Genomic DNA, 72089 nt, shown 5'->3' on the forward strand with positions numbered 1-72089 from the left:
TGCGCTCTTGGCTGCAGTGCCTGCTTTGTTCAGGAGCTGTATCATCATCATCATCATCATCAGCCTGACTACACCCACTGCAGGGCAAAGGCCTCTCCCGTGTCTCTCCAATTAACTCTGTCCTTTGCCAGTTGTGGCCACTGTATCCCCACAAACTTCTTAATCTCATCCGCCCACCTAACTCTCTGGCGTCCCCTGCTACGTTTGCCTTCTCTTGGAATCTACTCCGTTACCCTTAAGGACCAGCGGTTATCTTGCCTTCGCATTACATGCCCTGCCCAAGCCCCTTTCTTCCTCTTGATTTCAACTAGGATGTCATTAACCCACGTTTGTCCCCTCACCCACTCCGCCCGCTTCCGATCTCTTAACGTTACACCTATCATTTTCCTTTCCATAGCTCGCTGCGTTGTTCATAACTTAAGCTGAACCCTCTTTGTTAGCCTCCACGTTTCTGCCCCATAGGTGAGTACCGGTAAGATACAGCTGTTCTATACTTTTCTCCTGAGGGATATTGGTAAACTACCATTCATGATCTGAGAGAACCTGCCATATGCGCTCCACCCCATTCTTATTCTTCTAGTTATTTCCCTCTCATGATCCGGATCTGCGGTCACTACCTGCCCTAAGTAAACAAATTCTCTTACTATTTCCAGCACCTCGCTACCAACTGCGAACTGCTGTTCTCTTGCTAGGCTGTTGAACAGTACCTTGGTCTGCTGCATGTTAATTTTTAGCCCCACCGTTCTGCTCTGCCTCTCTAACTCATTGATCATGCTTTGCAGTTCAGGTCCTGAGTGGCTTAGCAAGGCAATGTCATCAGCGAATCGCAAATTACTCAGGTATTCACCATTAACTCTTATCCCCAACTCTTCCCTTAAATTTTACCACCTGAAGTCTTGTGAGATACACTATGATGTTTTAGTTGTTGAATTTTGTTTCCAAAGCTCATGTGAAAAAGTTGGCAGTGAGTGTTCTTTTTGCATTTCTAGCATGCGTGAACGACAGTAGTGTGTTGCTGACTTGCGAGGTCATAAGTTTACCTCGGACTCTGACCGCTGCCGTCGTCCTTGATGTGGCTTTGTTTTTAAGGCGGAAGCCTTTAATGCCTCATCGTTGTAAGCAGGAGCTGTCGACAGATATGTCACGCTTTTCAATTGGTCGAAACGGTCGTGACGTCACAGTGCGCGAATTTCAAACGGGGCCAATTGTACTTTGGATCACTCCTTGCGCACATTTATCCAGATCTTTACAACCCAAACTGCAAACACTGTGGCCAACGTGCTATCTACGATCACATCCTGTGGGACTGCAAAATAGAGCCACCTCCGGGTGATCTAGTTACAGCGCCTTCTCTCGAGCGGTGGGACACCGTGCTGGCTAGCTCTGACCCCAGAACGCAAGTTTTGGCGGTGGAGTGGGCTGATAAAGTCGTCGAGGGCTATGTACTCTCGACCACTTAACGCGACCTCTTACCAAGCTCTTTGCGGCGAATAAAATGTTTTACAATCAATCGATACTAACCATGCAACCAATTAAAGGGTTCGTATAGTGATGCTCCAAGTAAGTTTGACTGAGTTTAGTTAATTGCTTACTTAACCAATTAGTCTAAGCTTTCTAGTCAGACAAGATAAATAAATAAAACCGAGTAAGAAATTGGCCGAGCTTCGGAATCGAACCCTGGTCTCCGGAGTGCCAGTCGAGCACGCTACCACTCCGCCATGCCAGCTTTTTTTTTTCAACATGGTGTTTATTACAGTGATGCAATGTTCTATGTACATGAACTATATACAAGCCATTATGAAAACAGTGGTAATCAATACATGTTCAAAAGACATACACTAGAAAAGGGGCAATGCAAAGCACATCACTAATAGTGAGTGCCACTCCGGTTCGTACTCAGTCTGGGCATACACGTCTCTTAAATGAACAACCATTCGACTGAAGTGATCCTTTGTAGACACAACAGGTTTACAGTGTCTGTCCATCATGCGGGTTTTCCAGAGGATGTGCAGTCCAATCAGAAAGAACATGTCCAGGGGTTCATCAACAAATGGCAGCGCAGTGAGATAGCGAACAGAATGTGGAGTCAGATGAATTCTTTTTTTAAATGTGCGTTGCAGGATATCCCAGAAGAGTACTGCATCTTTGCAACTGATGAAACAATGCTCAATTGTTTCTGGTTCATCACAAAGGCGGCAATTAATGGTAGACACAAAAATGCCCTTTTTATCTAACCATGTTCTAACGGGCAACGTACCGGTATGGGGAATGAGGGGCTCGTTATAAGTATGACAGAAGCCAACAGCCACAGAAACCAAGGGGCAAAGGGGATTTTTTTTAAATTTATTTATTGAATTTGTGGTGTTGATCAATTTATAATATTACTGAATATGTCATCGCTTAATGCTAATTGATTAGAAAAGCAGAAGAAAAAACAACCACATGCCGCCGGTGGGATTCGAACCCACGACCTCCGAATTACGCGTCCGGTGCTCTACCTCTGAGCTACGGCGACGGCTGTCAAATCTTCTGCTTTCGGAGGTATTTATGTTTACAAGTAACCTAACCTTGAGAGTGTTCATCAGCGCCACCCACGTTCATAAGCGGCGGACGTGGAACGTCCTGAGCTACCGCAGGTGTGACGTAGAACGTCATCGAACGAAGAGGGTGGAAGCTGCGTGAGAACCCTCTTATGCTTCCTATGGCGTCAAGGCTGCCAGAACCGAGGCCCTCGCTAAGCAATTAAGCAAAAAAGGGAAGGGGAATGAGGGGCTAGTTATAAATATGACAGAAGCCAACAGCCACAGAAACCAAGGGGCAAAGGGGATTTTTTTTAAATTTATTTATTTAATTTGTGGTGTTGATCAATTTAGAATATTACTGAATATGTTATCGCTTAATGCTAATTGATTAGAAAAGCAGAAGAAACAACAACCACATGCCGCCGGTGGGATCCGAACCCACGACCTCCGAATTACGCGTCCGGTGCTCTACCTCTGAGCTACGGCGACGGCTGTCAAATCTTCTGCTTTCGGGGGTATTTATGTTTACAAGTAACCTAACCTTGAGAGTGTTCATCAGCGCCACCCACGTTCATAAGCAGCGGACGTGGAACGTCCTGAGCTACCGCAGGTGTGACGTAGAACGTCATCGAACGAACAGGGTGGAAGCTGCGTGAGAACCCTCTTATGCTTCCTATGGCGTTTCTGTGGCTGTTGGCTTCTGTCAAACGTACCGGTATGTAACTTAAAGAAAAAGGTCTTTGTACACGGTGAGATTGGCATCTTACGTACTCTTTTGAGTACGTCATGCCCCGATAAACCAACATACAGAGAGCGGTACATGGGCGGAGGGAAGAGCATACTAATCAAATCCTTATACAACTTTTTCCTCGACACTAAAAAAAGGAACTCAGGAGAGAAACGAACAAGTAGGAAACGGACAGCCAAATACACCTCTTGCATTATGCCCCACAAACACGGACGGTCACAAACATTGGAAGGCACAATGAGGTTGGGTAAAACATGAACTAAATTTGTTTGCAGGAGTGAATGTACTATTGGGTGTGTAGTGTCCCCGAAAAACATGAAACGTGACACTATTTGTCGGACATACAGGTGAACTAGACCAAGGCCGCCAGCGCTTACAGGCCGAAAAAGGTTATCACGCCTCATGGATTCAAAAGACGAATCCCACACAAAAATAGCGAAAACCCTGTGAAAACGCTGGATAGGAAGTCTTGCGCAATGAATAATTTGTAGTACATAATATATTTTAGTGGCGAGAAACAGATTACAGGCGGTCGCCCTGCCAAAAATTGAGAGGCCATGGGGGAACAACGTTTGAGCATAGCGCTGAAGAGTTGACACGCGGTCTTTCCAATAATGTGCGCTATGCTTATAGGCACTCAGAGGGACGCCAAGGTACTTTGGTGGCCTGCATGTCCATGTTATACCAGCATATTCAGCAGGTGTCGAACCCCAGCTACCAAACCAAAGACCCCAACTCTTAGAGCGATTAATCCGACTTCCTCACACCGAACCAAAGTCCTCCGTTAAACGAATAACCTCATCGATGCTTGGCTTATCAGTACAAAAAAACGCAAGGTAATCTGCATAAGCCAATACCTTCAGTTCGTGGCCCATTATTCGGAAATCATTGTCAGCTCTACTGTTTATAACACTTATGCAAAGTGGCTCCAAGTATAATGCGAACAGGAGCGGAGACAGTGGGCACCCTTGTTTCACCGAAGACTGAATTGGGACTGGTTGCGAGAGACAGCCATTAACAATCAAGCGCGTGGTACAGGATTTGTAACAAAGGCGTATGCCAGTAGAAAGTATTGAACCGAGATTAACGTGATTTAAAAGTCCAAAAAGAAATGAATGGCACACTCGATCAAAAGCCTTTGCCAGGTCAATTTGCAGCATTGCTACTTGTTCTTGAGCATCACTGCAATACTGCAACACCGTACGCGCTACATGTAGGTTAGATTGTATTGATCGTCCCCGCAAGCCACATGCTTGATGAGGCCCAATCAAAGTAGACATTGCGAGCTGCAGCCGATTTGACAGTACATTAGCAAAAATCTTGTAATCTACATTAGAAAGCGTGATTGGTCTGTAGCCATCTACAAATCGAAGTTTTTCCTTATACTCGGTTTTTGGTATAAAGACAATATGACTTTTCGTAAATGACTGAGGCAGAAATTCAACATCAATACTCGTCTCAAAAATTTGGAGCAGGACAGGGGCTAGAACGGATTTAAATGCCTTGTAAAATTCTCCTGAGAGGCCGTCAGGCCCCGGAGTTTTCGAGAGCGGCAATTGATCAATTGCATCTTGCAATTCACCCAAGCTTAAAGAGCCACTTATTGCCTTGCACTCATCCTCATTGAGTGGGTTAATCATGGACACCAATCGCGCTATATGATCATCATCAGCAGTGCTAGACGTGGCAGCAAACAGAGAGCTATAGTGGTTTTCAAACTCGGTAACTATGACATCTGTACTTGTGACCAGGGCACCACCACAGTAGAGCTCAGAAATTCGCTTGGCAGCCACGTGACGACGCTCATCTAGCAAGGCCTGTCTAGTAGGCTCCTCAGAGTGCAGAGCACGGTTGCTGCGGGATCGTACACGGGCCGCACGATAGCGTTCTGCATCAAACTTCTGAAGGTTGCACTTAACAGCACCAATTTCCTCTGTGTACAAGCCAGGAGCCTCACATTCAATGCAGATTATAAGGACTCTGAAGTAACCGTTTCTCCTCACCATGCTTAAGATAAGACTTCACGGAGCCAATCTCAATAGCTATGCTACGAACTTTTAGCTTAAACATCTCCCAAGCTGCAAATAATGGGACATCCATGACCAAGGAAGATTCCAAAGCTGTCATCACTCGCTGCTGAAAATGCTCATCATTTAGAAGCTCGGAATTAAGCTTCCACAGTTCCCACTGCGGCTGAAATTTGGGACGGGCGCATTCTCCAATCCGCGCAATGACCATAGCATGATCTGAGAAAGAAACAGGCTTGACATCACATGAAATGGGCGGTTTAAGAAGATCTATGGAAACGTAAATGCGATCAAGGCGTGAATGTGAGGCTCCTCTGATGTATGTGAAGGCGGATGACAATCCGGCATCAATTAAACCTGCGTTTTCGGTAATAGACAATAATATACCAGAGCTCTTATCGGCGTTTTGGTTAGGACCTGTGCGATCGCGTGGGTCGCACACACAGTTGAAGTCACCCATGAAAACGACATAACGATTACATCCTAGGAGAGTTGCAATAGCATGAAAAAAAACTGCTCGCTGCACCGGATTATTTGAAGCATACACATTGATAACCCTCCACGACTCGCCATGCAGTCGAAAGTCAGAACATATCAGACGCCCTTCTATGTCAACCTGGAACTTAAAGTCAGAAATAGGTAGACTCTTCTTTAAGAAAAGAAAGCAACCTGCCGAAAGACCCACTGAGTGCGACACACAGACGTTGTAATCTGTTAGGAAAGGTCGCAGGGCTATCTCTGCATCCACTTCACTTTCTATCTTAGTTTCTTGAATAGCGACAATGTCTAGCCGGTTGCCCCAAAGCAATCGGCGTAACTGTACCTGTTTCTGCCTTGAACGGAGTCCACATATGTTGAGTGTTGCGACAGTCAACTGCTGGTTAGACGCCATGGTGGCTAACTGGAGTTTCAATCAGGCATCCACGGTGTCTGGGGGAATCACTCTGGAAGGTGAGACCTCCCTAGAGTTGACGCCCTTTCTCCTTGATCTGGAGCGCCGAGGAGGTTTCCTATTCTTTGACTTTCGACGGCGGGACTTGTGCTTGGCGGGGACACTGTCCTCCTCAGAGGAGGCAGAACTCGGAGACACACCGCGCTTCGAGGCGGCACTTAAAATTTGCTCATCGGCATCACAGTTGCCGTCGGGGGGTGAAGTGCCAGGTTGGCACTCTGTTACCTGTGTGGCACATCCGGCAGGAGCCTCAGAAGATGTAGCAGTGCAGACACTCGGCACCGGAGCCACACCGTCGTCCTTGTCTTCCTCTGGCCCACGCACAGCACAGGCACGTGAGCCAAGAGCGCCATCACTGACACTACATATAGCTGGAGCCTGCTCCGCCAGGCATCGACGCTCATCATCTGCAGACAGCTGCTCCATCTGTGAAGGCTGGGTAGGCTTATGCTGCACAGCAGGAACGGGGTCAGACAGCGGGTCAGTAGTCGCTGAGCCAATGGGCGCAACGGCTGGCGCGCTTATGGTAGGGCGAGAGCGAATTGATCAGTAACTCGAAGTGGGAAGAGTGTTGGTCAAATGTTTAGGGGAATCCCCCAAGGTGGAGTAGAATTCTAATAAGGGAGTAATTACTCATTGGCATCCACCCAAGCGCAGCCATACGGCTACAAAGGAAAGCTATACAGCTTTCTCAGAAACTTCGTAGTTAAAGAAAAATTCGTCCTGGTCCGGGGTTCGAACCCGGAACCACCGCCACACCGGAGCAGTCGCTCTACCAATTGAGCTAACCGGGACGGCAAGCTTATGGTAGGGCGAGAGCGAATTGATCAGTAACTCGAAGTGGGAAGAGTGTTGGTCAAATGTTTAGGGGAATCCCCCAAGGTGGAGTAGAATTCTAATAAGGGAGTAATTACTCATTGGCATCCACCCAAGCGCAGCCATACGGCTACAAAGGAAAGCTATACAGCTTTCTCAGAAACTTCGTAGTTAAAGAAAAATTCGTCCTGGTCCGGGGTTCGAACCCGGAACCACCGCCACACCGGAGCAGTCGCTCTACCAATTGAGCTAACCGGGACGGCAAGCTTATGGTAGGGCGAGAGCGAATTGATCAGTAACTCGAAGTGGGAAGAGTGTTGGTCAAAAGTTTAGGGGAATCCCCCAAGGTGGAGTAGAATTCTAATAAGGGAGTAATTACTCATTGGCATCCACCCAAGCGCAGCCATACGGCTACAAAGGAAAGCTATACAGCTTTCTCAGAAACTTCGTAGTTAAAGAAAAATTCGTCCTGGTCCGGGGTTCGAACCCGGAACCACCGCCACACCGGAGCAGTCGCTCTACCAATTGAGCTAACCGGGACGGCAAGCTTATGGTAGGGCGAGAGCGAATTGATCAGTAACTCGAAGTGGCAAGAGTGTTGGTCAAATGTTTAGGGGAATCCCCCAAGGTGGAGTAGAATTCTAATAAGGGAGTAATTACTCATTGGCATCCACCCAAGCGCAGCCATACGGCTACAAAGGAAAGCTATACAGCTTTCTCAGAAACTTCGTAGTTAAAGAAAAATTCGTCCTGGTCCGGGGTTCGAACCCGGAACCACCGCCACACCGGAGCAGTCGCTCTACCAATTGAGCTAACCGGGACGGCAAGCTTATGGTAGGGCGAGAGCGAATTGATCAGTAACTCGAAGTGGGAAGACTGTTGGTCAAATGTTTAGGGGAATCCCCCAAGGTGGAGTAGAATTCTAATAAGGGAGTAATTACTCATTGGCATCCACCCAAGCGCAGCCATACGGCTACAAAGGAAAGCTATACAGCTTTCTCAGAAACTTCGTAGTTAAAGAAAAATTCGTCCTGGTCCGGGGTTCGAACCCGGAACCACCGCCACACCGAAGCAGTCGCTCTACCAATTGAGCTAACCGGGACGGCAAGCTTATGGTAGGGCGAGAGCGAATTGATCAGTAACTCGAAGTGGGAAGAGTGTTGGTCAAATGTTTAGAGGAATCCCCCAAGGTGGAGTAGAATTCTAATAAGGGAGTAATTACTCATTGGCATCCACCCAAGCGCAGCCATACGGCTACAAAGGAAAGCTATACAGCTTTCTCAGAAACTTCGTAGTTAAAGAAAAATTCGTCCTGGTCCGGGGTTCGAACCCGGAACCACCGCCACACCGGAGCAGTCGCTCTACCAATTGAGCTAACCGGGACGGCAAGCTTATGGTAGGGCGAGAGCGAATTGATCAGTAACTCGAAGTGGGAAGAGTGTTGGTCAAATGTTTAGGGGAATCCCCCAAGGTGGATGGCTTAACAACTCGATGGCTTAAAGAAATTCTTACAAATGGTTCTCAACGGGTTGAATTCAATAATAATATTTACAGCCTAGTCGTTGTGAAGTCGGGCGTCCCTCAAGGAAGAAGAAGAAGTTTATTCACATCACATTACATGATGCAGGAAGCCTGCAGAAAAAGCTGCCAGAAGCCAGCTTGACAGGGCCGCAGGCCCCCTTTCATTGGCAGTTGGCGGAATGTCGGAAAAAAAAGTTTATACACAGCATATTTTATCACAACATGTAAAGAAAAAAAGTGAAAAAGCAACATATTACAAGAAAAAACGCTAAAACATATATACTGTTACCACATTTCAGTGTAACACGTACTCACATTTTTAATACATTAATGGGGAAATATTATAGACACAAAATCTCGTTTTACTTCGTTTTGAAAAGATCGCGCAGTGCTTTGAAAGTTATATTGTCGAGTTGGCTATTTTTAGCTTGCAAACTGTTTAGTAATCGGGGTAACTTGTTTTGCAGCATTTGTAGACCGCATGTAGTTCTACTTGTGTTAACCTTCCATGGTTCAAAATGACGCGTCTGGTATGAATCTACATTATTTTCTAGCTGAGCTATGTTCTGAATAGTACAATTGTTACATTTAGTTTCTTGTTTGAACAACTTGCAAAGCCGGTAGTCATAGGATTTTGTTACTGGAATTACATTGTATTTTTTAAATAATTCATGTGTGTGGTAGTGCATTGGTACGTTTTCGACAGCTCTTAAAAACTTTTTTGGAGAATGAGCACTCTGTCTATATTAGATTTAGTAGTCGATGCCCATACCAAGTGACAATAATTAAGTCTAGGGGAGAAAACACCATTATAAATCAGCATCAGAATGTGGCGAGGGAATACATGGCGATTTCGCGAAATAATGCCTACTATTTGTGATAGTTTTTTGTAATATAATCTATGTGGGCATTCCATGACATTGTGTTTTGAAAACTGACACCCAGAGTTTTAAAACTAGACACAATCTCTACAGGAGTTGACCGTAGTGTAATTGTGTTTTGTATGTCTATGTTTTTGTTCCTAGTATGATACAAAACTGCTTTAGTTTTATCAGCATTAATCTTCAAGCTATTTTTTGGGGTCCATTCATGAAGCTTAGCAAGCGCTACATTTGCCGCAGCTATTAGGTGATCACTTGATTCTCCTGTGAAAAACACGCTTGTATCATCCGCATAATTCACAAAAGTAGCGGATGGAGCGATACCGTAAACATCGTTCACATACAAATTGAACAAAAAGGGGCCCAGGATGCTGCCTTGCGGCACACCCTGGGAAACATGAAGTGCATGTGATAAAGAATCATGAATGGCTACAATTTGGGTACGATGTTTAAGGTAGGATTTCATAAGAACACCGGCCTTTCCGCGAATGCCATTATGTTCTAACTTCCTAATAAGTATTGCGTGGCTGATACGTGTCGAATGCTTTCGAGAAGTCAACGTAATAGGCTCAGTAATAGGCCCACTTTTATCTTTAATATATATTAATGATATAACGCTGAATATCAATTCGACAGTTCGCCTTTTTGCCGACGACTGTGTAACATATCTAGTCCTAACGACGTCATAGCTTTTCAATCTGACCTGAATAAGCTAACAGAGGGGTGCGGCAAATGGCAGACGCAAATAAATAGAGAACAGAATAAACATAGGAAAGTTATTCTGTTTCAAAGTCACAATCAAATACTTACCTAATAAATGATAGCATAGCAGACTTGGTTTCACCAGTTAAATACCTCTGCATCCACCTAAATTCAAGCTTAACATGGACGGACCCCATCGGATATATTACATCTAAAGCCAAAAAAACTTGGCTTTCTGAAGCGGCGCTTATATCTAGCCGACAGGGACACCAGGCTTGAAGCATTCAATCCCCTTGAGCGCCTTTCACTGGAATATGCGTAAATAATTTGGCATCCCTACCAAATCACCTTCACAAATATACTTGAAGCTGTTCAGAATAAAGCCGCGCGACTCATCTTATCATCCTATTCGCGATTCCAAAGCGTTTCATTGTTGAAGGAAGAGCTCAACATTCCACCACTCGCAATGCACGGAAACCAGTATGTTCTCTTTCTTTGTTATTTGGACATTTTTTGTAACAGTGTTTACGTTGTTATGTTGTGTTTCAACTTGCCATATTAACCACCTGAAATGGTTTTTCGACTTTGAAAAATTCTGATCTGATTTGTCTCTCTCGATATGTAATCCTCCCAGTGAGCCCTTCGGGGATTTGAATAAATAAATAAATAAAAGTAAAACCAGCGATGCCTGAGTGGTCTGAACCAGCGACAAAGCAAACGATCTGTTCGCCCCTAAGCTTCTTCGAAACTTGCTGGACACAAGTATATCAAGTGTTTTTCCTCGGAGGCACGAACAGACGCTGTGCACAAATGGAATCCGAACCGAAAGATGGACGCCGTGCTTTCGTTCGCTAACGTATAAGAAGCAAAACACTATGTATGTTCGCAGAGTGAGGGAGCGTATTCTTGATGCACGTGTGTTCGGTTCCCCTCATTTGTCTCAAAACCTAATAGCTTGTTTTGAACAACAGCGTTAACTTCACCATTCGAATACATACGTACTACACAATGATGCTGAACTGGGCAAGTTGAAGAGGTATTGTGGAACATATAGGTATTTAGGCAAAGCTTTAAATGAGCAGTATCCTTACCATTAGTACAGGGCACCTCAAAGTCTACGGCAGTCGCGCTTTGCCTCACTGCACCTATGCCAAATGTTGGACAAAATAACGGTGCGCTCTTGGCTGCAGTGCCTGCTTTGTTCAGGAGCTGTATCATCATCATCATCATCATCAGCCTGACTACACCCACTGCAGGGCAAAGGCCTCTCCCGTGTCTCTCCAATTAACTCTGTCCTTTGCCAGTTGTGGCCACTGTATCCCCACAAACTTCTTAATCTCATCCGCCCACCTAACTCTCTGGCGTCCCCTGCTACGTTTGCCTTCTCTTGGAATCTACTCCGTTACCCTTAAGGACCAGCGGTTATCTTGCCTTCGCATTACATGCCCTGCCCAAGCCCCTTTCTTCCTCTTGATTTCAACTAGGATGTCATTAACCCACGTTTGTCCCCTCACCCACTCCGCCCGCTTCCGATCTCTTAACGTTACACCTATCATTTTCCTTTCCATAGCTCGCTGCGTTGTTCATAACTTAAGCTGAACCCTCTTTGTTAGCCTCCACGTTTCTGCCCCATAGGTGAGTACCGGTAAGATACAGCTGTTCTATACTTTTCTCCTGAGGGATATTGGTAAACTACCATTCATGATCTGAGAGAACCTGCCATATGCGCTCCACCCCATTCTTATTCTTCTAGTTATTTCCCTCTCATGATCCGGATCTGCGGTCACTACCTGCCCTAAGTAAACAAATTCTCTTACTATTTCCAGCACCTCGCTACCAACTGCGAACTGCTGTTCTCTTGCTAGGCTGTTGAACAGTACCTTGGTCTGCTGCATGTTAATTTTTAGCCCCACCGTTCTGCTCTGCCTCTCTAACTCATTGATCATGCTTTGCAGTTCAGGTCCTGAGTGGCTTAGCAAGGCAATGTCATCAGCGAATCGCAAATTACTCAGGTATTCACCATTAACTCTTATCCCCAACTCTTCCCTTAAATTTTACCACCTGAAGTCTTGTGAGATACACTATGATGTTTTAGTTGTTGAATTTTGTTTCCAAAGCTCATGTGAAAAAGTTGGCAGTGAGTGTTCTTTTTGCATTTCTAGCATGCGTGAACGACAGTAGTGTGTTGCTGACTTGCGAGGTCATAAGTTTACCTCGGACTCTGACCGCTGCCGTCGTCCTTGATGTGGCTTTGTTTTTAAGGCGGAAGCCTTTAATGCCTCATCGTTGTAAGCAGGAGCTGTCGACAGATATGTCACGCTTTTCAATTGGTCGAAACGGTCGTGACGTCACAGTGCGCGAATTTCAAACGGGGCCAATTGTACTTTGGATCACTCCTTGCGCACATTTATCCAGATCTTTACAACCCAAACTGCAAACACTGTGGCCAACGTGCTATCTACGATCACATCCTGTGGGACTGCAAAATAGAGCCACCTCCGGGTGATCTAGTTACAGCGCCTTCTCTCGAGCGGTGGGACACCGTGCTGGCTAGCTCTGACCCCAGAACGCAAGTTTTGGCGGTGGAGTGGGCTGATAAAGTCGTCGAGGGCTATGTACTCTCGACCACTTAACGCGACCTCTTACCAAGCTCTTTGCGGCGAATAAAATGTTTTACAATCAATCGATACTAACCATGCAACCAATTAAAGGGTTCGTATAGTGATGCTCCAAGTAAGTTTGACTGAGTTTAGTTAATTGCTTACTTAACCAATTAGTCTAAGCTTTCTAGTCAGACAAGATAAATAAATAAAACCGAGTAAGAAATTGGCCGAGCTTCGGAATCGAACCCTGGTCTCCGGAGTGCCAGTCGAGCACGCTACCACTCCGCCATGCCAGCTTTTTTTTTTCAACATGGTGTTTATTACAGTGATGCAATGTTCTATGTACATGAACTATATACAAGCCATTATGAAAACAGTGGTAATCAATACATGTTCAAAAGACATACACTAGAAAAGGGGCAATGCAAAGCACATCACTAATAGTGAGTGCCACTCCGGTTCGTACTCAGTCTGGGCATACACGTCTCTTAAATGAACAACCATTCGACTGAAGTGATCCTTTGTAGACACAACAGGTTTACAGTGTCTGTCCATCATGCGGGTTTTCCAGAGGATGTGCAGTCCAATCAGAAAGAACATGTCCAGGGGTTCATCAACAAATGGCAGCGCAGTGAGATAGCGAACAGAATGTGGAGTCAGATGAATTCTTTTTTTAAATGTGCGTTGCAGGATATCCCAGAAGAGTACTGCATCTTTGCAACTGATGAAACAATGCTCAATTGTTTCTGGTTCATCACAAAGGCGGCAATTAATGGTAGACACAAAAATGCCCTTTTTATCTAACCATGTTCTAACGGGCAACGTACCGGTATGGGGAATGAGGGGCTCGTTATAAGTATGACAGAAGCCAACAGCCACAGAAACCAAGGGGCAAAGGGGATTTTTTTTAAATTTATTTATTGAATTTGTGGTGTTGATCAATTTATAATATTACTGAATATGTCATCGCTTAATGCTAATTGATTAGAAAAGCAGAAGAAAAAACAACCACATGCCGCCGGTGGGATTCGAACCCACGACCTCCGAATTACGCGTCCGGTGCTCTACCTCTGAGCTACGGCGACGGCTGTCAAATCTTCTGCTTTCGGAGGTATTTATGTTTACAAGTAACCTAACCTTGAGAGTGTTCATCAGCGCCACCCACGTTCATAAGCGGCGGACGTGGAACGTCCTGAGCTACCGCAGGTGTGACGTAGAACGTCATCGAACGAAGAGGGTGGAAGCTGCGTGAGAACCCTCTTATGCTTCCTATGGCGTCAAGGCTGCCAGAACCGAGGCCCTCGCTAAGCAATTAAGCAAAAAAGGGAAGGGGAATGAGGGGCTAGTTATAAATATGACAGAAGCCAACAGCCACAGAAACCAAGGGGCAAAGGGGATTTTTTTTAAATTTATTTATTTAATTTGTGGTGTTGATCAATTTAGAATATTACTGAATATGTTATCGCTTAATGCTAATTGATTAGAAAAGCAGAAGAAACAACAACCACATGCCGCCGGTGGGATCCGAACCCACGACCTCCGAATTACGCGTCCGGTGCTCTACCTCTGAGCTACGGCGACGGCTGTCAAATCTTCTGCTTTCGGGGGTATTTATGTTTACAAGTAACCTAACCTTGAGAGTGTTCATCAGCGCCACCCACGTTCATAAGCAGCGGACGTGGAACGTCCTGAGCTACCGCAGGTGTGACGTAGAACGTCATCGAACGAACAGGGTGGAAGCTGCGTGAGAACCCTCTTATGCTTCCTATGGCGTTTCTGTGGCTGTTGGCTTCTGTCAAACGTACCGGTATGTAACTTAAAGAAAAAGGTCTTTGTACACGGTGAGATTGGCATCTTACGTACTCTTTTGAGTACGTCATGCCCCGATAAACCAACATACAGAGAGCGGTACATGGGCGGAGGGAAGAGCATACTAATCAAATCCTTATACAACTTTTTCCTCGACACTAAAAAAAGGAACTCAGGAGAGAAACGAACAAGTAGGAAACGGACAGCCAAATACACCTCTTGCATTATGCCCCACAAACACGGACGGTCACAAACATTGGAAGGCACAATGAGGTTGGGTAAAACATGAACTAAATTTGTTTGCAGGAGTGAATGTACTATTGGGTGTGTAGTGTCCCCGAAAAACATGAAACGTGACACTATTTGTCGGACATACAGGTGAACTAGACCAAGGCCGCCAGCGCTTACAGGCCGAAAAAGGTTATCACGCCTCATGGATTCAAAAGACGAATCCCACACAAAAATAGCGAAAACCCTGTGAAAACGCTGGATAGGAAGTCTTGCGCAATGAATAATTTGTAGTACATAATATATTTTAGTGGCGAGAAACAGATTACAGGCGGTCGCCCTGCCAAAAATTGAGAGGCCATGGGGGAACAACGTTTGAGCATAGCGCTGAAGAGTTGACACGCGGTCTTTCCAATAATGTGCGCTATGCTTATAGGCACTCAGAGGGACGCCAAGGTACTTTGGTGGCCTGCATGTCCATGTTATACCAGCATATTCAGCAGGTGTCGAACCCCAGCTACCAAACCAAAGACCCCAACTCTTAGAGCGATTAATCCGACTTCCTCACACCGAACCAAAGTCCTCCGTTAAACGAATAACCTCATCGATGCTTGGCTTATCAGTACAAAAAAACGCAAGGTAATCTGCATAAGCCAATACCTTCAGTTCGTGGCCCATTATTCGGAAATCATTGTCAGCTCTACTGTTTATAACACTTATGCAAAGTGGCTCCAAGTATAATGCGAACAGGAGCGGAGACAGTGGGCACCCTTGTTTCACCGAAGACTGAATTGGGACTGGTTGCGAGAGACAGCCATTAACAATCAAGCGCGTGGTACAGGATTTGTAACAAAGGCGTATGCCAGTAGAAAGTATTGAACCGAGATTAACGTGATTTAAAAGTCCAAAAAGAAATGAATGGCACACTCGATCAAAAGCCTTTGCCAGGTCAATTTGCAGCATTGCTACTTGTTCTTGAGCATCACTGCAATACTGCAACACCGTACGCGCTACATGTAGGTTAGATTGTATTGATCGTCCCCGCAAGCCACATGCTTGATGAGGCCCAATCAAAGTAGACATTGCGAGCTGCAGCCGATTTGACAGTACATTAGCAAAAATCTTGTAATCTACATTAGAAAGCGTGATTGGTCTGTAGCCATCTACAAATCGAAGTTTTTCCTTATACTCGGTTTTTGGTATAAAGACAATATGACTTTTCGTAAATGACTGAGGCAGAAATTCAACATCAATACTCGTCTCAAAAATTTGGAGCAGGACAGGGGCTAGAACGGATTTAAATGCCTTGTAAAATTCTCCTGAGAGGCCGTCAGGCCCCGGAGTTTTCGAGAGCGGCAATTGATCAATTGCATCTTGCAATTCACCCAAGCTTAAAGAGCCACTTATTGCCTTGCACTCATCCTCATTGAGTGGGTTAATCATGGACACCAATCGCGCTATATGATCATCATCAGCAGTGCTAGACGTGGCAGCAAACAGAGAGCTATAGTGGTTTTCAAACTCGGTAACTATGACATCTGTACTTGTGACCAGGGCACCACCACAGTAGAGCTCAGAAATTCGCTTGGCAGCCACGTGACGACGCTCATCTAGCAAGGCCTGTCTAGTAGGCTCCTCAGAGTGCAGAGCACGGTTGCTGCGGGATCGTACACGGGCCGCACGATAGCGTTCTGCATCAAACTTCTGAAGGTTGCACTTAACAGCACCAATTTCCTCTGTGTACAAGCCAGGAGCCTCACATTCAATGCAGATTATAAGGACTCTGAAGTAACCGTTTCTCCTCACCATGCTTAAGATAAGACTTCACGGAGCCAATCTCAATAGCTATGCTACGAACTTTTAGCTTAAACATCTCCCAAGCTGCAAATAATGGGACATCCATGACCAAGGAAGATTCCAAAGCTGTCATCACTCGCTGCTGAAAATGCTCATCATTTAGAAGCTCGGAATTAAGCTTCCACAGTTCCCACTGCGGCTGAAATTTGGGACGGGCGCATTCTCCAATCCGCGCAATGACCATAGCATGATCTGAGAAAGAAACAGGCTTGACATCACATGAAATGGGCGGTTTAAGAAGATCTATGGAAACGTAAATGCGATCAAGGCGTGAATGTGAGGCTCCTCTGATGTATGTGAAGGCGGATGACAATCCGGCATCAATTAAACCTGCGTTTTCGGTAATAGACAATAATATACCAGAGCTCTTATCGGCGTTTTGGTTAGGACCTGTGCGATCGCGTGGGTCGCACACACAGTTGAAGTCACCCATGAAAACGACATAACGATTACATCCTAGGAGAGTTGCAATAGCATGAAAAAAAACTGCTCGCTGCACCGGATTATTTGAAGCATACACATTGATAACCCTCCACGACTCGCCATGCAGTCGAAAGTCAGAACATATCAGACGCCCTTCTATGTCAACCTGGAACTTAAAGTCAGAAATAGGTAGACTCTTCTTTAAGAAAAGAAAGCAACCTGCCGAAAGACCCACTGAGTGCGACACACAGACGTTGTAATCTGTTAGGAAAGGTCGCAGGGCTATCTCTGCATCCACTTCACTTTCTATCTTAGTTTCTTGAATAGCGACAATGTCTAGCCGATTGCCCCAAAGCAATCGGCGTAACTGTACCTGTTTCTGCCTTGAACGGAGTCCACATATGTTGAGTGTTGCGACAGTCAACTGCTGGTTAGACGCCATGGTGGCTAACTGGAGTTTCAATCAGGCATCCACGGTGTCTGGGGGAATCACTCTGGAAGGTGAGACCTCCCTAGAGTTGACGCCCTTTCTCCTTGATCTGGAGCGCCGAGGAGGTTTCCTATTCTTTGACTTTCGACGGCGGGACTTGTGCTTGGCGGGGACACTGTCCTCCTCAGAGGAGGCAGAACTCGGAGACACACCGCGCTTCGAGGCGGCACTTAAAATTTGCTCATCGGCATCACAGTTGCCGTCGGGGGGTGAAGTGCCAGGTTGGCACTCTGTTACCTGTGTGGCACATCCGGCAGGAGCCTCAGAAGATGTAGCAGTGCAGACACTCGGCACCGGAGCCACACCGTCGTCCTTGTCTTCCTCTGGCCCACGCACAGCACAGGCACGTGAGCCAAGAGCGCCATCACTGACACTACATATAGCTGGAGCCTGCTCCGCCAGGCATCGACGCTCATCATCTGCAGACAGCTGCTCCATCTGTGAAGGCTGGGTAGGCTTATGCTGCACAGCAGGAACGGGGTCAGACAGCGGGTCAGTAGTCGCTGAGCCAATGGGCGCAACGGCTGGCGCGCCACCAGCAGCATCTAAAACTTCTGTTGCGTCCATCAAGTGCTCCTGCAATGCGTCGTCCATGGCACGGGTGCCACCGCGTAGCTTATCAGCATACGACACTACGCACTCCTCTGTAGTATGGCCGAAACGCCGACAATCATCACACCGAGGAGTGCGGCAATGACGGCGTATATGGCCAACGTTGTGGCAACGGAGACACAGTGGCGGCCTTCCTGGCACTAAAACCAGACATTGTACACCGCAAATTGTCAAAATGTGAGGCAAGTCATTGACAGTGACGCCATCAGCAAGAGTCAAGGCAACGTCTCGATTCAAGGTGCGCATGACCTCCATTTCTGGAACCCGCCAGTGCTCCACTGTGATGGACGTAATCGTTCCGCAAGCGCGAAGGGCGTCCCGAATGTAAAAATCTGCAAGATGTTCAGGGAGCCAAAGTATCTTGAGCTTTACTGTCTTCGGTTCCGGGTCAATCACTAGACAACGGCGGTTTTTCACTTGTAACTCCTGAGTGCTCACGAGCTTAGCTTTCGCTAACGCTGTCTTGCATGTTATCATCCATACGTGAGACATCTGAAACTGTCCGATAGAGCTGATGTCACAGAGGTCAACGACACCCCGTAAGGCATCTCTGAAGTCCTGGGCACGATAGGGACGGCCAGCAAGGTCCGCATGCAGAAATACGCAGTTAAAAACCAGCTTACCAGCAGGCAGACGGGGAAGAACAGTACGGTAAGTATTACTGGCAGCAGAAGCCGCAACAGTACCTCGGCCTAGGGCCGATTTATCCATTTCTGCGGAGAGCATCAAAGAACGCGACCGTTCGGAACGCCGTCTTCGTCTTTCTCCATGCCATGCCAGCTCGATGGTTTGGAATGAACAAAGGTGCATCTAGGGAATACGGTGTCTTCGTTCCCGCCCAGCTTCCTCCCTTCCCGTTACGGCGAGGTGTAAGTGTCCACGAAGATATGAGAGACAGACAGATAGATTTCCTTTCCTCAAAAACCAATTTACCGTCGAGCAAGGCGTATTTGTCCGCGTTTCAGATTGGTCCAAATTGTCGTGACGTCACCGCGCGCGAATTTTGACGGGTGTCCACCGAAATATGTGAGGCAGTTACTGCGCAACGTCCTTTCCTCAATTACAATTTTCGACTAGTGTCTACTGGGATATGTGAGACAGTTAATGCTTAATTTCGTTTCCTCAAATACAATTTTCATTTTCTTCATTACGGCCCCTCTTTCTTCTTTCACTCACACTCACAGCCCCATTTCCTTTCCTCAATAAGCGTTGCGTTCAAAGGGCAACGCATCGCGCCGAACGGGTGGTGGCGTTCCTTGGACTCCGTGGCAGCGCTAGAACACGCTGTCGCGTTCCACTCCTAAAGGCGAAGCTTAAGCGTCATTAATTGGCAGTTAATTAATGCACCAACAAAATATGCAGTGAACAATCGCGTAGCAGAATGCAGCACTCAGGCTTTCGCCTTTCACCACTTTAGCAGCTAAAGTTCCTCGGAATTTTGTTTATCGCTGGATATGGAGGAGGACCGAAAGGAATTTCTTTGGGCGTGTGCGATCTAAACACTTCTCTCCATTGTAGTTTTTCCCTTTTAAGCGAGGAGCCGACGCGGTGGCTCATTGACTATGGTGCTCGGCTGGTGACCCGAAAGACGCGGGTTCGATCCCGGCTGCGGCGGTTGAATTTCTATGGAGGCGAAATTCTAGAGTCCCGTGCGTTTTGCGATGTCTGTGCACTTTAAAGAACCCCAGGTTGTCGAAATTTCTGGAGCCCTTCTCTACGACGTCTCTCATAGCCTGAGTTGCTTTGGAACGTCAAACCCTATAAACCAAACCAAACCAACCAAACCATTGAAAGAAGGCAGTTTGTTGTGTGGTAAAAAACAGATGATGCTGCCTGACGAATAACGCTCACAGCTTGGTGATATCTTCATGACAATGTTTATTAATGCTATTTTTAGAAGGTTGTCTGTCCTTGCATCCGCGAACATTTAGGGCCGTTGATGGAGACGCTATAAACGGGCGTAGCCAATATGGAGAGAGCACGGGATAAGTAGGGCCATTGTTGCATATGAAACCGAATAGCAATGCCAATGAGGACAATGAAGTCAGCACTGGTCCTATACAGGGCCAGACATAGGCCACTCTCTCCCAATATTGGGCCGACGGTTTGTGCTGTTTGTGCTCCTTACATGACTTCCTTACGCGACGCGACTCGGTACGGCTCGCACTCGTACGCGATGGTCACGGTAATCGCATTAGACTTTTTTAGTGTTCATTCATCAGACTGTGGGGCTGTCGCGCGTCCATGCAGTAAAATATCATAAGCAAATTTTTTAACACCCGTATTTGAAATGGAGCGGATGTGCTGCTTCATGCACCTCCAAAAGGATTATTTTCGATGCAAGCTGTCACTTCCCGGGTATTTATGTGTCTCCCTTTCGTGCAGGCTACAGCGGCACTATTTTTCCCGTCCCAGCTCCAAGGCCTGGTTCACGACATGCAGCGCACAGGCCGGGGCCTACCCAGCATGCGGGGCATTGCCGTGGCTGGAAGTGTGCTCCCAGCCTCTGTGGCCCAGGCAGCTCGCAAGACCTTCGTTGGCATCGAAAGATTACTGAACATCTACGGCATGACAGAGTCCTGTGGAGCCATTTTCAGTCCGCCGAAAGCCGCACACCGGAAGTGACGTGGGTGCGCCTGCAACGATGGTTGAGGCCAAGGTATACCACGAAGAATACTAAATGTTATTTTAAGAAGGCAATTCTAAGGATGGTGTGGAACTTAACGGCTGCATGGCAGTGAAAAATGCACACTTAGACTGTACCACCAATAGAGTGGCTGATACTCCCTAAATTGGGTGCAGAAACGGTATATTTAAAGATGGAATGCTATACCTCCAGGAAGTACCGAGTGACCGGAGTCCTGCACATGGAAGATGGTTAAAATACAAATCAGTACGAGTGTCAGTTGAAGAGAGACATTATCCCTAGTGCTATTCGCCGAGTGTTTACATTTTCATTTATTGTGTTGCAGTGGGAAGACCTAGGAAGAAATTTCACTAGAGATACCTTAGTAATCTCACATTTGTTGACACTTTTCCGTTCTGCGGCTCAGTGAAGGAATAAGAGCGCAGCGGTCAAAATCTAAACGTGCATAGCCGGAATGTGGGGCTGAAATACTGCTCACAATCCTGAAGCAATAGTAACAGTCCGGCAGGGTAAGAGCAGCTAAGATAGGCAGCCAGGTTTCGGAGTGGTATGAACATGCAGCAAAGCAGACATTTGGGCTAGTTGGTGTGAATTCATGGTGGAAAAAACAGCGCAGACTAAGACAGAAAACACAGAAAAGAGGGGAGACACTACAAGTGCTGTTTTTGTTTTTTTCTCGACCCAATGCACACGCCTGCCTTCTGTACAAAAAATGAACCGTTCCATCCGATGACCGTCGATTTAAGATAAAAAGACAAGATTTCGCAAAACGTTTCAATGGACACGCCGCAGCGCTTGTAGTGTCTCCCCTCTTTTCTGTGTTTTCTGTCTTAGTTTGCGCTGTTTTTTCCACCATGTATGAACATGCACTTATTACTCAGCGCGAGTTGCGGGTCCGATCCCTCGGACTCCGTCCAGTGCTTCTTATCGTGTACGGTAATGTTATCTTCAAATGCTCATTGGATGTAAAAATTTCATTTTTGTGCCTGTCATGCTTGCCTGTGACCACAAATTTGAACTTGCTTCCCGTAAACCTTTCCTGCGAACGGACTGTACGTGGAGCGAACATTACCTCCGTGATCTGATCCTCCAGGACCTGGTGCAGAATAGTTGCAAAACACTATCTTAAAAGGGGGGATAGTGTCATGATGCTGATAGCAGAGTAGTGCGGGCGAGCAGTGTAAGAAGGAGTGCTAGTGGAGAAGGAAAAAAAAACCTTGTCCTAAATGTCGGGGGCCGTCTTTCGCAGCGGGCTGTAACGTGTCGAGTCAGTCCTGGGAACCAGCTTTATGAATGCCGCGACGCTGTAGCTAACAGACACCTTTAGCATGCCGTGTACTGTGTTACCGTTACCGGAGTACCGAGAGCCCACCCACCGCCGGTGGGCACGTGCTGATTGGTCTCGATGCTGCAGGAGCGTGCGTATCTGCCAGGTACGTGGCGCCATCTGTCGCCGTCAACGCGATTTCCGCATGCGCATTGGCTCCGCGCGGGCTCAAGGTACTCCGGTACCGGTAACATAAACACGGTACACGGTATGCTAAAGTTGTCTATTGTCTCCACAACTCTACCGGGTCCAGTGACCCGAACCGACAGTCGAGTCTAGCTAGCCCTCGCCTGACCTCCGAGCACGGTAATGATCCTGGACCCATCATCACCCTTCATCACAGATAACAATCGCCCTGCAAGGTGCACCTTTACCTGAAGAATATTTCAAAACTTTCTTCACCAAATCGATCTTTGAGAATTTCATATTACAAATACTTATTAAAAGCTTAAAGATGCTGTGAGCTCGAACCTGTGAATCAGAATACTGGGAATGTAGTCGTCCTCTTCTTACACATCGTGTTTCAAAAGAACCAGTGGTTGTCTTTAACCAACTCAAGAATTCCGCTTGCAAAAGGCTGCGCAATGGCCCTCACACAGCAAAATAATAATAGCAGGGGTAGAAGCTGTGTGGTACGTCAATCTAGCATATTTTTAGTAAGAGCTGTGACACACACCTATTTTTTACAAAGAAAGCGCGTTTGCAAAGCAGCTAATATTAAATGAAATTTTCAAAGAAAACATACGACTAAGCATTTCGCACCCACTCAGTCATTTGGAATCATAAGAAAACGGATAACAAACCGATGCAACTTTTGTGGTCTTGCTGGATTACCTTATGCCTGGATTGCGTCTGGATAACAATTTTTATCCTGAACAACATTAGTTCGGGTCAGAAAGGGTTAACATACACACCTCCTTACCGGCATCTCATTATTGCACCGAGCCAAGACAAACATTTATATGCCACTGGGTGCCTTTAATGAGCGAGAAGTACCCAAAACAAGGCAGCGCCAAAATCCGCTATTATTTCATGTAGCCTTAATTTTTTTTTATGAAAAAGATATTTTGTACAGCTCAAGCAATCTTTTCGTCTCCGCTAACCTTCGTGCTCCCAATCATAAATTTTCTAGGTCGTTGATATCTCGACTGGCCAGAAACTAGGTCCTTATGAAACAGGGGAGATTTGCTACCGGAGTGCATCCATGGTGAAAAGCTACTACAAGAGGCCAAGAGAAAACGCCGAGCTCTTGGACAAAGAAGGGTGGCTAAAGTCAGGTACGAAACTGTTTTCGAATAATTACTGATTAGAAAAACTGAATAGAGCGGTAGCAGGAAGAGGCGAACAGCAGAGAGGACAGGCTGCTCTGGCACTATTTCTTTATTATTCTTATTGCAGCCACGGAACAACTGCAGTCGATGCTCAATTATACGCTTGCTGGTAAACAAGGGAACAGTGCACTTTTATCAGGCAATATCTGCTGACGCCCATAAATCATCGCCATGTATTTTGAATGGGGACTCCGGCAAGTAGCGCGGTCTGTGTATCGCCTTCTGCTTCAGTGAGGAAACTTATTCGTAGGCGACAATTCTTAATTTGCACTGACGCCTGTCCAAACATAGCATAGTAATTTCTCCTCATGGAACTAGCCTGTTATAAGATATGTGTTATGGTAGTAAATATACTAAGGCATTGAACCTCAGGCTGCATTTCGCATAGCATAGATCCCTTAGAAGCTCATTTATTCTTCTGGTTTATGGTTTATGGGGCTTTGACGTCCTAAAGCGACTCAGGCTATGAGGGACGCCATAGTGAAGGGCTCCGGAAATTTTCACCACCTGGGGCTCTTTAACGTGCATTGACATCGCACAGTACATCATTTATTGTTCTTGGCCGTCATCCCCTTCTGTGAATATATAATCGGTCCGGTCTTAATCAGATGAATATACACCTACATTGGTGTGGTGAGACCACGTTGTAAGAATATATCTGCGTGCTGACACTGCGCCTGGCGGCACAGCCAGGTCTTGTTCGCCGCTACTTGTGCGTTTCTAGAACGCAGAAAGAAGCCCCACGCAACGGAGGCTTTTGTTGTCGCCAAGCTGGGCGGTCCTAACCAGGGTTGCAGTTGGAGGCTACTTTGGCCTAACTGGCTACTTTTAACCCTGTCTGGCGATGAAAAATTCAGCTTGGCACCCTGGGTACTTTCTGGCTACTTAGAACGTTTATTTTGTCGCATTTTTTTAAATCACAGTATCCCCGCCGGCAGGATTGGTGCGCATGAAGGTATCCCTAGGGGCGGCTAGGATAGCTGGGGAGCTGACATGCACGCACGGCGCGACCTGAAAGAAGATGACATCTCCGGAGAAAAAATTTAACTGCACAGAGGAGCCGTGCGACAGCGCTGCTTCCAGTTCTTGAGGCAAATGGAGATACAAATCCTGCAGCGGCTTAAAAGATTCACAGGCTACATGCTATCATGCCTGATAACAAAGAAAGCGAGAAGAGCCGTGAAGGCATACTGAGGCTTCCGCTGGATTTTTTTATGTTCTTTCATCGAGCTGGAGTCAGAAATGCGGCAGCAGCAAACAAACAGCGTGAACTTTATCACCCATCGTGTTTGAGTTTATGGTGAGCAGTGGCCGGATCGTACTAAGACACTGGCAGCGATTTCTCTTTCCCCACTGCGCAAGAAGCCCCAACATTTTGCCGCTTTGAGTTTCCAACTCTGATGCTGAGCGCGTGTTGTACTGTGTAAAGTTGGTAAGAAATACAGATGCGCAACAAAATGAAGTTCGACCGCCTGATGGTGATTGCGCGAATGAAATTCAATCGACAGCTTCAAGATAAAATAGCTTTGTTGTACTACTGCCTTGTTGGCTAGAACATGACAAAATTACTATCACAAGAACACACTATCTACACGCACTGAGCATTTCAAAATTGATTTATTTATTTTCAACGTACATGTGCCTTGTAGAACAAGTAAAAGGTGCGAAAAGTTTGTGCTCTTTACTCTGTTTGTTGTGTTGATTCAGGAAGCTAACCTTTAATCTTCTTTGATAACAGTTGCATTATAGTGCCTGGAAATTACTGGGCACTACAGTTGTATTGATAATATCACTCCTATTCTATCTGGCTACAAATTTGGCGCTAATATTGGATGGCATGGACAATTTTGGCTACTTTCAGCTCAAGGTTTGGCTCCTTTTAAAATGTGCCTAGCGGCAACCCCGATCCTGATGCAGGTCCTCCGGGATCGAACGGTGCCTCGGCGTGTGCGTGTCTTTGTTAAAGTGTGGCAATGGTGTTTTGATATGCGCAGAAACCGCAAGAGCACTTGCCATTTCGCCTTCATAAGAAATATTGCCTCCGAAACCGAGAATTAGCGCCGCACTCTCGTGCTTGGTAGTAGAGCTGCGACGCTATACGAATGCAGTTAGTGCAGTCCGCTTGTAACCGAGCGACGCGAAAACGATTTGCGGAAATTCCCCCGGTGTTATTCCTCCCGCCGAGCTAAGCTTTTACGCCAAAATCGATGATGTCAAGCTGCTGACGATGCCAAAGAAAGCTAGACCGGCATGCACGCGAAAAGATAAAATACTTGAAGCTGTAAGCGGGACTTGGTGGACATCAGTACCGAAGAATTCCATTGCCCCTGCTAAAGCGGCTATGCTGCGCTTAATAATGTTATGCCGCAAAATGCTCCACCAATCTTTCGAAAGTCGTGTGCAAATTATGAACCATTATATTCGTTATAAATGTACCGGCATTTATAATGCCTTTCATGGCACCTCGAGTTGTGGCACCAAACTTAGCAGCGGGTGAAAACTGCCGGAGGCCTCGAGGTCTCCGACCGATATATACTGCGCTTCCGTGCCATTTGACATCTAGTGTGCCTACTAGGAGCTTCTTCGGAGAGTGCCTACGAACGTTAGTAGTCCCAATTGTTTTGTGTGCTGACATCGTGAGGAATATATTCTCCTGTACCCGGGATAGCTCAGTGGTCAGAGAACCGAGCGGGTGTGCCGTAGGACACGGGTTCAGTTGCGCCAGCAGGCACAAAGTCGCAATAAAAAACCAAAAATATCCCGGCTGCGGCGACTATCGAAACGCAAAGCCGGTTGTGCCACCCGGCCGTGCGGGCAGGGCACTTTTATTTTTCTGTCTTTTTCTCACGCTTTCTGATATGTGTCGAAACGGAAAAGGCGCCCGTGTGCTGTACTATGTCCGCGCACATTGAAGAATCTCAGGCGGTCTAAATTAATCCGGAGCCCTAAGCGCGGCTTTCCTCACATAGCTTCGTGAAAGTAAACAGCACCATTCTCATTTATTAATCCGCTGCAGCCTCAATAGCGATTCTCTGCAACAGACAAGTTTGCTACAACTGCCTTGCTGTTATACAAGAGTTTATGTATTCACAACATTAGGCACAAACCACATTTAGTCTCAGCTTGACGGGCAATTTTCGGGTAGCCAGAAGGCCAGACTGGCGCCGCAGTTCCGGCAATGCATCCATCTCCTTGGAAGATGACTGTATAGACTTCTCAGACACAAGTATCCTCTGAATGCCGAACTGATGACTACATAACAGGCACGGTCTCTCAATTGCAATACCCTATTTGCAGTCGGGCTTCCCGTGCGTCGCACCTCCAGGAAAAGCTACCGCGGTGGCTCAGTGGCTGTGGTGCACGGCTCCTGGCTCGAAATATGAGGGTTCAAACGGGGACGGTGGAAAGGGTGGTAGAATTTCGATGGAGGCGAAATGCTACAGACCTGTGTACCATGCGGTATCAGTGCATGTTAAAGAACCCCAGATGGTTGAGATTATCCGCTGCACTTCCTTACGGTGTTTTCATAGCGTGAGTCGCTTTCGGAAGTCAAACTCCTTCAAACAAAATAGGGCCAAGTGAGTATGTACCGAAGGAGTCTTAAAATGCGGAATTCAATCAACGTAAGCTGGCTTGCCCGAACTGCAGTTGGGTACAAAGTAGGGGTGTGCGAATATCAAATTTTTCGATTACGAATCGAATACGAATACTTAGTTCCGAATATCGAATCGAATATCGAATAATCAAGAAAAGACGCATCTAACCACTGCAAAACATTTATTTCAGCATCCAAGTACATCACAGCTCAACTATCAATAAGTAAATGAACACAAAAGGTGTGTATGCCTGCACAGAAAGAGTGGAATTTCCACAGAAAATGGCTAGTACACAGCACTGATTGAATCTAGCACGCCATCAGCGCAAAAGCGTGTTGCTGGGATGAACATTAAAGGTTGTTGTGAAGGAAAACCAGCTGCTCCACATGGTCAGGCAGGAGTCGTTCCCTTGTAGCTGAAACCACTTCTCCAGAGACAGGTAATTCCCTCTCACTTGGTACTGAAGTGGCAGTTATTGCGAGGTACTTCGTGCACAGCTTTGACTATACCAGCTTCGCAAGTATAGCCAGAAAGAAGCTCACAAGCACTGTCAGCTACGACATGGCCCAACATTACGCATAGCTCTCGACGTCGCCATGTTGTTATATTGTCACGACCAGAGGAGCCGTGAAGGCAGACGTCGGGAAGAACCCAAGACCGGGAGCCTTCTTTTAATTATGGAGCCAGCTTCCACGACACAGAACAGAACAGCGCGCCACGAGAGCCCACCGCCGCTTCGTCGTCGTCTTCGACTAAGCGCGGAGGCCGCGCGGCGCGTTAGGCGCGTGGCATTATTCCCCCCCGCGAAAAAAACATCGTATCGATGTGGAATGGGGTATGTACAGTGAGGGGAGGGGGAACAAAAAAAAAAGACTGGGGGCGAGGTGAACTATACAGTGCGCGCTAGATGACATGCAGGGAGAGTCAAGTTCACACGTGGGGTAAGGGGAAAAGGTACGAAACAGCGTGAACACAGCGCTCAGTCACGCGAAAAGTACGGCTTTAAGCGCACTACATGCACGATTTCAGGCCGTTGACGCTGAGGGCCGGCGACCGCAGTTCCATGGGGGACAACTTCGTAGTTGACGCTGTTCAGGCGGCGCAGGACTCTGTACGGGCCAAAATACCTATTTAAAAGCTTTTCGCACAATCCCTTGCGGCGCACTGGTGTCCACACCCACACGTGGTCGCCCGGCTCGTAGTGCACGTCCCTGTGCCGAAGGTTATAGTGTCGGGCATCGGCGGATTGCTGGTCCTTGATGTGCAAGCGGGCCAGCTGACGGGCCTGCTCTGCTTGCTCCACGAAGTGGCCAGCTTCAGGGGGAAGCTCTGCGTCGCCGTACGGCAGCATGGCGTCTAGCATCATGCGGCCCTCTCTGCCATACACGAGACGGAACGAGCTGAACTGGGTGGTTTCCTGCGTCGCGGTATTATATGCGAAGGTGACGTACGGCAAGACCTCATCCCAGGTTTTGTGTTCAACGTCGACGTACATCGAGATCATGTCCACCAATGTTTTGTTGAGCCGTTCCGTTAGATGATACGCTGTTGTTGGTCTATGAGCAGTATGGCTAAGCGCTAAGATGTCACGTAGGAGTCGGGCTGTAAACGCCTTGCCTCGGTCAGTAATGATGGCCGATGGGGCGCCGTGTCTAAGCACGATGTTGTGCATAAAGAAGTGGGCAACTTCGGCAGCAGTACCTCGCGCAAGGGCCTTCGTTTCAGCGTAGCGGGTCAAGTAGTCTGTGGCGACTACGATCCACTTGTGGCCGGAAGGCGAGAGAGGAAATGGCACAAGAAGGTCCATACCGACTTTGTCGAATGGTATATGTGGCGGCTCGATGCACTGAAGCAGTGCAGGAGGCTTGAGCGCGGGTTTTTTTCGCCGCTGGCATTGCCGGCATGTCCGGACATAATGCTTGACACTTGAAGTTAGGTTGGGCCAGTAATAGTTCTGCCGGATTCGGGATAAGGTGCGGGTAACTCCAAGGTGGCCGGAAGTCGGTTCATCATGGCAGGCAAGGAGGACTTCATCCCGCAGATCAGACGGTATGACGAGCAGGTAAGTCGTCGGACTTGAAGTAGAGTGTTTTTTATAAAGCACCCCTCTCCGCAGGCAGAACGACGATAGTCCACGAGCTAGGTTTCGTGGTATATCAGGGCCGATTGGACTTGCGCGTGCTCGCAATAAAATATTCGGCTAAATACGAATATTCGCATGGGATCGAATAATCGAAACAACACGAATACTTAGATTTCGAATCGAATACGAATAGCAAAAATCTAATCGAATTATATTCGAAAATATCGAATATTCGCACACCCCTAGTACAAAGTACTTAACGGCCATAATCGCGGCGAGTCGGCTTTTGGACCCGGCTGGGCTTCCGAGGTATGCCGCAACAATAAGCAACACATAACAGCCGCCAGGCTCCTAGCCCGTGAAGACAGCCCACGGGCTCCAAACCTGCCACCGTGGTAGCTTGCGCAACGATCACCACGGGAGGTACCAAACCCGCAACACAAAAACCTATTTTTAGCAGAACTTTTATGCGAAGCATACTACTTTAGCTACCACTTCAGCCCTTCACCGTGGTTATGCGCCTCCAAATCACGTGATACATGACGTCACACCACGTGACACGATGACGTCACGACAGTAGAGAAACGGGGGCCCACCTCGCGCCGTCGCTGTGGTTGTGCGCCTCCAAATCACGTGATACATGACGTCACACCACGTGACACGGTGGCGTCACGACAGTGGAGAAACGGGGGCCCACCTCGCGCCGTCGCTGTGGTTGTGCGCCTCCAAATCACGTGATACATGACGTCACACCACGTGACACGATGACGTCACGACAGTGGAGAAACGGGGGCCCACCTCGCGCCGTCGCAGTGGTTGTGCGCCTCCAAATTACGCGACACGATGATGCTTCGCATTCTCCAGGCTTAACCAAGTTAAGCCTCAGCCATTTTTTCCTGCATGGCGCCCAACGCAACGCCGAAGGACAAAACCTGCCCGAGCAGCACAGGTAACCGGCCTAATATTGCAAATGGATGGTTTCACTGTGGTCCGTTGCAGGACCGGACTTTGGCAATATGTTACCAATATTGGGTCGATTGCCTGTGCTGCTTGGGTAACATCCACGCATTTAGATGCTCTGGACGACAAAAACAAAAGAGCAGACAAGTGCAGTTAAATCGACATTGACAGGAAGAGCAGTTGCGACGATGCTTATGACAGGCCAGCTGAATACTGTGTCTGTAATATTTCTGGAGATGGAATCTGCAGTTGCTAGTATGGTAACGCTGGAAAAAGGTACACGTACCCAATCTGACATCTGGTGTCACGGTCATGTCTGTCTCCAGGAATACAAGCATGGATATAACGGGAATAGAACGATGTCGCCCGCAAAGCTCTCGGTTGCGACAATCTTGTTTGCATAGAGACAACCGAAAGGGACGTTCGGAAGTTTTCATTTTAGTCCCGAAAGGCCCACACTAAAATTACATTTGAGGGACATTTTCGCCTTATGCCCGATACCCGCTGCGAATTCGGGGTGTTCCGATGTCTACACCTCAAAGGCATCAAAACTTAATGGTGCTCTCCCGTTCAACGGCATCATCGCAAATACCGTTTCTTCAAGCACCCCGTCGAAGTGAACGCCGAGCGCAAAACAATACGTGTAGTGCAAGCTATTACACGGTAGTCGGTGATCACACACAGGCATCAGCGATGCAGGGAACGAATCTCTCCAAATCTTCCTCGCCAAGTAGCAAGCGATCAACAGGAAATTGGGTGATTGCAACAGCTGTTCTGTGCGCTCCTTTCTCAAGTGCGGGCAGCGGGTGAATCGCCAGCAATTTGATCCTGCGCACGAAGTGCAAGCTCCATTCTGGAGAATATGTGGGGAACAACAGAAACCCCGAAGACATAGTGCTCCATTGCATTCGATTGTCCCCGCTGCATGCTGAAGGCAGCACCTCTCCACGGGTTCTTGGCTGCTATGGAAGCGAATCCGCTCAAAGCGCGGAAGCCGTACCTCAAGTCATCTTTATTTTCAACATCACAAGGATGCTAGGGGCGCAGCCAAAAAGCCTATTAAAGGCTTGACGAGGGGCTGCGCCCCGTACAAAAACTTGGTAACTTCGGCGTAAGAGTGGACTGTGCAATGAAAAATATTTTTAACACAAACAACAGGGCGAAATGGCACTTTCACATAATGTTTAACTAAAGACTGTAGAAAAGGTGACATAGGATTGCGGCAAAGAAGAAAAAACATACACGCAGTGTGGAAAACATAATTACAGAAATGAACACTTTCAGTGAGGTAATAAAAATAATAATAGCGTTATCTGCACACTATAACTATTGGATTGTGTTTAGAAAAAGAGGCAAGGTGTAACTAATGCTCTGCCGTCCGTAATTTGTTCGGGTTTGTGGAATGACGAAATGATTTTTTGTACGAGTGCTGTAATTGTGAGACTTGCGTTCAAGTCTGTAGAGTTCCTTGAAGAAGATAGCTGTGTTTATGGCTGTAGTCCTGTAGCGCCTTAATAAGGTTTGTTTATATTGCTGCGGGATAGGAATTATATTCATTTTACGAAAAATCGCTTCTGTTGGTGCGTCTCGAGAAACGTTGACGATGATTCTAAGGGCTCGTTTTTGTAATCTGTGAAGCTTGCTAACATTCGAAAAGGTGGTGGTCCCCCAAACCAAAAAGCAGTATCCTATAACAGAAGAAAATAGGGACTGAAAGATAATTTTTTTTACACATTGCGGTAAACAATACCGAAGCCTGGAAAGAATACCCACTACCTTAGCTATTTTGTTAATCGTAGTATCTATATGTTTATTCCATGATAAATGTTCATTGAAATACACTCCAAGACTTTTAAATTCCGAGACAAGCTCAATTTTTACCGAACCTAGCCACAGCGAATATCCCAGGAAATCAATGATCTTATTTCTGGGACGGAAAAGCATTGCTTTTGTTTTTTTGGTATTCATTTCCAAGGAGTTAATGGCTGTCCATTCATGGAGGGAAAGCAAACACTGATTCGCCTGCCCAAAGAGATAATATACATTAGTTGATTTAAAAAATAGGCTGGTGTCATCAGCATACATTATAAATGTGCATTGGTTATCTAGACTAGTAACATCATTTATGTAAAGATTAAATAGCAGTGGACCCAATATGCTGCCTTGAGGAACTCCAGCTCGTAGAGGCTGTATATCGGAAAGCTGATTGTCAATCTTGACCTGCTGACCTACCACGAAAGCTTGACTGCAGCAATGGAAAGCAAAGGCAATGTGTCAGATGCCCGTCGTTCCTCCAAGTGGTTGAAGCATCAGCTTCCATGTGTCCCTTCTTATACACTAATACAATTCCTGGCAAGGATACACGAACTGTGACTGCCTTTTCCAAAAAGGTTCTGGGGGAAATGCTCACAGTAGTCCAGTGGAGAGAGCAGGTGAGTATTTTTGGGGCCAAGCGCCGACGCAAGGAAACACGACTAGATTTATCTAGGTCTACGTCATCCGCACATGTACTTCTGGACTGATGGACAAAACATGCAGCTACTGAAACTTTCGTGCAGCGGTTAAACCTAAACGACTAGGAAAAGAAAGGTAGAGGGGAAGGTTCAAAACATGAAAAGCCAGTTCAGAAACGAAAGTATCTAATATTGCACATTGCTTGACGCAATGTCAAGAGGCATTGACGCAACGTCGAGAGGTATGTAGGGTGGAAAAGACTTTATTGCAGACTCAGAAATCTATTCCTGCGCCGCTTTTCGCTTCTACTACGAATACATTTCTTGATCATGCATAAAATGTAGATCCAGACACAACTGTTTCAAACGCGTAACCCATAACTAACCGGAATGGCGCTTGCAGGCGATTGCGGCTACTACGACGAGGACGGAAGGTTCTACATCGCCGACCGACTAAAGCAGATGATAAAGTGCATGGCCAACCAGGTGGTTCCGTCTGAGCTGGAAGAGCTGCTGCTTCGTGAGCATGGAGCCGAGATCGCCGAGCTGTCCGTGGTAGGCCTGCCGCACAGCGAGCTAGGCGAGGCCCCCGCGGCGGCCGTCGTCCTCACGAAAGAAGGCAGCAGGCACGACCGCCAGCCGCTAGCAGAGAGCATGAAGGGCACTGTGAAACGTGAGTGCTTAGTACTGCAGTGTGGCGTTAACCATCGCCGACACTACGTGTACCTCAGGGGGAGAGCGTGTAAAGTTCAATACATCTTGCTTTCGAGGTACAGCCTGTGTCAAAAGTTTGGAGCCCAGGGGGTTTGCTTCTGAGCCACACTGTGTGGTTCGTAATACATCTCCAGCGCTCCAAATTTGCTGAAGGTGAGAAGATTTCTGATCCTGCATCCTCCAATGGGTAGGGCTGTCATGAATGCTTCAGGAGTCCCACTACAAGGCTTAGAAGCAAACCCCCTGGGCTCTAAACTTTTGACAAAGACTGTACGTACTGGTCACCTTTCAGTAGGCCAGACGAACAAACATTCATTCTAACCGCACCTTCAGAACTGAATGAATTTAATGGTATACGCTGTGATTTCAAAGCTGATAAATGATTTTATTGCGATCAGCCATTTCGACACAAAACACTCTCCAGGGCATGTTGGTTCATATCTGGCAAGAATAAAAGCGCAACAAGACGAAACAAAGAAGCAGGAAAAACGACAGGACAGACGCTACCTGTCCTATCGGTTTTCCTCCTTTGTTTCGTCTTGTTGCGCTTCTATTCTTGCCAGCCATTTCGACGAGGTATCAAACCCACCTTCCTTTCCGATATACATAGAAAGCAGTCGAGAGGTGAAATCTGTGCAGTTGCATCAAGACTGGCACGAAACATAGCAAACCAATCGAATAAAATAAATAACCTGCTCTGCAATATATCACCTATCCTTTTCATGCCGATTTGAATCAGAGAAGCAAACCTTGTTTAAAAAAAGCACCTGAGAAGACAGAATCTCTGTTAATGAAGAATACTGCACGTCTACTGTTCACACTCCGCGAAAACTGTGTGTTAATCTAAGATAAACCTTTCTCACATCCTTTGAACTATCGTTACGAAAAGTAGTTTACAATGTGAAATGGTGACTGTGCTCTGCTGTCCCAGGTCACACAGCGTGCGTCACGTTCACACACAGGGCAGGCATATTGGCAGCCACGAGGCTCTGCCGCCTGCTGAGTTATAGGGAAGGGCAAACGTGGGGACTCGGTTCTTCTTCAGCTTCGTCTCACGTAGCTTTCACATATGGCGACGTGAGGCGCTCAGATATTGAAAACCATTCCTTGTCATCTATGCGAGACATGTGCTCCGCGCGCAAATATCTATTTGTGAGGACATTAATCTCTGTACAAATCCACAGCCATAAAATTGTTCCTAATGACACCTTTTTCGTTTCCTCTTTGTGAGAGAATCACGCGCCAATGAGGGGATGTTGTTCTAACTATGCTTAAGGGCATTTTATCTTGGTGTACTCAGAATAAAAACGGTTTTGACTTATCGAAAATTCTGGCGTTAGTCATTCTAGAGTATCAAAAAGAAATCTTTGGCATCTGTTATCGTGTACATCACCGTTCCCTACTCTTCTAAATATATTCATGGCTCAATTAACATGCTCGTATGTCATTATGCTTTGCGCTTATTTCTATTTGGAGAATATTTTTATAGCATTACATGAAGCTAGAAGCCTCCTCACGTGTCATGCATAACTGCGGATGTGAGCAAATTTTTAGGTACGCTTGATATCCCGCCTTCCCAATGGGCATTATAGCCACCAAGAAAAACTGTTCATTGTTCAAGCACTTCTGACTTAATTCTGCGCAACCATTGTGACCAGCATCTCTTGTCTCGCATTTGTAGACAAGCAGGGAGGAAACTTATCCTCCCAGTTATAAGACATAACATTAATGCTGAAAACAGTTTTTTACACATATGTTTTTCTTCCTATATTACCTTGGAGATTCTTTTGGAGCTCCATGAAAAACTTGTCTCCAAATGCTCATGATCTCTCTACAAAAGCATTATTAGGCGTCGCATTACCACTAACACGACACCAGCAAACTATAACGAGGCACCGAACTACTACTTATTTATGGCTTATGGATTATACAGGGTTCATATAAGTTAAGTGCTATTATTGGACGATAATTAGATTATTATCCAGGTAGCACACAATGGGGGCTCTAGTGGGCCCACTTAAGCATGTGGAGATGGCCCAGCCGCTAGAGAAACTACGTCGGCCCCTGCGGGAAATAAGTGGGCCAGCCGAAATTGGGCTTCCCCTGTTGATTCTACATGGGTCCCATATCGGTTTTCCCTGGGCTACCTAATGCCTCATTCCAACATGTAGCCCACATCACTCCCTTGTAGAGTACTTGAAGGCAGATAAAACGTCAGTGTGGTCTCTATGCTCAAAAAACCTCTGCTAGCCTAAATAGGGCTGCCCACGCGACACCGCTGCACGTCCCCACCATACTCCTTGGTGGGGCTGTAAAAAGGCCATGCCCACATAGTCGCCACATTGTTTCCTTGTAAGGTACTTGAGCGCAGGTGCAACATAGTACCTGCTCTGTGCTCGAAGAACCTCAGTATGCCTAACTGGGGTTTCACACACAAAACCGGTGGGCTCCCTATCACATATCGGTAGACACCTAGACCACGCCGTGAAGAAAGGGAGGAAGTTAGTAGTGAAAGAGAAAGACAAAGATGCCGTAGTAAAGGTCTGCACCCCCGTCGGCGCCGCATTCGTTGACCACAGCGCACACACGCGCACATCACAGACGCTCAGGTCGTACTGGCTCATTGATATCACAGTGGTTGACACCCGAACAAAATATGACGCCCACATGTTCGGTCACCATTCTCTGCCCGTCTGAAGCCCGGGGAAGTCGCGAAGGGTTGCGCCTACGTTGTCGCCCGCAGTGGCGAAGCCTTCTTGTTATCACTGGGCTTCAGAGGTTTCGTCTGCCGGTCCTCCAAATTCAAATGCAGAACCCCTGTAGAATATCAGGACACGTCAAAGAACTCCAGGCCGCCTAAATTAACAAAGCCCTCCACAATTGCGCCCCCTTAACTCCATAAACCCAGACTAAAACCAAACACGGTCACAGCACCACCTTTCGTACTTCCGCGCAAGCTATTCGCATTTACTTTCATGTCTACAACATAGCTGGCGCTGCCTTGCCACAGCTCATAGCAGGCTTTTGAAATGCTTTGTCGAGTAGAACGTGAGTTGTATCGGGTCGCGTTTTAAAATTTGCATACTCATAATTACTCATGTACCATCAGTAGACAAAGACACTTCACGAAGTCGAAAACGACAACGCATTCACCTGGTCCACATTTTATTTAGTTCAAAACGACGAGCTTTCGTGGCGTGTTCTGCGAGTATTCGCCTTGCAATCCTAGAGGCTTTTCGTCCATTCCTCGTATTTTCATAACATTTTTTTTATTTTTATATTCTCGTGTTTCGTGTTACAATGGCAACGGCCAGCTACACCGATACCAGCTTTTTTGCAACATGAACTCGTTAGCGCTCTCGCGTTGGTAGGACCGATGTGGGAGCTCGGCGGGCTGCTGACATCAAGAAATGTTGGTCGATTGTGGGCAGCCCGACAAGAGCTCCTTGCATCGGTCCCAAGTGGGGCGTATGTGGGCAGCCCACTGGGGCCGACTTGGGCCCGCGTTGCAAACCTTACATTGGTCAGCGAGGATCGCATGGGTTGCCCATATTGGACCTACGGGGGGACGGGGGGAGGGGGGGGGGTCACTTCATAGCCCTCTTTGTGGTACATGGTTGTTAGGATGAAAAAATATAACACACAAAGGAAACCATAAGAAAAGCAACAAGAAAAAGACTCAAAGGCAAAACATAACTGCAAGGTAATATCAATAGGAAATGCAAATTCATGATTTACGTGGATTTGAAATTTGTTTTCTTGAAGCTTGAACTTTAGTGCGAATTAACGCTGCCAATTTATGTTCAACACGGCAGACAGCGCTTGTTGCGCTCGTTATTTCTGTCGTTGCAGACCTAACCTAACAGCAATAAGACAGTAAATTTTTGTGGTTCTTTTCTATCGCGACAGTACAAAAGCATGAAGAGAATATAAAAGTAAAATTCGTCCCACAAAAATATCACAACAATGAAATCCATTCGGCACGATACAAATATGAATGACCTAAAAGCCCTCAAATAAGAAGAACATCAGAAACCAAAAGAGGAAAGTGTTAAAAAATCATATGACGATGCCAATAGGAAAGGTAGCTTACGGCGCTTATACGCGAATGTCTCGCGGATGGAGATGGATGCGATAATCTCGGGAAGATCACTTGAAAAAAGTAGAAGTGCAGCTGAAGGCGCTATTCTACAAAAGAAACGGCATAATAGCTGTGCTAAACTTTCACCTACTGACAAGTGTTGATTCGTCTTTAAAGAAGGCGTGGAATCTTACGTTATAGCAAGGAAATAAAACCAATCTAAATATTTCTCTAACGCACTACCTTCGATGTGAACACAAATCCTACGAAATTTAGGCGCCAGTCTCCTCTCGACGGACGGCCACATGGGAATACACGATTCAGAAAAAATCTCTTGCGACTTAGTGTTCCACCGTCCTTAAACACTTCATGAAAACCTTGCGTCCAAACTATCCGTCTCTATTCAACAAAGTGTCACACCTGTAGCAACCTGCCGAGAATTATTGTCGACATGAAAGGCAAAGTGAAGTTATACGAAATTCTGGGTAATGACTCTTTTGCTCGTACGACATCATAACGGCCAGATTTATAAATTGCTGCTATCTAGCATCAGACGTCACTTCGGGATGCTTTCACTATAATTTTTATTTCATTCTTGTTCTGCACGCTAGACTCATAGTCAGATATTTTAAAGGCATGGCCACTAGATTCAAAAGTGTGTACTTAAGGTTTCCGCTATAAATCTACAGGCGAACAGCTCATTCAATTAAAACTTCCACCCGAACACTGCGCAATTTCGTAAAAACATTTTTCTTTCCGATTTTCTGCAATTTTATCACACCAGTTCGTTCACATCTGGAAAGTTGGCCTACCCGCGCAGAGAACAAGTTTTTGTCGGCTCTTGAATCAGACTTTCCTCGTACTCTCGTGCCGACTCCCTTGCCCTGTAGAGGTTCAGTGATGCATGAGGTGCGTACTTCTTACTGAGATTTCTCAACTCTTGGAGAATGGTGCTCCAAAAAAAAAAAAAGTCGGGTACTAGGACTCGTGACTCGGCTTGCCAACCGAAGGGCTCTACTCATTTGTGATATAGTGATAGCGGTAGGGTTCATGAACGGTCAACTGCCGATCGAAGTGTAGACGAAAAGCTGTCTCTGATACTATGAGGTTTAGGAACAAATTTCTCCCCTTTTTGCGCAGGTAACCTCGCCATTCACAAGCAGCTCTACGGTGGCGTCTTCTTCATGGATTCGTTGCCAAAGACGGAGACCGGCAAAATTAACCGACTAGTGCTTGCCCACGCTCTTCTTCAAGCCGAGAAGAAAGTAATGAATTGAGCGCTGGTAATGTTCCTCGCAGTAAAATGTCGAAATTCTTTCAGTAGTCACCGAGCGAGAAACTGTATTACAGTTGATTAGGAAAGATAACTTTTCAAACAATGATTTTGCGTCAATACTCCTTCGTTGTTGGTTAAAACGCCATAGAACAGAATATTACACCAAACGATTTAGCGCACTGACCTATAAGAGGTTGGGCGCCGCTACTGATTATTGCGCGACGCACCAATAAGTTACAACTTGACACTTGAAGCGACAGCCGGCCTACATTAACAGATTATTGGCCGGCCACTTCAAGAGCATATATAAAATATCTTAAACCATTTAACTTATGCGCATATTGATACCTGACGGCCAGCCGAAGAATGAGGCGTGATGAACGATGGCCAAGAGCTGATTTATTGGCCGCTGGCCTAGCGCGAGCGCTCCGTCCCTTGCCACTACCGGCTTCGTAATCTTCGTCACACTACCCGGAACCACCCAGCGGTCGTCCCGAATGTTGACAAAGAGACACGCGTATAGGTGATGGGCCTGAGAATATGGCAGAACAGTAAGGAGAAAGTGAAGTGCTGGCCGCCACGATGAGAGAGATGAGAGAATGAGTCCCGGTCCATGAAGCATCCGGGCCGCAGGTTGCCAGGAGACAATGGCCGAGGCCGACGACGCGCCGCACGGCCGGGGCGGGGAAACGGTGTGGTCACGTGAAGGCAGCGTCTCGGGTCGGCCAGGACACAAGTTCTGGTCGCAGCGGCGTCGTCATTTCGTCGTTTCTTCTGCCCGGGGTGGAGGACGGGGCTGGGGTGAACGGCGAGGTCGGTACAGGTGTGAAAGGCTGGGGCACGGATGGGCGTGCAGTCCAAGAACATACGGCCGATGATAATGGCTGGCGAAGGACGCCGAAGCTCAGTTGATTACCCAGCACGTCACACGAAATATGCGACGCGAGCCAAAGAATGAGGCGTGATGAACGATAGACAAGAGATGATTTATCACCGCTGGCCTAGCGCAAGCGCTCCGTTGTTGTTGTCCTCTAAATAATGGAGCGTACCCACTGTGGGGGATTGGCCAAGACACAGGCGGCAACTCATAGGTGCTAATGATTGGGGAAAAATAAAATAATAATGATAATAATAGTAATTAGGAAATAAATTAAAGAAATTCAGATGTGTAATTGAAATAGGCTAAACTTTACTTCACTTTATTTTCCTTAAAGACCCTATTACAGGGTGTTACATAAGGGGTGGGGTTTACAAAATGAAGGAATCAACAGTGCTTGAAAATGATGATGAACATGTTATGGCAGCAATATTATGGGGAAGGCCGTTCCAGTCAGCTGCTGCACGAGAAAAAAATGAGTTGGCAAGAACAGTGGTACGGGAACGTCGACGCAAAACTTGAAGAGAATGACCGATGCGATGGGACCTGCGTTGTGGAAGTGCGGAAATGTATGGTTCTTGTTTTAGTGGTGAATAAATGAACTTGTGAAACAGGACAAGACTGGCTATGCGACGGCGAGTAGAAAGATTAGCCAGACCTGACTGCGATTTGAGGGATTATATGCTCACGTCGTACGAGTATGAGGAGTGAATGAATCTGATAGCCCTCTTTTGAACAGCTTCGATAGCGTGAGTTAGATATTCTTGATGAGGGCTCCAGATGGGTGATGCGTATTCAAATTTAGTTCTAACGAATGAGATGTACGCTTGCAGTCTTAGGTGTTGTGGGGCTTCCCGTAGGTGACGTTTTAAGGAACCTATTGTTTTATTAGCAGATGATATCAGGTTAGTCACGTGCAAACGCCAAGATAAATCATTAGAAATGGTGACACCTAAGTTTTTATATGACTGGACGAGGTCAACTGGGGAGTTACAGACTGTGTATTTGAAAACAAGAGGATTTCGACGGCGGTGAAAGGACACGCACCTACATTTGTTAGAGTTGAGTATCATCATCCACTGGGAGCACCAGTCTTGCACATGGCGCAGGTCTGACTGAAGGGATTCTTGGTCAGAGTGGTTAGTCACTGAGAGATAAATGACGCAATCATCGGCGAACAAAAGGATGTGGCAAGAGACATGATGGGGTAAATCATGAATGTATATGAGGAATAACAAAGGACCGAGAACAGAACCGTGTGGGACGCCAGAGGTTACTGGAAGCGAGTTGGAAAATTGGTTATTAATGACGACGCACTGAGAGCGATGCGTGAGGAAAGCTTTAATCCATGCAATTATATTCGGATGTAGGTTCAACTGGGAGAGTTTAAGAAGCAAGCGTTGATAAGGTACTTTGTCGAATGCCTTAGCGAAATCTAGGAAAATGGAGTCAGTTTGTAGGTTAGTATCAAGGTTGGCGTGAATATCATGTAGAAAAATGAATAGTTGAGCTTCGCAGGAGAACCCCTTGCGAAATCCATGCTGTGATGGATAGAAGAAATTATTTGAATCCAAAGAATGCATGATTTGGAAGTAAATGACATTGTTGAGGATTTGCGGGGTCGCAGCGGAGCACCAGAGAGAGACGACCAGCGTGGCAGGCTTCTAGTTCCGGACTGCGTGTGCCGGGCGTGCGCTCCGAGCACGCGCTGTCGTTCTTTATTTTCTTCTGTCGCGGGAACGCCGATCTCAGCGCCTGCGCTTTATAGCGTCGCCGGGCGCTACAGGGCTCCCCGCCTAGACGGAACGTCGGAATGTACGTGCCGACGGGGCAGAGATTGAGTAGCCACGGCAGGCAAGCAGGCAGCTAGAGTAACAGAGTCCCCACGGGGTCGCTACAAGGACCGGTAAGTTCAGGTCAGGGGCCGGGAAGAGCAGTCGGGTGGAGTGCGCCGGCTCAGGTGGACGAGGGAACGCGGCAGCGTATCGCGTCTGTCAGACGTGTGGCGCTTCGGCTCCGTCATTTTTTGACAGGAGCCACGACTCAAGTCGTCGGACCTCATCAATTTTGCTCACTTTGGATTCGGCAAGCTGATCGGCATCCGTGGACACCAATTTCATTCAGGTGGGCCCAGTTTTTCAAATTATAAAGCGGGTTTTCCTTCCCGCCTCCGGAGCCGACGATACGCCTAACGGCTGCGCCGGCGTTCGGCTGCGAGGGAGCTCCTGCTTTCTGCAAGATGACGGAAACACCCGTTCAACACGGTTATTACCCGGACGCCATGTCTTGGTCGACCGTTCCCGTCACTGCGGAACCCAAATCGGCACCCGCGGACCCGATCCGCAATGAATCTCTCCTCCGTCTACTTGAGCGTCGCTCCAGACGAGAGGCCAAAATAGCGGCGGACGCCTCGGCAACCGCCGAAAATGCTACCCGCCAAGCTCCCGCCTCGCAAGCGGCGAAGGACTCCGGCCGTAAGGGCCGCAACCCAGTTACCAAGTGGAGGCCCAAGCCTTTACCAAAGTTTCAAAAGGACGACTTTGTCATCGTGATCAAGCCCCGGAAATCGTTCGCCATCCGGGACGCCTTTCAACACGGCGAGCTCGGTGCCGCGTTCGGCGCTTTCCTCGGGGCGCCTCAGGCAGCCGAGTTAAGCCTCCTTTTAAGCAAGGAACAAAATTTGATCCTCGCCAGCACCCGGAACGCTCACGTCGCAGACCGTCTGCTAGGCGACTTTTCTATCAAATCGACCAAAGGAGATGTGCCTCTCGCCGGCCATCTCAAAGAACACGAAGCGGACGTCTGCTATGGGGTCATTACGGTGGCCAACGAAGAGACATCTGAGTCTCTCCAACCTTGCGTGCAGTGGAGGAGCGGCACTTTACTCGACATCCGAAAATTCGGCTCCTCAAACAAGGCTCGGCTCACTTTTGCCGGCACGGTGAGGCCTCGGTACGTACACTACAATTCTGAGATTGTCAGAGTGCACCAGTATTTGCGCACTATTCCGGCCTGCAGTTTGTGTGGAACTGTCGGCCATCGGGCGGACTCTAGACAAGTGTGGCCTGTGTGGACAGCAGGCACCCATAAAAGAGGGGGTGCGGGCCCCTCACCAGTGTATGCCAAAATGTGCGGTTTGTGGTGGTGGCCATCCCACGAACTCGCGGGACTGCAGTGCTAAATATCGGCATACCAAGCCAGCCGCCCCTAAGGGCGGGAAATCCAGCGTGACGGGCAGGCAGCCACATCACCCTGGTAGCGTCGGCAGCGACGCTTCAAAACGACAGACGCCTACCAGCGGGAAGGACGTCAAGGGCTGTCAAGTGCCACCCCCGCCCCCACACGGCGGCCAGGCGAAGCAAGCCCGCTCCCAAGACAAGAGTGGCGCGGCCGGTTCCTGGGCCAACGCTGTCAAAAATGGCAAACAGGTGAGCGGTTCAGGCAGGGTTGCCTCCTCCTCCCACCCCCTCTCCCCTCCCCCTCGCTCGGCGGCTGACGCTGAGCTCCACAACCTTGTAGCTTCTCTCCGGGCACAAAACGAGATGCTACTTGCCAAAATTGAAGCCTTAGAAGCTAAAACAACTCCCCCTCCCCCTAGTACCCCCGACACGGACGCTATGGAGAGCGAGACGGCGGTGGCGCCGGCTCTGGAACCTTCCCTTGCCGAACTCTAAGCCCGTCTTAATGCCAAATTTGACACCCTGTTGGAAATTGCGCTGGAACGCCTCATCGCTAGAGTCATGGAGGCCATCCCCTCTATGATCGCTCAACACGTCGCGACTAACACCCGCCTTTCTCGAAGAACCGGTCCTCTTAAGGACGTATCTGTTTCAAGAAATGCTTCGGCGCGGCAGACAAGGACAAAACGTAGAATAACACCACAGAGCGCCATGGTGTTATTCTACGTATCTGGTCGGCCCTCCAGATTGTCCCGCCTAGTAAATGACCTTGACGATGACGAAGATAGCTGCCCCCTTCCAGTTGCTGAGCTTCAGCCCCTGGTATCTGGCTCGGGGGCAACCTCACTTCCACCTCTCACCTCTAAATCTGATCATGGCGGGACACCACCGGTGTAGGCGCTCCCCTCTTTCCAAATCGGCTTCCCGCATTACGATTACTCAATGGAACTGTCGGGGGCTCCGGTCCCGTTCCAAGCGGGCCGACCTCCGACTTTTCCTTTCAACCTTTCAGCATTTGCCTGCCGTAGCTGCCCTCCAAGAGCCAGGGAAAGGCGCCGTACTATCAAATTATACGACGTTCCAGCAGGACCCCTCGTCTTGTCTATTAGTCCATAGAAATTATACAGCCAACCAGGTCGACTTAGACATTCAACTTGAATACTCCTATGTAATGGTGACCCTCCTCCCACTCCGCAAACAGGACCCACCGCTACACATACTCAATGTATACTGCAATCCGAAATTGCCGAATGTATCATTTGCGGACCTGTTTAGCCGCGCACTGAGAGTTGCGGGTCGAGACCCCCTCCTGATTGTGGGCGATTTCAACGCTCCCGCTCGGATGTGGGGTTACTGCCGTGAAGAGAAGCGGGGACGCAAGTTGGCGGAGCTTGCGTCAACGCTGGGCCTCACTCTTCACACTGACCAAGTCCACCCAACTCGTATAGGCAACTCCGTGACTAGGGATACATGTCCGGACTTGACCTTCACCCGCAACATTCAATATGCAGACTGGGTCAACACCGAGGAAACCCTCGGCAGCGACCACTGCCTCCTGAATACTACGATTAGGACCCTTCCTTTCGCGCGACCAACAACACAAGCCCGACTCCCAGATTGGACCAAGTTCAGGCAGAATTATAACAATGTCACACCCATACATGATCAGGGCTACCAGTCTTGGTCACAACAATTGGTCTCTCGCCTTCGCTCCTCCGAAACTCAAATTCAGCTCTCAGAGGCGGTCTCGGATGTGGACAACCACCTGCTCCATCTCTGGGAGGCCCGGCATTGCCTCGTCCGTCGGTGGCGCCGGCAAAAGCACAACCGGAAACTTAAAGCTCGCATCGCCGAGCTCACTCAACGAGCGGCTGAGTATGCGGCCCAACTCGCCGGCTCCAACTGGGTGGCCCGATGTAATACGGCCGCGCGGCAAATGTCCAGCCGGAACACGTGGCGACTCTTTCGCGCCCTAATTGACCCAACGCAAACACGCACGGAAACTCAAAAACACCTCCAAAGAGCAATACACAGCTTTCAGGGCAACACAAATCAATTGGCGCACAAGCTCCGGGACCAGTACTTGTGCACCACCCAGGACTCCCGCGGGCCGGCGTACTCTTATGCAGGTTCTGAGAACGTTGAGCTGGATCAACCGTTCCAGCTCCACGACCTGAAGGCGGCCCTGGCAAAAATGAAACGCGCCACCGCTCCGGGTCGGGACAAAATTACAGTCAAATTGTTAGCCAACCTCCCTGACCCAGCATACATGTCTTTATTGAATTACATTAACTCAATCTGGCTTGGGGAAGTGCCACTACCCATCGAGTGGAAGACCGCCCTGGTCACCTTCATTCCTAAAGCTGGCAAGGCCATCAACACGGACAACCTCCGCCCCATCTCTCTGACTTCCTGTGTGGGCAAACTCATGGAGACGATGGTACGTGACAGGTTGTCCGAGTTCATGGAATCCAAACACCTTTTTGCAGACACCATGTTCGGATTTCGCCCACACAGATCTGCACAAGATGTCCTGCTACAACTCAATCGGGCTGTCCTCGACCCCGTGGAATGCCCTCACAATGACAAGGTCGTACTCGCCTTGGATTTGAAGGGTGCATTCGACAACGTTACCCACGAGATCATTCTCACCCACCTCTCTCAAACTAACTGCGGCAGAAATGCCTTTCAATACATTCGGCAATTTTTAACCGACAGACAATCTTACATTCGGATCCAGGATAAAGAACATGGCCCTTTTCATTTAGGAACCAGGGGTACACCCCAGGGCGCGGTGCTCTCTCCTCTCTTATTCAATTTGGCTATGATGCGCCTACCGGCCCAGCTGGATGCTGTCGCCGGTGTGCAGCATGCGCTGTATGCTGATGACATCACTCTGTGGGCCACGCACGGTTCCCTTGCAGACATTGAGGCTAACCTGCAGGAGGCGGCGACCATAGTGGACCGTTATGCTCGCCGCTGCGGCCTCCAATGCTCCACCCAAAAGTCTGAATTTGTGCACATACGCCCCTCACCAAAGTGCACAGCCAAAATTTCATTGTCTCTTGAGACAGGTCCAATCCCTGAAAATATCGAAGTCCGGGTACTGGGGCTCTTTATACATCAAGACAGACGGTCAGAAACAACATTGGCCAAACTCCGTCAGGTGGGGGACCAGGTGGGCCGCTTGGTCCGCCGGGTTTCTAACAAGCGCGGGGGGTTACGATGTAAGGACGCCTTGCGGCTGGCGCATGCATTTGTAACCAGTCGAATTCTATATTCGACTCCATACCTCCACCTGCGGAAGCAAGACGAGGATTCACTCGAAGTCATCCTCCGCAAAATTATTAAGCGGGCTGTAGGCCTCCCCGTGACCACCTCCAACAAGCGCCTCCTGGGCCTAGGCATGGTGAACACATTTCGGGAGCTCCGGGAAGCCCACTTGACTAACCAATACACACGTCTCTCGAAGACATCGTCGGGTCGCCGCCTCCTTGCCCGGCTACACATCCAACATACCACTCTCATGGAAGAGCGCGTACGTATTCCATCCCAGTGGAGATGCGCCCCCCACGTGCGCCCTCTTCCCGCGAACATGAACCGTGAGGACCATAATGGCCGGCGCCTGGCGCGGGCAGAAGCCCTGGCTCGCCACTATGGATCGAAACCCGGCGTATTCTACGTGGATGCCTCAGGCCCCCACCATGGGGGATGGTACACAGCCGCAGTCGTCCACCAATCCAAAACAGTGAACGGCCTTACTTTCCGAGCCCGTGACATAACACACGCGGAGGAGGTCGCCATTGCGTTGGCTGCATCTGATTCCAATTCAAAAACAATTATTTCCGACTCGCGAGGGGCATGTCGGAACGTCGAGCAGGGCTGGGTACCGTATCTAGCCTACCGCATTCTTCAAAACAGCGTCTACACCGGTGACCCCGCGCACCGGCGTATCGTTTGGGCTCCCGCTCACATGGGCCTTGAGGGAAATGAGGCAGCTGACGCCGCCGCCCGCGCGCTCTCTCACCGGACATTCCCCTCCGACCCTGACGATCAGGAACTCGAATTTATTCCAGCTTACACCTTCAAAGACATCGTTTTACTCTATCAATCTGGCCATGGTCTTTATCCCCGTCCGTGTAAAGGTCTGTCAAAGGCGGAGGAGCGGCTTCTGCTCCGCCTGTATACTAATACTTTGCTGTGCCCGGCAGCTCTGAAACACTTCGACCCTTCTTTCTCGGGCAGCTGTCCGCGCTATGCGGAGAAGTCTTCGGACATCTACCACATGGTGTGGGCCTGCCCCTCCAACCCTGCTATCCCCCCTCACCCCAACCCAACCCGGGAGGACTGGGAGGCGACCCTGCTCGGCTGCTCTGACCTGCAGGCCCAACGGGCCTTGGTCGCGCGAGCCTGGGCGGCGGCCGATGCCACTGGGGTCGCGAACTAGGGACCTCCACCTAGTATTTGTAAGGGCTGGCCTCCTCTGGGTCAGCTCATGCATAACCTCCTGTATTATACCTGTACATAAATGTTTTCCACCACTACCACAGGTGGACGAGCCTGGCTGCTGCGCAAGGGGCGAAGGATGCAGGGTGCCGAGCTGACAACGGACATGGGAGCAGGGGAGGCCATGGGCGGGCCGTCACCGACTGTAGTGCTGCCCGCGGACACAAGTGTCGTCGGTGTGGGGACGTTGGAGCTGGTGTCGGTGGGAATCTGGCGCGCCGAGTACGTCGTCACAACCGCTGGAGTGGGCGAACCGGCTCCGTGGACTGACAGCAGCTGTGTTTTGACCATCGACACAACGGTGACAGCTGTGACTATGCCGGAGGAAGTTGCTGGGCTCAATGCAAGGTGCTTGGGTGAAGCTGGAGTGACAGTCCGGAACGACTGGCCAGTGGTGATGTGTGTGTGGGCATGGTCGGCTGTGGGTGGCTGCAAGAAGGTTGTGCCAGTGACAGGCCGTGGAGCTGAGACTGCTACATCAGACGGCTGGCTGGCAGCAACAGACACAGCTGCTGGATGGACAGTTGCTGCACTACTCGGTGTGGATAGCTCTGCCATTCGTTCCTGAAGATGGCTCAAGGCAGGCACCAAAGCAGACGCTTGCTGCGACAGTGTCGAGATGCCAGGGTCAGACTCCGAGAAGCGGGTGACAGTACTCAGGGCTTGGGGTGGGGCCTCTTGGGCAGGCGGTGTGGCCGCCGGGGTAGTGGGGCTGGTATCTGACAGATGCTGCGGTGGCGGCAATCTCACTTCGCCGTTAGCACGATCGCTCAGGTCAGTGACTGATGGCTTTAGCGGAATGAGCGATGAGGCGGCAGGTGAGCGTTCGGCTGGCAGCGATGCTACGCCGTAGGGTACAGAAGTTGGCGGAGTGGGGCACACGTCGAGGAAGAGCTCTACTGACGGCGGCACTATTGCAGATAAGAGAAGTTGCTCACCGGGCTGTGCCGTAGATGCTGTATCGTCCGCATGGGAGGCGGTATGGCCGGAGGCGCTGAACAGGGTGGCGCGAGTTGCTGGCTTGCTTGACGCTTAGCTGTACGAAATGCGCGTTTTTCCTGATTTTCAATCTTTCTGAGAGCTTTTGTAAACCAGGGTTCTTGATTAATTTTCGAAAACTGAATGTCGGAATATATTTATTCATCAATTCAGAAAACTTATGTTTCAGTAGCACCCAGTTGTCGTTTACACTTCTACTATGAAGATCCGTTTGAAACATCGATAGAAAGTTAGTTAGTTCGGTGTTAATTGCGTCATAGTTTCCCTTATTGTAAATTCTAATAGTTTTCTGAGTAGTTTGTCTTATTACAGGTGAGAAGTTAAAACTGGCATGGATTACTTTATGATTGCTGATTTCCCTGAGACACGAAATGAATTCTAGGCTGTCTGGATTGGTAGTCAGTATAAGGTCGAGTGTGTTAGCCGTTTCCCCTGCGACACGTGTTGGTTCGGAGATTAGTTGGGTTAAATTAAAATTAAGGCAAACGTCTATAAATTCTTGTGACTCTTCTTGACTGTCTATAGGCTGAGACTGGTTATGCCAGTCGATATTGGGGTAGTTGAAATTCCCAAACAGGAGGATGTGTGCCTTAGGGTGCTTGGAAACCATGTTATTTAAAATATTGAAGCGGGTAGACGACGACGACAAAGAGCGATGGCACGAGTGGGTAGAGTAGAAGACGACAACGAAGTTCGGTTCCCGGTGCCGCTCGCAGCTGTTCTTTTCTATTTGTAAATATTTGTAAATATATTCGTTCCCGCAACATATTTGGTGGAGGTGCGGATTTCCCCTACGTCTACCGACGACGGAGCTCCGCAGCGGCCGCCAGTTGCCTTCACTCATCATGACCCAAGACGCCTACCAGCAAACTTCACCCCCTGCCATGGCATCACTCGTTCTTTCTCCCCCTCGTGACCCTGGCACATTTTCTGGTACCGACAACACTGACGTCGACGACTGGATCAACATGTACGAACGCGTGAGTACCTACAACCGCTGGGATCCGACCATTATGCTGGCAAATGTAATCTTCTATCTAAAAGACACCGCCCGGGTCTGGTATGAGACCCACGAAGACCATCTGACCAGCTGGGACGTGTGCAAAGAGAAGCTCCGCGAATTGTTTGGACGGCCGCTCGGCCGAACGCTTGCCGCTAAGAAGGACCTCGCCTCCCGAGCTCAAACATCTGCGGAGTCATATGTGGCGTACATTCAAGGTGTGCTGGCTCTCTGTCACAAAGTTGACGCCAACATGCCCGAGTCTGACAAAATCGGCCACGTGTTGAAGGGAATCGCCGACGATGCCTTCAACTTGCTCGTATACAAGAACTGCACTACAGTCGACGAAATTATTAAGGAATGTCGACGCTTCGAGGAAGCCAAAAGCAGGCGTATTTACACACGCCTCCCCAACACGGCTGCGACTTCCTCATGTGAAGACCTGCGACACCGGGAAACTCCACCGCTCCCACAAAATGTGAACCGCATCATCCGACGCGAGCTCGAAGCTTTGTCCCCTGCCCCCCTGCATCTACAAGATGGCGACAACCGCTTGCCTACCATCTCTCTGGTACAAGCTGTCGTCCGCCAAGAGCTCGCAAACCTTGGTTTCCAGCCCGTCAGCGCTGTACGGTCTTCACCACCACCCGAAATCACTGCGATTGCTCCTGGACGACCTTCGTACTTCACTCCACGTCGGCGAAACCCTAACGACTGGCGGACAACCGACGACAGGCCCATTTGTTTCCACTGCCACCGCATTGGCCACATCTCCCGCCACTGTCGAAATTATTGGTCCCGTCGCAGCACATACCATCCTCTCAGCTCCCACCGCGACGACGAACAGCCGAGCCACTATTTGTAAATATATTCTTTCCCGCAACAATATTGTGAAGTTTGCGAGGAAAGTCAGGGCTTCTGCGAGGTGGTCTATACCACAAGCCAATTAGTATTGTCAATGGGGATGCCCGGGCATGATCCATCGAATTTCTAAGTGTGAAGTGACATCAATGGTAGAACAAGGTAACTGCTCATGGACTGCAATCAGAACTCCTCCCCCGCGAGCATCTTTGCGTTCAGCGCGAAAAAGACGAAAATGAAGCAGGTCGAACAATATCTCGGAATCTGTGATGTCGTTATTCAACCATGTTTCGGTTAGAACGAGCAGATTGCTGCCTGACGATGTTACAAGATTTGAGACGACATCACGTTTCGGCAGGAAGCTGCGAATGTTAGGAAACATTACCGATAATGGAAGTTGGTACGAGGAGTAGGCCGGGAAGATCGTGATGACCGGGAAGGATTAGTTGATTGTTACGATATATCTTGTACGGGCTGAGATGATTAATAAAAAATATAGCGTTTTGGGCCAATATGCATCGTTTTGAGCCTCAGAGAAAAAGACGTAGACTTTGCCTTGGCAAAAGCCACAAGGTGTTTTCGGCAATTTTGGACATGACGTGAAAAGTCCTCACCGACGCTATAACTGGTATCCTTGAGTTTCGGACCTTCTGAAAGAACTGATTCCTTAGTTTTTAAGGATATAAATTTAACGATGACCGGGCATTGCCGGTCTTCAGAGTGGCGTCCGAGGCGATGAGCACGTTCTATATCATTTGTACTTAGCTGGATGTCGAGGTGTTCGGAGCAGGGACGAATTATTAGGTCCTCGGACTGCGAGTATGTTTCCGAAGGGCAAGTGTCAGGCCAACCATAGAAGATTAGGTTGTTTCGTCGGGAGCGATTTTCCGCGTCGTCAAGGCGATCCTCTAGTACACCAACTAGACGAGCAGTCTCGGTTGCTGTGGTCTGCATTGCCTCTAGATCTGAACGGAGTGTGGGTAGATTTTCACAGTGGGTTTCTAGAGCACTGAGGCGTACGGTCAAATTAGAGATTTTCTAGTTCATTGAGAGCAATTGTCCCTTAAGCCCCTGCAATTCATTCACTAACTCTGCCTGGCTAGAAGACGTCTTCCTTAGTTCGCTAAGGATAGCGTGGAGCTTATCGGGCCAGGGTTGCTCTCAATGTCGCCGCAGAGCAGTAGAAGAGACCCAACAACATTAAAGCACTCGACACTGATAACAAGGCAACACTGGGGGCTCGGGAGCTGTACCAATAAGTAATTGCTAGTTTTCTTTGAGAATAAGCTGAGATGGTTACCAGCCTGCATGGCGAAGACGGGTGGTTTAGACCGTGTTGTGTCACAACCACCGAGCCCACAGAGTGCTGGCGTCGGTTGCTGCTCTTTTATAGACTGTCCGTAGAATGTCGCGGACGATGGGGCTTTCCAGTCGAGTCTGAGGGTTCAGTTTGCTTGAGTCAATAGCACAGGTGCGGGGGCGTAAGTAGGTGCAGCGCAGAATGTCTCTCCATTTGCACTGCGCATGGGTGCACGTTCGTTTGCTGTCATCCAGGAACCACAAAAGGCTGCAAGGAGCATGACGCAGAAACAAATACTGTGAGATCGGTGACTGAAATAGAGAACGGGGCTAAATGTTCCATGTTTCGGAAAGCTTTCGTTGCAGAGAAATATTGATCATGAGAAAGAGCACAGCTTAAGACAGCAGCCGTTTAGTGTCTGTAAGGAAGTTTTGCATGGCGGAGAGCACATTCCAGTTACTGTGCCCAAGGGAGGAAGCCCCAAGAGACAGAGCAACCCCAGCTGACATTCTTAGACCTAGCTGTCGTAACGGATGCCCCAGCAGGCGGCTCCGTAAAGAGGAGAAACGGCGGCAGGTCAATAAGAAATGATCTATCGTTTCGGGTTCTCCGCAGAACGGGCACAATGGGGAGACCGCCAGACCAGATCTATAAAGGTAGAAGTTTAAGTGAGGCACGCGACAACGTAGACGCGTGAAGGAAAGCTCAAGCTTGCGTGATTGCCATTCTTTACTGCACCACGGGTAAAGGAGATGCCGGAATTCGGGAGAGGAGGTAAGAGCTGATGCTACGAATTCTTTCAGGAGTAGATACCTGCGAAACCTGGCCGCAGTAATATATGCACTGGGTGGAAGCACAGATACGACTGGGCCTTGAAGAGATGCCTTCGCCAGGGTGTCAGCAACCTCATTCAAATGGATTCCTCTGTGCCCAGGCACCCAAACCAACCGTAACGAACACACGTGGGGCGGAATCAAACATTTGAGTAAGCGAAGTGCCTGAGATGTTTTAGGCGCGGTGAGAGAGGAACACCGATAATGAATCCGTCATAATTATGACAGAAGACAAATAGCTGTTTAATTTGCGCAACGCCAAGACTACTGCTAGAAATTTGGCCATATAAATAGGCGTGTAATCGGGAGGGCGGAGTGAGAATGACCATTCAAGGGAGATGGAGGAAATACCAACACGGGCCTTTTCTTCACACTGTGAGGTGTCTGTCGCTATCAGCAGATGAGATTTAAAGCGCAGCAAGTAGTCCTTTAATAAACCGCTGGGCAAATGAAAAGCCATTAACTTTCGATGTTTTGGAAAGATGTCATCGATAACAATCTCAATAGATGAAGAGTTAGCGCATACGGGAAGGATGTCCGAAATGCGGCCGTTTAAGGGGTCAAGGAGGGATTGCACAAAACATATCTGAGGGCTACGGAAACGAGACCAGGTTTCGTTGAAAAATGGCCGAGGCTGACGAAGGAAGATCAAATTGGAGGCATGAAGCGAAGAATCGCACATTTTTACAAACGTTTTCATCGTTAAGAGCCGAAATCTTGAAAGCAATGATGGAATACGCGCTTCCAGGTACAAAACTGAATTCGCTACATATTTTGGAAGGCCCAAACAGAGGCGCAACGCCTCCCGCTCCAAGAGAATCAAGGGACGAATTTTATACGTGGCGCACCAGAGAATAAAACACAGCCGAACTCTAACACTGGACGGACGTACATTCTATAAATCATAAGAAGCGAGTGCCTTCTCATTCCAGAACGAACATTGCTCAGCCTGCGCAGCATACGGACTGCTCGGACTCCTTTCGTGGGGATCTGCTCGATATGGGCCCGCCAGGAAAGAGAAGGATCATAAATTACTCCGAGGTATTTGATACTTTGCACTTGATGAATTACATGGTTCCGGTAAATAATAAAGATATTAACTGGATTAGGAAGCGGAAAACCTATAAAGCACATTTTTTGACACTAAGGGATATAGTAATGTCTCCTAACCATTGGTCCAGGACATTCAGGTAGGACTGTAAGGACTGGTACAAACAGGAAATATCGTTCTCACAAACAAAAAAGGCGATGTCATCAGTATACACACAGGTGGACACCTTAAGACTGCAGGGAATACTGCTGAGTAAGATCTGTAAGAGTTCCGTGCCTCTGCCAGCTTCATTTTCTTCGTCAGAATATCATGAAAAAGTTGCACCTTCCAATTTTTCAGGGAAAATCCCTAGAGCACCATTCTATTTGAGATATGTGCGAGAGGATCAGTGGTACTAGTAACTATGCATTTTATTCGAAAAGCGGATATTTCATCACCCCTATGTGATTAAGTGTTCCTAGCAGAACATGTGGTACACTTGACTTCATTCATTGAAGCTTATGACAAAAATCGCCATCATCATCCTGATTACGCCCAGTGCAGGACAAAGGCCTGTCCCATGTTTTTCCAATAATCTTGTTCTTTGTCGTATCCGAGCAAGGTTTCACCGCAAAGTCCTTAATCTCATCCGAAAACCTCTCTGCCGTCCCCTGCTACGCCCGCCTCTACGCGATGTCTGTGCATGTTATAAGCCCCAGGCAGTCAAAATTTTCGGAGATCTTCACTACGGTGTCCCTCATAGCCTGAGTCGTTTTCGGACGTTAAACCCCCACAAACCAAACCATGCAATAAATGCGTAGAATCTTTACGAAACATCTTTGTGTTACGCCGCAAAAATACAAAACATTTTATAAGCTTTTTCAGAAACATAATTAACATGCTGATGCGGGGCCAGTTTCGAATTTGCAAGCACACCTAAATTTTCTGTGACAGTTTGCAACTCGAGCCTGTTTATGTTGTCGATAAAACCGCTTACAATTTTTGCGAAACTCAAGTGCAGTGTTTTTTGGAAGTTCAGTTGCATGTGTCATTTTTCGCACCACTGCAATACTATATCCACGTCTGTCTGGAAAGAATGCGAATAATGTGCATTTTGCACTTCTCTAAAGACCACAAAATCATCGGCGAATAGTTGCTTGAAAGAGTGACATTTCCTAATATATCATTAATCAACACAATAAAAAGGAGTTCCTGAACTGACCTTCGTGGGAAGTCTGATGTGACGGAAGTTTCATAGGAATTGGCTCCATTTATGGTTAGATATCAATACCTTAAGTATTCCCGGATCCAGTCTACAGCCTTTGCATTCACATTTAAACAACGCAGTCTTCGGACTAGCAATCCATAATCAACCATATAAAAACCTTTTCGAAATCTATAAACCCACATTGAATGGCACTGCCACCTTTCAAGACTTCACATACCTCGTGAACAAACTCGTCTAGTAGACCTGCTGTAGAGAGACTTCTGTCATCGCCAAGGAGACGAACGGGCTTTCAAGCCAATATTTAGACCCTAGTGATACAAACCACAGAAAATCAGCATCAACGGTATACAGTCTCTGTTGCAGAATCTGAACATTGCTAAGGCTGGTTGTCCTGATGACTTGCCAAACAAATTATACAAACTGTGTGCTGAGTCGGTTGCACCCTACTTAAAGATAATTTTTGAAAAATCGCTTTACGAATCCTGCCTTCCAGATGACTGGAAAATTGCAAGTGTTGTGCCAATCTACAAATCTGGCCCTCGCAACACTGTATCAAATTATAGACCGGTATCTCTAACTTCAGTTGCGTGCAAGACACTCGAACATATTTTGTTCACCAGTATAGCGGCACATATGGACGCACATACACTGTTTAATCCTCGTCAGCATGGTTTTCGAAGGGGCCTATCGTGTACTACGCAGCTGACTGAATTTGCGCACGATCTGACTGAGGCACTGGACAGGCGACTTAGCGTGGACTGCGTGTTTTTGGACTTTAAAAAGGCCTTTGATACCGTGACGCATTCTCTGCTAATTCAAAAAATTTCTTTTTACAATATTAGCCCTCAAGTGATATCATGGGTAAAATATTACCGATGTTTACGGCAGCAGTTTGTGGTTACGAATGGCGCCGAGTCTCAAAGAGTGCAGGTTGTGTCTGGTGTTCCCCAGGGCTCCGTGTTAGGACCACTATTGTTCCTGCTCTACGTGAATGACATTGGTGACGGAATAGTATCCCAAATGCGGTTATTTGCGGATGACTGCGTTCTTTATAGTGTTGTCACTAGTGATCGAGATGCTGAAATGTTCCAAGAAGATTTGAACAGAATCTCAGAGTGGTGCGTTAAATGGAATATGAATTTGAATTTGTCCAAGACTGTCCATATGAAGTTTACAAGAAAGAAAAACCCTGATGTGTATTCATATGTTATTAGGAACACAATGTTAGAACAGGCATTCGAATTTAAATATCTAGGCGTTTATTTTACTCCTGATTTGAGGTGGCGCCGTCACGTCAATTATATCTCTGCTAAAGCATGCAGAAACTTGGGATTTCTTCGCCGAAATGCAAGCACTTTTCCACTGTCATGTCGTGACATTTTATTCAAGACTTATGTCAGGTCGGTTCTGGACTACGCGTGCACTGTCTGGGACCCGCCTACTGCTAGAGATAAAGATAAGTTGAAGAGGGTGTAGAACCTTGCCTCTCGTTTCGTGTCTGGCACTCGCGGGGCTCGTTACAGTGCATCGCGTACGAAGGATGCGCTCTACTGGGAATCGCTTGACACGCGCCGAAAGAAGTTGCGTCTGAAGCTATTTCATGCTGTTTATTATTCAACTGTTCGGGTTGAACGCGAAAGGTATGTGCAGGAGCCTTTTTATAGATCCAACCGTGTTGACCATGTTTTTAAAGTCCGCGAATTCGCGGCAAAAACTGAATTGTTTAAAAAGTCTTTTTTTCCGAAAACCATTAGAGAATGGAACAGACTACCGAGCGATGTTGTGAGTGTGACATCAAATGATGCGTTCTTTCGTTCTTTAATGATGTGATGCGATTGTGATGTGTTCTTTTGAAGTGAGATGCACATGGCGAACGCTTTATGCTTGTAACTCTGCCTGCGAGCGGAGGTGTCATGTGTGCTTCTTTTTTGTACATTGCCCCCCCCCCCCCCCCCACTGTAATGCCAGGGCGCTGTGGGTTCCTTACTAAATAAATAAAATGCACTTAATCGGAACGACGGTGACCTGCCGCCAAAGTAAGCAAAAGCGTTGGACATCTGTAGAAACGTACTGAAGCTTCGCTTCCCACACCTAGTATTCAGTGAACAAAGCGTTGGACATATATCGAAATGAACTGAAGCGTCGCTTCTTAATTCTAGTATTTAGTAAACAAGGCTTCTGTAGGGAAGCCGAAACGTCCTTTTTACACAAACCAACCAAGCGACTAGACGAGACGGGATTTCGTGAGGTCTTGGATTGAATTGACTCTTGTAAGACTTATAAGGTCGTAAATTACCTGCATGTTTAAATGGGGTATAACATTACTATTAGACCGCAAAATAGGTACCGTAAAACTTTAAGTTGCAGAGCTGAGTCCATATATTCAGTTTCGTTTACTCCGACCTCTGAAAGTACAAGGTGCTGCTGTGTTAGCTTCTATAGTGGGTGGCCTGTTATGGAAAGTGGGCGTGAAAGCTAGACAAGAACGAATTCGGAAATATGTGCTTCTTTTTCTCTAGATTTTTGTATCTACCGTTTCGACGTAACCAGCAGATTTTCATCATCACTTTGGCTAATGGACGTATAATCCAGTCACTATGGTGTCATTTTCTGCGGCAGGTCACAGAGGAGCTGCGCCACATCAGTCATGGGCACATTTTCGGATGACCGTCCTTTCTGGTAGGAATAGATAAGGCGGCTGTCAAGGATACAAAGGCAAATGAAACTGTGAACATGTATCTGAAAATGACAAAGCGCTTTTTACAGTGAGCGGACGGGAACGTGGCATGTTGAACATGGCACGATTAACACTTCGAACGAGTTTCGAACACTCGTAAGAACCTGTCCAGAATTATCACTGGATTTGTTCAACAAACGACCATCATCAAAAAGACCCCCGACGCCTGGACTCAGCGGTAGTTAGTTGTCTCTGGTCAGGGAGGAGCTGCGTTGGAAGCTGCTGCCTTTTTCAAAGCCTCAACGCGCGTCTGTTTTGGAATTCGCACAAGAAGCGCAGCAGGCGCCTGGCATCATGATGACCTGAACACCATGTAGTGGGCGATGGCTTCACACCGACGCCGACTCCGACGTCGCTAGAAAGTTTTATGCGAAGAATATTACTAGAGGTACACTACAGCCCTTCGCCGTGGTTACTCGCCGTGCACACCACGTGATACAGTGACGTCACACCACGTGACATACAACGTGACACATGACGTCACGACAGAAGAAGACGGAGGTACACTACAGCCCTTCGCCGTGGTTACTCGCCGTGCACACCACGTGATACAGTGACGTCACACCACGTGACATACCACGTGACACATGACGTCACGACAGAGGAAGACGGAGGTACACTACAGCCCTTCGCCGTGGTTACACGCCGTGCACACCACGTGGTACAGTAACGTCACACCACGTGACATACCACGTGACACATGACGTCACGACAGAGGAAGATGGTGGTCCACCTCGCGCCGTCGCTGTGGTTGCACGCCGTGCAGACCGCGTGGTGCAGTGACGTCACACCACGTGACATACCACGTGACACATGACGTCACGACAGATCGCCGTCACGCGCTCGGAGAGGGAGAACGATGCCATCGCACAGACGCCGGAATGTCCTCGAGCGGCATTCCCGCGCATTTCGAACGCGCGTTCACATTCGGTGTAGGTGAAACGCTCGCTCCACCGGGCAGGCGGACGCGGCTTCCGTGGCAATCCAGGCGCCCACCCAACGCGCGTCTCGGGGTTAGTCGGCGTTCCGCTGTAGCCATGCCGTTGTCTTCCCCCACGACAAAGGCTTCTAGTGGATGTATTAAAATGACCAACTATTCAACCAAGGAAAGCCATGTATTACCAAGCCTAGCCATCAATATGCTTCGCATCTGACCAGGGTTAACCAAGTTAAGCCTCAGCTATTTTTTAGTCTTTATGGACCTCCTAATGCTATCGCATTATAGGAGGCGTGAAAAGGAGCTGCTAGAGGAAAACTATTTCTCACACAACAGCACTTCTGCATACAACACAGACAGCGTCCCACAGAACCCATCATCATTACCGTCATCATCAGCCTGCCTACGCCCAAAGCAGAGCAAAGGCCTCTCCCATGTCTCTCCAATTAACCCTGTCCTTTGTCAGTTGCCGCCACCGTATCCCCGCAAACTTCTTAATCTCATCCGCCCACCTAACTTTCTGCCGCCCCTGCTGCGCTTGCCTTCGCTTGAAATCCACTCCGTTACCCTTAAGGACCAGCGGCTTCTTGCCTTCGCATTACATGCCGTGCCCAACCCCATTTCTTCCTCTTGATTTCAACTAGGATGTCATTAAAAATTCAGGGGGCACTTTGACTGTCTAAAGTGCGTAGAGGCGAAAGCGTTTTCCGCCCCACTTTGACTGCTTCTGTCGCACTGGTGGCGTCACATGTAATTGAGTACTAATTACCAAGTGAAGTCAAATCACTAATTAATGGTTAATTACTGATTAATTCCTGAATACCAATTAAGTGCTAATTAATGACGCTTAAGCTTCGCCTTTAGGAGTGGAACGCGACAGCGTGTTGTAGCGCTGCTAGGGAGTCCACGGAACGCCACCACCCGTTCGGCGCGATGCCTTGGCTTTTGAACGCAACGCTTTTTGAGGAAAGAAAATGGCGCAGTAATTCTCTGTCATCTCGGTGGACACCTGAACCGCACCGTAGGGGAAGGGAGGAAGTGGGAGTGAAAAAAGAAAGGCAAAGATGTCCCGTAATGAAGAAAATAAAAATTGTATTTGAGGAAAGGAAATTACGCACTAACTGTCTCACATATCTCGGTGGACACCCGTCAAAATTTAGGGGGGAGGGGTGAACTTTCTTGACCTAAAGTGCCGTCACTGATGTGTGGTTAAGATGTTAAGCTTCGCCTGTAAGAGTGGAACGCAACAGCGTCTTGCAACGCTGCCAGGGAGTTCACAGAATGCCATCGCCCATTCGGTTCTACGCCTAGCTCGTCGGTAAATTGGTTTTTGAGAAAAGGAAATGTATCTGTCTCTCATGTCTCGGTGGACACCTAAACCTCGCCGGAAGGGAAGGGAGGAGGATGGGAGTGAGCGAAGACACCGTATTCACTAGACGCGCCTTTGTTCATTCCAAACCATCGAGCTGGCATGGGTTAACTGGTCCAAGTGCCTTGGGCTCTGGCATGAATGGTGGCCATCCCACCCGGACCATTTCGCCAACGTACCGTGGGCGACAACCCCGGGCAAGTATTTGGGCGTTCCGCTCGATGCTTATCGCGATAGCGAGGAGTATTGGAAAGAGCAAACTAAAGACGCACGTGACCGAGCTGGGAAATGGAAAGGTACCAGCCTTTCAATTTTCGCCAGAGCTACAGTCTGCAATCTTCTTTTTGTTTGCAAACTCTGGTATGTGATGCAGGTTTTGCATTGCTCGCGTGAACGTTCAGAAGCTACACAGGATTTTTGCAGTTTTCATATGGGCGTCCGAATGGGAACGTTGTAGCAGAACGAACCTGTTCCGGCGGGTAAAAGACGGGGGGCTAGGGCTAGGGCACCTCGTTTTAAGACAGCTGGCGAACCGTTTTTTGTTTTTTCGCGACGTCACAGACCCGTTATTGCGCACCGTGTGCCAAGTGAAGCTGCGGCAATTGCTGCCGGAGTTTGTGGTATCCACAGAAGAGCTCTCTGGTGGAACTTTTGGTTACTACAAAGAGATTGTAGCAAGCGTTCGGTTTCTTTCGGCACGTTTTTCCACCGATTATTTGCGGAAAAGTAAAAGGAAAAAGTTGTACAATGATCTTTGTGATATTGTTTTCCCAGAGCCCATGTACAGGGCCTTGTACAGTGGAGGCCCGGGAAGGGATGTTTTAAAAAGGGTGAAGAAAATGCAGGTGCAACCAGGAGTAAATACTTTCTTTTTTAAGTTACACACCGAGACGTTACCAGTTAAAAAGTTTCTAGAGGGAAAGGATTTCTTTTTACCGTGGGGATCGAACTGCTTAATTTGTAAACAGCCTGAAACAATAGACCATGTTTTTTTGCATTGCTGGGAAGGGGTTTATTTTTGGGACGTGTTACATAGGACCATAAAGAAAGAGCTACCACTTGACGCGCACGGAATTCGCTATTTAAGCACTGATAATGAGGATGGAACACCTTTTGATCTCATAATGCTCTTGGGCCTCCACTGTATATGGCGCTCCAGAATGGCAGGCTACCATTGTGACAAAGACGCACGACCGGCCCGAATTTATTTTCGAGAAAGCATGGACTGGTTTCTTGCAATCCAAAAAGCAGCTGCGGAGCCTTCCAAGTGGCTCTCAAGACTAGAGCCGTTGTGTATGTTGCGGGAATTTTAAGCTGACGAAGCTAGTCTCGTGCTGGCTGACCACGACAGTGTCGTATGTATATAGCGGTATGTGTATTTTTGTTGTGCAATGTCATGAGCCAAAGCCAGGCAATAAAGAAAAAAAAATCTGGCATGGCGGAGTGGATAGCATGCTCGTCTCGCACTCCGAAGACCGGGGTTCGATACCCGAGCTCGACCAATTTCGCACTCGGTTTTATTTATTTATGTGGCCTGACTAGAAAAGTTAATTGGGTAATTAGGCAATTAACTAAGCTCAGTCCCACTTACTTGGAGCATCACTATTGATCCCATTAATTGGTTGCATGGTTACTAGGCAAAGTACAATTGACCCTGTTTGAAATTCGCGCACTGTGACGTCACGACCGTTTCGACCAACTGAAAAGCGCGACATTTCTGTCGACAACTGCTGCTTACAACGATGAGACATTAAAGGCTTTCGCCTTAACATGCGTTTGTTCCCTCACCCACTCCGCCCTCTTCCGATCTCTTAACATTACACCTATCATTTTTCTTTCCATAGCTCGCTGCGTTGCCCTTAACTTAAGCTGAACCGTTTTTGTTAGCCTCCACGTTTCTGCCCCTTAGGTGAGTACTGGTAAGATACAGCTGTTGCATACTTTTCTCCTCAGGGATATTGGTAAACTGCCATTCATGATCTGAGAGAAGCTGCCATAAGCGCTCCACCCCATTCTTTTTGTTCTAGTTATATCCCTTTCATGATCAGGATCAGCTGTCACAACCCACCCTAAATATACATATTCTCATACTACTTCCAGGAAAATGGCACCAATTGCGAACTGCCGTTTCCTTGCTAGACTGCATGTTAATTTTATCTCCACCGTTCTGCTCTGCCTCTTTAACTCTTTGATCATGCTTTGCCCTTCATGTCCTCAGGAACTTAGCAAGGCAATGCCATGAGCGAATCGCAGATTACTTAGTTATTCTCCATTAACTCGTATATCGAACTATTCCACTTCAGGGCCCGGAATGCCTCCTGTAAACAGGCGGTGAATAAAATAGGCGAGATCGTGGATTCCTGCCTGACACCTTTTCTTATTGGAATTTTATTGCTGACTTTATGGAGAACTAGGGTAGCTGTGCAATCGTTATAAATGCCTTCCAATATTTTCACACAACACTCTTCTACACTCTGATTCCGCGATTGGCTGCATGCCTGCTGAGGTTTCTACTGAGCCGAATGCTTTCTCGTAATCAATGAACACTGTATATAGGGGCTGGTTATATTCTGCGCAATTTCTATCACGAGATTGAGAGCGTGAAAATGGTGTATTGTCGAGTATCCTTTACGAATGCCCGCCTGATCATTTCGTTCACTGAAGTCTAAAGTTTTCATGAATCCATTAAGATTACCTTAGTAAATATCTTGTAGGCAACGGACAATAAGCTGATCGATCTGTAATTCTTCAAGTCCTTGACGTCTCCTGTCTTATGAATTACGACAATGTTAGCGTTATTTCAAGCTTTTGGTACTCTCGAGGTCACAAGGCATTGCGTATACAGGATGGCTAGTTTTTCTAGCACAATCTCCCCTCCGTCCCTCAACAAATCTGGTATTACCTTAACCTCACCAGCTAATTTCCCCCTTTTCATTATTCCTTAGGCTTTCTTTATTTCCTCCTTCGTTACTGGCGGGATGTCCCATTGCTGTGCTCGACTACGTCGCCCAGTAACTTGATGATTACATTCGGTACTATATAAACTTGTGTAGAACTCTTCAGCTACTTTAACTATCTTATCATGCTTACTAGTCACATTGCCCTCTTTGTCTCTTAGCGCATACACCTGGTTTTTACCTATGGCAAGTTTTCTCTACACTGCTTTTAGGCTACCTCCGTTCTTTAGAGCATGCTCGATTTTCTACACGTTAAACATTCTCAAGTCGGCTACCTTGCGCTTATTTATTAACTTCGACAGCTCTGCTAGTTCTATCCTGTCCGTGGAGCTAGATGTCCTCATGCTTTGGCGTTTCTTAATGATATCCTTAGTCTCCTGAGATAGCTTGCCGGCACCCTGTCGAACCATCCTACCACCTACTTCTGCGGCGCACTCTATAACGACAGCTGCGAGATTATAATTGATTGTTTCAACCCTACGCTCCTGTTCTTAAGTTAAAGCAGAAAATTTGTTGTGCTGAGACATCCTGAATTCCATAGAACTATCGGTGCATAAATAAGGCGTACGGGAGCTATGGAGAAATCAGAGCTGGAACAGAGTGGCGAGCGAAAGAACGTTGCTATCGCATTTACTCCGCATCAGTCCAAATCATCGCCCCTAAAAATGTTTTCCACTTTCTCCTTTCCTTCTGGTTTGGCTTAAATGTGGATGGAGTGCGAGCTCGCAGCACGAACTACGTACTCTCGCAACCCTTGGCTCTTTTAATATGTAGCGTGATGTTCCCGGACTATAGAGGACTCTATTGGACATCAAACCTGCGGCACCTACGCAGTCGAGAAAACTTGAATAAGCAAGGCTAATCTCAACTGTAGCATACAACTCAACTCTCAAAACTTGACTTCTCATCTTCTGTAACGTGGATTGCGCTTCTATGCCTGTCTTTGCAGTGTGGTACTATCCGCGGGCATCTTAGATATTTTCGATGTGCGTTTTCTGCTTTTGTGCTGCAAGTATGCCCTGCCATGGTATACGAGATTGCCTCAGCAGGTTTCTTTGCAACATTGAGCTTCTGGAAACTACGCTCACTGCACAACATATGCCATGATAGCGAAGTATAGGCTCCCTAAAGTACGTATACTTGTTTGTCTGCAAGATAAACTCCATTTGGGTCTTTTATTTTTACGTTATATATTTGTTAACGACTCCTGTTCTTGCTCAACGAGCCGGCTACCCTGGGCGTCCACAAACCGCGCAGCCATTATTTGTCCAGTGTGGTGCCGTACCACAACACAATCTGGCCGGGTTCAGTTGATCGTTATCACAGATTCATAAATGTAACGGAGATACAGCAGCGCATCTCTTTAGCGGTAAATGCATTTCCAGACAGCATAAAGAACCAGTTAAGTCAACAGCTTCACTTAAATATACAGCGTTCGCACTTGTTTCCGAAAAGGTCATAAAACCTCATGACATATATCATGGTAAAGACTATTTTTATTAATTTAAAAGGTACATACTGTGCATAACCCTGTTGTATATAAAAACGTACGCTCTGGAGTCGAGCTTTTCAAACAGCATATGTGAGATTTATAGGGCTCATTTTCTAACGCGCAATATTTCTAAATGTAACGGAGTTCGCCGGGAAAAACTCCAACAGTCTATAGTAACATGGCGTGCAGCAGTTTGAGAGGCATGGCGTGCGCTTCGCAATCTGTCATAATCGCCGAAATGACCAGATCAAACGTCTGTTGTTTCGTGTGGTGCCCTGCAATGCCACGCCCGGCTGTGTCCATAGCATATTCATTAACAGAAAGCAGCGATAAACAGCCTCGTCGACCGATGGCTGCTCATATTGCCGCCATGATAAACGTAAAGTGCCAGTTGCGCCTGTATTGCTTTTATATCTAACACTAAAGAACAGTTGCAGATTGTGTTGCAGATTGTATTCAACGGCAGAAACAGAGCCCAGCAAGGCGGGTGGAGGGTCGAAGAGAGATTATAGCGCTGATTTCACCACCGGTTTTCGCACTTTGTTGAACTGCTCTGCTATGATTTGCGCATGACAATAATATGCAGCAATGGCGCTAATTATATCGGCGAATGCGTCACTGGGACGAATGTGATACATTAAATTATTCCCCCCGGTTTATGATAATGGGCATGGAGGAGGCATCAGTACGAAAGATAAGTATGAGTTTGCACAGAAGAACGCATTTCGTTAAGCCACCACTGCGGCTGAAAATCTCTAAAGTCCCTTATTCGTCCCAAGGAACAATATTTAGAAGAAAGGCAAAACATGCCCTTTTCGATCGAAAGCACTATTTCTCGTCGTCAAATTGAGTTTGAGTTTATTAACATTTAAGTTCTCAGTACAGAAAACTAAGCGCCGGGAAGAAAAGGTACAAAACCTGTACCTGGCTGGGTCCCCTGACCCCATAACAAAGTTGATAGCGATGCACTCCGAATAAACAAATCATAAACTAACGAAGAAACACAAACAAAGCGCTTTGAACGAAAACAATTTAACACGATGTTTGCACTTGTGCACAACACTCGTGCAATATTTAAACAAAATAAAAACTGTTTTAGCAAAACCCTGTGCAGAAACCTTCAGAAAAATACAGAATCCATCAGGAGAGACACTTATAATCAGTAATGTACAATAAATAAGTATGAGGAACATAAATCAATTATAGTACATTCCACTCAAAAGCAGTCATTACAGAAAAGTCACTCGAAAAGAAAGTACACATTACAGAAATTCACAAAAACTGTGAATCAAACTACAACTACACAATGAAAATTTCGCGCAAGAACCTTTTCAGTGTATAAATAGAAAAATAATTGATAGCTTCAGCTAACACCGCGTTTTCGTTTAAAGCGTTAGGAGTAAGGTATCTCATACTTTGTAATCCATAATTTGTCCGTAAACGTGGTATTATGTAATTTATTTCCGTGAAGCAAAAGCAGTCATTTTTCATGAGAAACGCATTATCAAAGCTGTGAGAATTTTGTTTTCTTTGAGTTTATATGTACAGTGTAAGTTTGTATAAATAGAGCTGTTCAAGATAAAAAATCCCATGTTTCTTGAAAAAAGGCCTTGTACTCTAATTATAATTTAAGCTTTCAAGAGCCCTAATGGCTTTCTTTTGAATGATTGTTAACATTTGCAAGTTACCTCGAGTTGTTTTCCCCCAGATCAAAAGACAGTAATTTAAGTGGGATTGGATGATTACATAATATGTACTCAATCTGTACCTAGTTGGAATCAGGTTTTTCACCCTCCATAATGCTCCAACTACTTTCGACATTTTTAATTTCAAATGATTTACATGTTCATTCCAGCTCAGAAACTCTTCAATGCGGACACCCAGGAATTTAATGGTATTTGTTTGCTGCAAACTTTCAGTGTGGAAGGTGAGATTAATCTCGGAGTCAATAGGTGTGTTTCTCTCTCTGAATAGGATATAATTTGTTTTCTTGATGTTTAACTGCAAATCATTGCTAATAAGCCAGCTCGATAAGTTACCTAACGAAATCGGCTCACTGAGTTGGTGTGAGGCTTGATATTAAGGTTGACCTTGGAAGAAGCGCAATTAAAACAATAAAGTGAATATTGCTGTAACTGGGATTCCAACCGGCGGCATGACCAGATCAGCTCGCTGGCCACTGCACGTGAGCGCTATGCTATCGCCGCCGCCGATCATGGCTCGTGTTTAACTGCACCAAGGTGTCGCGCTGTGCATTGCGCAACGTCGTCTTCATCAAGTGGTACTACTGTGGAATTAGTCTGATACAACTCAAGGACACAGCGCCATCCACTCCTCAAATGATTACGCCTGCAGCCAGTAGAGTCGCCGCAAGTGCGTGACTTCGCGCAACTGCAAGAAAACAGAATAAAAGCAAAAAATATGTTCCCCGTTCCAAAGATGCCCACAAACTTTTACCAAAACTGCCACCTCCGCTGGTCGCGTCGGCCTGCCTGCGAAACCAACAAAATTGCTCTCGCAGTCTCACGTTTGTGTTGTTCAGTCATGACCCGAGGTGAAATTGGTGAAAAGCCTCGGTTGCATGTGCGTGAAGTGATTTATGTGCACGTTTACAACGATAGCTTTGGCGTTTCGCCTGCTGCGTCATCGCTCGGCGGCGTCGGGACTATGGAGACCGCCTCTGTTAGCAGTGACATTCGTACCGTTCATCGCTGATTAAAAAATTGGTGTTTCGTTGAAGAGTCGTCATCGCCTTTTGTACATGTTTTTTTTTTCTTGTGAGTGAACACCGTAGTGTACGTTCACGGATTTAAATGCGTTCGGCAACAGCGGTCGTACTGGCATTGGTCTACTGCGACACTGCTCAGCGGCGTCTGCAAATCACCAGTGCTCAGTGGGCAGCATTCGCGCTGTTAGTTTAGCAGTGATTTAGTACAGCTTGCGCTACGGAGCAGTCGTCGGCGTGTTATGGAAATGTTTTTGTATTGTTCCTGAAAAGTGCGTCTGCTTGTGAATGTGTGCGTGCCGCTAGCGCACCCGTTTCAGCCCTAGGTTTCTGGTAGGTTCCACCTATACGGCGGCGCTGAAAACTCGTTGGCACATCTTCCGCTTCCTCATGCAACGCCCCAATGATCGTAACTGGTCGTAGTTAAAAAATAACTGCCGCATTTATCAGTGCAACATCTCTAAAAAACCTCACATTAAAACCTATGCTCATGATCTAGTGCATGAAGTTGTAAATGCATTCCAGCAGAGAAAGATTTTCTGTGGCGTCATGAGTATATGACAACTCCACTGAAGGTAAATGTCTTCTCAAAGCACAGTGTTGCAGAGGGCGAATAAACATACAGACTCAGGCCAGCAAGCTTACCGTGGAAAGCTTCTAGTGTAGTCATGTATAGAAACTTCATGAAACTGGCTCAGTTTAAAGCGGTAAAAATGGACTATCCAGTTCAGAAGTATCATGAAGCATACAGTGGGATCCAAGCTACACACCGAAGCAGGAACAGAAGGTTTACATAGTGCAGCCTGGGAAATAAAGTTTTGTTTCGGTGACACTTGTATAAGAGATTATATAAGAAAAAGAAAATCTGAACAAGCGCGCTCATCGATGTGCATGCTAATTTTAGCTCTCACTTGTTCTTGTATATTTTTGCGGAAGTTGCGTATTTACGCAAAAGTAGCTGAATGAAAACTTCAGATGTGATTGCTTTGTATACATCCTTCTGTGCCTTCTTCAGTTTGCAACTCGTATCATGCTGCCTCCTATTTTCCTGTGAACGCTGATTCAGATTATTCGGACTGTTCTTGTTAGTTCCCTCTTCAGCTGCACTCAAGTGATTCAGGTTCCTCATTGGCATGAAAACACAGCTTGCATGCACGCTATTACATATATGCATATATGATATGGCATACATGTTGTGAATATTAACTGCCGAGACACTTTGTTGTGTTTGCATTGTTTGGATAAGTGGTATCGATACTTTTAACTGTGATAGAGAATGCATTAACACTATTACGTTCGTTTGTGCCGGCATGACACCAATGCATTACGGGACTCATGCATGAAGTGTTTAACCTGTACACATGAATGAGAACTTGACATATTCTGTGGAAATTTATCATCCTTAGGCAGAACTGTGGCTACGAGAGGTGGTATTGTGGAAAGCGAATTTGCTTCACTCTAGGCTTTGCTATTCAGCAGGATTATTTTTGCATCCCCATGCTACAGAAGCGTGGTTCCAAGGACGGGGGTCAGGTCTGCAACCAAGGGTCTGAAAACGAATCTCCTCGCCTCTTTGTCGGCAGAACCAGTGAATAACCATGAAGGATGAGTCAGTGAAACAAGCTCGACATTAATTTTCGCTAGGATAGCACGTTATTTTACTGCAGTACTCGTTTGTATCCCTCACATGCCATAGATCAATTTCCCACAGCATAGGCTTTATTTTTACATTGAAATACAACAGGGGTAGTGTGTTTTTCATTTGATAAATCAGGTAGACCACATTTATATGTAGTCGTAACCGAATGTTTTCACGCCACAAGGTTTGCTTTTCGGTCGCACGATGAGTGATCATGGCAACCTTAAAGACCAACGAGTCTTGAAAAACTGAGGCATGGGTTTTTATCGGCTTCCAGACTTTTACAGCTTTTTGGATGCTTTGCGTGCTCCACTAAATGGCTGAAAAGCAAACCCTGTACCATGAAGACTTGTCAGGGAGAGTACGCAGTTTGAACCAAAATATGCATGGAAAGAAAGCAATCAGTACTTACAATTATCAAAGTGCTATCTCGATATTTTAGCTAGACACAGCTTTCACTGAGGGCCAACAATATTTATTGAAATAAAGTTAGCGTCAACTACAATCATTCGCTGCGTTTTGGCTGGCCGAGAGCGACTGAATAAAACTTTTTGACCAACACACCATTGTTGAGAAGAGTGCGGTGAGGGGCCAGTTGTTAGCATTACTCTAACCTAATTAAAACTTTAATGTCCAACGGGATGCACAGAAGAAGACCATTGCACATACTTTTATCAAGACAGACTATGTAGCCCATTGAGCAGAATATCGAATTTTAAAGAAAAACAGGCGAGGCAATAAGTATTTCCAGAATATGAGGAACTTGCAATGCCACTTCTCAGTTCATACATAAACCGGCATTTTTATTTTTGTCAGGTTTAATATCACAAAGCTAAAGCGTGGCTAAGAGAGCCACTCTAGTGGAAGGCTTGCACAATTCACTTCCACCACCTTAGGCTTTGCGACAAACTGCATTAGCTGGGAACAAGCCTGTAACCCACACTAGTTTGTCGAGCACCCTATCCTTTGTGCCACCACCGTCACTGAATAATCATTTCCTCATATGTTAAAAGCAGATTGCACATCATGAAAAATTGCTCAGCCCAGCATACCTGGACAAATACCTTTACTGTGATAGCCTGTCTCTGTGCTTTACATGCTTTTAAAGCAAATGTTTTAATATCATGGTGAAAAAAAAACAGAACAAAAGTAACACGTGCGACGGAGAGGGAACGACGCAGAGAAGCGCTTGTCTGCGTCGTTCCCTTTCCGTCCCTCGTGTTCCCCTTGCGCTATTTTTACATCATGAACGTGATCCAAACTGCGCAGCTTTCGGCTTTGCTGAAAGCTCTACTATGCTAGCGGCGCCGAATTTGCGGTGTCTGCACGAATGACCTTGAAATGGTGCATACCCAGGGTTAGCTGGGCTAAGCCGCTGCCATTTTATTAGCAACAATCCAAGGTTGCGATGGAATAGCAAGTTTTATTTCGTTAAAAATTGCGGGTGCATACTGCATATGTGTACGTAGTGTACACAGCCATAAGGACAGATATTCACTCACGATTAGCACCGCGGCATATTTTTGCTGCACGTTTCTTTCACCTTCTTGAAAACGTATACACTGACATACTGGTAGTGGCAGCAGTATTTTGTGTATGTTCACTGGATTCCTTCATTTTCCGCGAGAGCTTGAGTGTCTGTTTCGACCAACATAGCGTTGCTGCATTATTGTAGGCTTTACGTAGCTTGAAAGAGCAAGCTAATTCAGAGGACAAGACTGGTGCACATTATTTTCATTAAGCAGAATCATGGGCGGAATATCAGACTGACGTCTTCGGGACAAAATGAGAGGTGGGTCAGAGGTATCCGCCAGTCATGACTAACATGCAAGAGCCAAGTTGCCTGTTTTAAACTCAACAGTGCATCCTATGGCCTTCCTTAGCGCTCAAGGCTCAGAAAAGTCGAGAAAGTGGACATACGTGTGTTATCCTTATGGCTTATACGTAAACAGCTGCATCAGAAGTGCTCAAAGTTGGGAGCAAGCAGAAAAGACTTACTTGAAGTTTTCTGGGGACCTCTTTTTTTTAGGGTGGGCCACAGCTAAAAATCCACACACGTTGCAATAGCTTCGCACGGAAAGTGGCACCAATAGCCTTACCTGTATGCATGCATAATCTCTGAGGTAACATGTGTTAGCTTTCGCACGTGAGGCCATTCAATGTGTCCTGCACTAGCTTTGCAGCACTGTCAGTATATGGATGCCTTTATTACAAAACAAAATAAACAATTGCTGCCCTTAGTGCCTAAACACAGTGAAGTATAATCACATTTGTTGTCCTGCCATTCCGAATGTCGCAAAGTAAGTGGGAGATGTAAACTAGGGACCTTTGTGTTATTTTACAATTCCACTCATTCATACCTTTTCAAAGCACAGACTACCAGGTATCTGTATGTGCTAGTGACCTACGCAATAAAAAATATTTTATTCGCGCGCACTGGTCGAGACATGGGATGCTGATTATGTTGTGATATTGTTACGTGGCGGCCAGCCGAAGAATGAGGCGTGGTGAACGATGGCTATGAGATGATTTAGTGGCCGCTGGCCTAGCGCGGGCGCTCCGTCCCGCGCCACTGCCAGCTTCGTCTTTGTCACACTACCCGGTGCCTCCGAGCGATCCTCCCGATCGGTGACGAACAGACGGCGAAATGGCGATGGTCTTGAGTGAAGGATCGAACAATATGTAGAAGATGGTGCAGTGCTGGCCGCCACGATGAGAGAATGAGTCCCGGTCCACGAAGCATCCGGGCCGTAGAGTGCCAGGAGCTGACGGCCGAGGTCTCTGGACGCACCGAACGGCAGAGGCAGGGGGACGGTGTCTTCACGTTTGGGTCTTGAGTCAGTGGGGTCTTGGGTCGGTGGGGTCTTGGGTCGGTGGGGTCTTGGGTCCGTCGGGTCTTGGGTCGTCGTGTCGTGTGGTCCGGGCGGGGGACGGGGCTGGGGTGAGCGTCGAGGTCGGTTCAGGTCGGGCGGGCTGGGGCACGGCCGTGCGGCGCTGACCAGGTACTCACGGCCGACGTCCACGGCAGGCCCGGGACGCCGAAGCTCCGTGACCAGGATGGCGATGAAGGGAGCCCAGCACCTCCACCAAATGTTACGTGGCGGCCAGCCGAAGAATGAGGCGTGGTGAACGATGGCTATGAGATGATTTAATGGCCGCTGGCCTAGCGCGGGCGCTCCGTCCCGCGCCACTGCCAGCTTCGTCTTCGTCACAATATATAGAAACCCGCATGCATTTTCTACGACCGGGTGAATGCCGTCCTGGAGTACCTAACTCACGCTGCACAGGGTCGCGCGAAAAATGGTCTGCCGTTCTGTGCCACTATTCGATGTGTATCATGCTTTACTGATCACGGGCCAACCATAATTGGTGCAGCTGTTCAGGAAGAAATTATGCTGCCAAAGCTTTGTCTTTCAGGGCAAATAATAACATGTATGAAGGGAAAATGACGCGTAAATTAAGAGGCCTTTCGCTAAATACATGTCGTATGAATTTATTAACACACCACTTTTAAGATATAGTATATGCGATATATTTCAGCCAAGAGACCAGACCGAGGAGAGCATGCGTCTTTAGCCGTCCCAAGCTTACAAATGCCAAATGTGCAGGAGAGCCCTGGAACACAACGCGGAATGAAACACACAGGGCTGTGTATTTTAGACAACGGCCTTGCTTATGTTCTTGAGCCTGATCTCTCAATTCTTCGTGTATGACCTTAAGTGTACGAGTCATTAGAGCAACAGTCGACTGCGAAGAAGCCG

At 47.4% G+C, this 72089-nt stretch overlaps 2 protein-coding genes and 2 non-coding genes across 4 annotated transcripts; 2 read left to right on the forward strand and 2 right to left on the reverse strand.

Moving 5' to 3' along the window:
* Positions 1–2443: 2443 nt before the first annotated feature.
* On the reverse strand, positions 2444–2515 carry TRNAT-CGU (transfer RNA threonine (anticodon CGU)). The gene has a single exon. It is a non-coding gene; the product is annotated as a tRNA-Thr (tRNA).
* Positions 2516–13785: 11270 nt separating this feature from the next.
* TRNAT-CGU (transfer RNA threonine (anticodon CGU)) lies at positions 13786–13857 on the reverse strand. The gene has a single exon. It is a non-coding gene; the product is annotated as a tRNA-Thr (tRNA).
* Positions 13858–23354: 9497 nt separating this feature from the next.
* Positions 23355–38660, forward strand: LOC149369530 (luciferin 4-monooxygenase-like). The gene is made up of 3 exons (XM_089575841.1): positions 23355–23442; positions 32992–33261; positions 38524–38660. The coding sequence occupies exons 1-3, from the start codon at positions 23370–23372 to the stop codon at positions 38658–38660; spliced, it is 480 nt and encodes a 159-aa protein (XP_089431967.1). The 5' UTR covers positions 23355–23369.
* Positions 38661–49188: 10528 nt separating this feature from the next.
* Positions 49189–50085, forward strand: LOC149369531 (uncharacterized). The gene has a single exon (XM_089575847.1). The coding sequence runs from the start codon at positions 49189–49191 to the stop codon at positions 50083–50085; it is 897 nt and encodes a 298-aa protein (XP_089431973.1).
* Positions 50086–72089: the final 22004 nt, after the last annotated feature.

This window comes from Amblyomma mixtum, chromosome 1 (assembly GCF_055824585.1).
Source record: "Amblyomma mixtum isolate Tamu chromosome 1, ASM5582458v1, whole genome shotgun sequence".
Taxonomy (NCBI): domain Eukaryota; kingdom Metazoa; phylum Arthropoda; class Arachnida; order Ixodida; family Ixodidae; genus Amblyomma; species Amblyomma mixtum.

Bases quoted from the DNA above. Each gene is read 5' to 3' on its own strand.
- LOC149369530 (XM_089575841.1), top strand. From the start codon at position 23,370: ATGGTGAAAAGCTACTACAAGAGGCCAAGAGAAAACGCCGAGCTCTTG. The intron at 23,443-32,991 runs GTACGAAACTGT...TGGCGCTTGCAG, and splicing joins AGAAGGGTGGCTAAAGTCAG to GCGATTGCGGCTACTACGAC. The intron at 33,262-38,523 runs GTGAGTGCTTAG...CTTTTTGCGCAG, and splicing joins CATGAAGGGCACTGTGAAAC to GTAACCTCGCCATTCACAAG.
- LOC149369531 (XM_089575847.1), top strand. From the start codon at position 49,189: ATGTACGAACGCGTGAGTACCTACAACCGCTGGGATCCGACCATTATG.